At 44.2% G+C, this 71,844-nt stretch overlaps 5 protein-coding genes across 5 annotated transcripts in view; 1 reads left to right on the top strand and 4 right to left on the bottom strand.

Moving 5' to 3' along the window:
* Positions 1–7,075, bottom strand: part of LOC146198976 (uncharacterized) — a 14,013-nt gene extending 6,938 nt beyond the window's left edge. Inside the window, exon 1 of the mRNA XM_084592016.1 lies at positions 6,613–7,075. Coding sequence (XP_084448142.1) covers positions 6,613–7,075 — 463 coding nt within the window. The remainder of the gene's footprint in view (positions 1–6,612) is intronic.
* A 5,780-nt stretch (positions 7,076–12,855) lies between these two features.
* Positions 12,856–25,521, bottom strand: LOC146198975 (uncharacterized). The gene is made up of 5 exons (XM_084592686.1): positions 25,346–25,521; positions 20,279–20,624; positions 19,126–19,385; positions 17,617–18,121; positions 12,856–13,239 (listed from the first exon to the last, which is right to left on the bottom strand). Exons 1-5 carry the CDS (start codon positions 25,398–25,400, stop codon positions 12,999–13,001), a joined length of 1,407 nt encoding a protein of 468 aa, XP_084448812.1. The 5' UTR covers positions 25,401–25,521; the 3' UTR covers positions 12,856–12,998.
* Positions 25,522–30,134: 4,613 nt separating this feature from the next.
* LOC146198974 (uncharacterized) lies at positions 30,135–43,481 on the top strand. The gene is made up of 5 exons (XM_084592015.1): positions 30,135–30,251; positions 33,276–33,427; positions 35,711–35,769; positions 36,330–36,407; positions 43,164–43,481. Exons 1-5 carry the CDS (start codon positions 30,135–30,137, stop codon positions 43,295–43,297), a joined length of 540 nt encoding a protein of 179 aa, XP_084448141.1. The 3' UTR covers positions 43,298–43,481.
* A 1,188-nt stretch (positions 43,482–44,669) lies between these two features.
* On the bottom strand, positions 44,670–49,692 carry LOC146198973 (uncharacterized). Its single transcript, XM_084592014.1, has 6 exons — positions 49,393–49,692; positions 48,077–48,432; positions 47,627–47,774; positions 46,847–47,079; positions 46,356–46,589; positions 44,670–44,829 (listed from the first exon to the last, which is right to left on the bottom strand). The coding sequence occupies exons 1-6, from the start codon at positions 49,690–49,692 to the stop codon at positions 44,670–44,672; spliced, it is 1,431 nt and encodes a 476-aa protein (XP_084448140.1).
* A 4,485-nt stretch (positions 49,693–54,177) lies between these two features.
* The window catches only part of LOC146198972 (putative glucosylceramidase 4), a 25,170-nt gene continuing 7,503 nt past the window's right edge, over positions 54,178–71,844 (bottom strand). Inside the window, exons 6-10 of the mRNA XM_084592685.1 lie at positions 67,789–68,032; positions 56,411–56,635; positions 55,485–55,648; positions 55,220–55,345; positions 54,178–54,420 (exon numbers count right to left, since the gene is read on the bottom strand). Of these exons, the coding sequence (XP_084448811.1) occupies positions 54,315–54,420; positions 55,220–55,345; positions 55,485–55,648; positions 56,411–56,635; positions 67,789–68,032 (865 nt within the window). The 3' untranslated portion in view covers positions 54,178–54,314. The remainder of the gene's footprint in view (positions 54,421–55,219; positions 55,346–55,484; positions 55,649–56,410; positions 56,636–67,788; positions 68,033–71,844) is intronic.

Here is a 71,844-nt window from a genome sequence, read left to right as displayed (position 1 = left end):
GATCCCTTAATTTGGTTCTGTAATATCCCATATATACACACACATTCACTCTTTAGCACATGCCGTCTTATACGAAAGACCATCCGACTCCGATAAAAAGTACATCTCCAACCAAGCCGTAAAAACGTACAAGGGTGCTGCAGGAGGCTAGATTCTGATCTCCCCAGCCCGTTTGAAATGAGACCCAGGTTGGTGGCTTCTGCGAAATCTTTCATGGTATGTGGTCGTGTGATTTTAGACATCTCTGCGACCACGTAGCGCCCGAGCATGCCGGCCACCAGCTTTTACCAGTCAGAACCACGACCGTGACTTTTCGCTCACAACGCCGACGCCATATATTCTTGAGAACGGGAACTTTACAATATCGCGTTAATAGAACTCTGTCTTGTGCCTCGAATAGCATCCGAAAGTAAGAGATCAATATGTTGTGTACAATCATCTACCAAATGAGTTGTGGTGGCGGTTTGCAGTCGTCTACCTTTCGGTTATTTATTTTACACGTAGCCGAACCTCTAAGCTTGATTTTTCACGGGAGCCATCTTCGTACATATCGGCAGACATAGGAATATGAGGGTTTCAGATATATATATTAATTTAAAGGAGTGAACAGTCTACGAGTGCACGGCAAACGTTGTGTTCCTTCCCTCTTTTTTTTTCGTATGTTTATACTGTTGGCATTGACAGGAATTAGGTATATGGTGATTATAGGGATAAAGAACATTAAATGTTTTGTATTTAATGTAAGAAAAAAAAATGCTGTCGTGATTGGAAAAATCGGCATTTCGCGCACTCGCTTCAGTACACAATCCTTAAGACCAAAGTATAAAGAACGATGCAATGGCGGTGGGAAGAGATTCGTGATCAATTCTTTGTACGGAACAGAATATCAGTACTCATTCGAAAACCGGGCTATCACATAGAGAACTGAATCATAAACTTCCTGCACGAATCCTAGTAAATAGGGGTGGTTAGCAAACTTTGAAGAAGTCGCTAACTTGAGAAACAGCTTCATGAAGTTAACTTGCAAGAATACTCTAATGATCGAATGGGAACAATCACGAAAGAAGAACAAACGGGCAACTATAACTGCCTGATTACATATGCGCTAAGCCCCCCCCCCCCCCCCCCCCTTTCCACAAACAGGCCTGAATAGGTTTTGACGTCACACCGACTCAAGATTTAGATGACCAAATTAACATCGCAAATATTCTATGAAAGCGCTGTATACTGTAGACCGGCGTCGAACGAACGTGTGCGCAATTCTTGTCTAGCGTACGAACGCTGCTCTGACACTTAAAAACAAAAGTCGTGTCCACGCCAGAAATCTATCCTTCCGTGTCACAGCCAACGCGCTATTCACCATGGCTTATAAGGAACGAGATACAGCACACGCGTGGATACTGAGTTCGGACTCTTGTGTCAGTCTTCAGAGGAGTGGTTAATTATGCGCAATGTTGGCGACTATAAATAAGGTAAGTAAAAACGTACCCATAAATCTCGGTGCAAATATTTATATTATGCTTTCAACGTATTTCTGTTCATACTTCCCTTCACCGTAAGATAACATCGTTATCTGAGAGGTGAAAAGAATAGACGGCGTGTTTTTCCTATTCAAAGTTTAGATAATCAGAGGAAAATAGGTTTGAAAATGCAATTTTAAAACGGTGTACTCTACCTGAATTTAAGGTAGCAAAGTTCTGCATGGTCTAGTGCAGTAGCTTTAATGCTCGTTGCGATAGAAATGGGGCATAAAATGAAAATCAGCAGTTTTTACCGAGAAGAATACAACATAAGACACACTCACCGCTATTCGCAGCTGGTAGAAGAATAATCAAAACTAAGTAGTTTGCTAAGGGCCTATTGTACTTTGAGTCGCACTTGTTTACCAGTAACTTTAGTTAGAAACAACTTAGATGTTAACAGTGCCTAACTCCGAGTGACTGCTGTCCTCCTGAGAAAGCTACTCTGAAGGCCAGCTGTGGGTTTTATGCCATCGGACCTACCCCTTTGATACCATATCTTACTCCCCAATCGCTTCTTTCAGTCAAGCGCAAGACGAAGCCCAGGCCGGCCTCAGTAACACGCTAGGAGCTCTTGAAATCTGAGCGCTTCCTCAAAGTTTCGGAATTCTAGCTTAACGTTTGGCCAGTCAGAGTGTTTTCGAATTATCTACGCAACCCAATACGCTGAAGAAGGTTCTTGTCCTTCTAACTTTGGAGAGACAGTGAAACGTACTTAGGTGAAATACATGTGTACAGCCTAAGACAACTCTCAACTATAACCTCTTAATTGTTCTGAATTGTTTAACTTATAAATCAATCTTCACTGTCGGACGAAAATAGATGTCTGGTCATATAAATAAAATTACCAGTAGACGTGGCGTGATCAAGTATTATCGTGAGATAAGCACGAAGGGTAAGTGACTGTGACCATGCAGCAGGCCAATGTCTTCATTAAATCGCTAATTACAAAGGTGTCCTTCCTTTAACTCTTATGCTCAACGCTTCCCAAGCAGATGTTTGAATGCCTCCTACAAATACATGGCGGATAGAACAGGACAGGTTGTATTCCTGCCTGGCATCCTTTTCTTATTAAAGTTTTGTTACCTTCTCTTTGAAAGACAGCAGGAGGTATGCGGATGCTATAGGTTTTTCCAGTACTTATACGTATTTTTCGTCTAGTCCGTTAGTCTCTATTACTGCTCAGAACTATACTGGGTCAAATGTCTCGTAATCTATGAAGGCAATAAAGTGTTGGCTATATTGCATCCACTTCTGTACCCCTGTTTGATAACGTGGGTATGGGCTATTGCTCAGTAAACTTTGCGAAAACCAGACTGGCACTTAATTTGATTGAAGATAGAGCTTTCTTGGATTATTATCGGTCGAATAATCAGGCCTTAAAATCCGCTTTCCATTGGATTAAGGCAATGTTAGCGATCTTCTGTTATTACGGTCATAAGGTATGAAGTATACAAAATGGCCAATATTTACACCATAGCATAATCTCACCATATTCTCCAGAAGGACTGTAATTACCGGTTCTTCGTAAGCTGCTTTAGTTGACTCCTAAAACTTTCGTTTGTCGGTGTTACCAGCGTAATATCGAGTTATTTGTGACTCTGCATTTGCCATTATCCTGCTCACTGCACTAATCTTAGTATAGATCTATGTTGTCTAGACCTATACCTTAACTCTCTCGTCCATGTTGGTATAGACTTTGTCCTTCATGTCTCTTAGCGCATACATCTGATTCTTGCTGACACCTCGTTTCCACTTGACTGCTTTTAGCTCACCTCCGTTCTTTCGAACATTCCAGGTGTAGTGCATGTGCCATTTCTTTATTTTGGATAACTTACGCCTATTGAGAAACTCAGAGTTCTTTCAATTCAATTCGATCTTTAGGACCAGAGGCTTTTTATTCTGGTAGTTCTTGATCACGCATTTCGTGTCCTGTGAGAGCTCAGCGGTATCCCGTTTAGCTGCTCTACCTCCTACGCCTATAACGGCTTTCATAATGATATCTTAGATTGGCATTCATTACTACAACTCGAAAAATCATCGTCCTGAGTTAAAGTGGAACGTCTGCTCGGCAGCTACGAACTGAATTCCTCTAGTTTTTCTGTAATCTTTTTCCTTTACTAACTAGTTTCGTCCTGAAATAGTTGATAAATTTAGTTTCAGCTATTAATGATAATAAATAAATATTTATGATAGAGAATTAAGCAAACAGGCGAAATGGAGCCAATAAATAAAATATCCAAGTTGTTGACCGACAAATAATTCCGCTAGAGGACTCGGTGGGAGCACTTGAAACTGAACTCTGAAAAAGACCTTACGTCATGTATATATATATATATATATATATATATATATATATATATATATATATATATATATATATATATATATATATATATATATATATATATATATATGAGATGATAATCACTTCACACGCATCAAAGCTAACACATGCATAAGCAGATTTCGACACGCTGCCGCGTGCTCGTTCACGTTGAGGTTGTGCAAACTGTACATACTATCCTATAAACCTGTGCAAACACACACACACACACACACACACACACACACACACACACACACACACACACACACACACACACACACACACACACACACACACACACACACACACACACACACACACACACACGTGTGTGTGTGTGTGTGTGTATAAACCTGTGCAAACACACACACAAACACACGCGCGCGCACACACACACATACACAAACACACACACACACAAACACACACACACACACACACACACACACACACACACACACACACACACACACACACACACACACACACACACACACACACACACACACACACACACACACACACACACACACACACACACACACACACACACACACACACACACACCGTGTGTGTGTGTGTGTTTGTGTATGTGTGTGTGTGTGCGCGCGTGTGTGTTTGTGTGTGTGTGTGTGTGTGTTTGCACAGGTTTATAGAATAGTATGTACATTTTGCACAACCTCAACGTGAACGAGCACGCGGCAGCATGTTGAAATCTGCTTACGCATGTGTTAGCTTTGATGCGTGTGACGTGACTATCATCTCATTGGCGAGGAGAACCTCATGGTTGGACGCGGATGCGATGTAGTTAGCGTTGAGCTAAAGCTGCTGCACTCTTTCCGTTCTGCGGGAGCAGTGCAAATTCCAGGAAGAAACAAGTAGCATTTGAATATCTGCATTGATTCCGAAAGAATCCATGGCTAAGTTCTAGAACCCATCTGATCAACAGGCTTGTAGGGGGTCTAGCGTCATGTGTTTTATTCATTTATAAAAGGATGACGCTGTCAAATCTACGGCTTCAGCAGGCCTAGTTCGGCGGGGCGTTATCGAAGCCGATGTGGGACGCACTCAATGACCAAGGAGAAGGGCACTCTGACGACCGGAGACGTTTTGCTTCGTTTTTACGGCAGTCATCAGCGTCCGGCCTTCAGAGAGTCACAATTAACTAAGAAAGTTCAGTGACATGCCAACGCGAGGTCCTGACCATGCAGAAGGGAAGAAAATTCTTGAAACCTACAAGTCTGTAATTATTTCATGTGACGTGTATCTGGTTCTGTATATAGCCCGCATCAAAGCCAATGCATAGAAGACAGCATATTTTATTATAAAGAAAGTAATGCTAACCGCATTGCCACATGCGACACATCCTGAAATTTCTGGCATGTGTGCTTTGCCAGTACGACTCAGTGTTCTCCATGCACAGTGGATTGATGTAACGCACCACGTATTTGCAAAAACTACCGAGAAACGATTATAGCAAGACACATGTGAAAGCATTTCTCTGCTGAATCGAAAATTGTAAAGAGTGGCTTCGCAATTTTTTTAGCGTTTCTTTTCCCGCGATGCAGCGAAATCTGACCGTGGACCAAAGTAATTTGCTTAATATATTTAGTCATAAAAATAAACATAATTTAGTCACGAATCCAAACAAGAATTGCACCGCCCGCTAGTAGTTGTCGTCTGAGAAACGGTATGGTCAAGATGTTCCAGGCTAGCTTCGTGTATCGTTAGTATTATACTTTTCTTATTCGGGAAAAGCGTTCTTATTGAAAATATATTTGTCTGCTTTCGGTCATCACAATCGCCATCGCCCCGCCGGGCTGGCGCAGTGGTTACGGCGCTCGACTACTGTGCCCAAGGAAGCGGGATCGAATCCCGACCTCTGCGGCTGCTTTTAGATGGAAGCGAAACGGAGTGGCGTCTGTGGGCTCTGTGATTTCAGTGCACGTTAAAGAAACCAAGGTGGTCGAAATTTCCGGAGTCCTCCATTACGTCGTCTCTCATAGCCTGAGGCGATCATACTTAACCAGCCAAAGGACGAGACACAGGGAAGAAGAGGACAGGACAAGGCTGGACTCGCTTTGGGACGTCAAACCCCGCAAAACCAAACCAACCAAACAATCTCCATTATCAATACATAAGGTTTATCTTAGAAATACAAAAATATTTCATTGGCGTATGATTAGTAAAATGCTGCACGACTATGCACACGGGAAGGATGTGTCCAAACGTATTTAAGTCACTCTTAGCTCATTATCTCATTATCGCAGGAAAAAACATGAATCTGGTACCCTCCTTGAGACGGCAGGTATAACTGATAGTTTTGCGAAAACTATGAGGCATCGTGATATTTCCGCGCTCTCATGATATTTGTGAATGGCTTTATAGAACCGTGGTTGCTAGGCCGTTTCGATAAGATGCGACCGCTGGCCACTTCGGACGACCAGTCGGAAGGCTTTGAGGTTCCGCTACTAGGTAGCCGCAACGGGACTGTGTTTCGAGAGTTCTCCGCATGCAGCGTCGGGCTTCCAACGCGAATGTGTTTTGTTCGGCCTGTTATCCCTCGCGGCTCATTCCAACCTCTGTAAGTCTCAGGAAACACAAGTGCGTAAGGGCGCTTGGTGAAGACATCAAAGGGGGATAATTTCTTTCTCTCCTGTATATCGCTTCTTTCCGACAGCTTGTTCACGGGCATCGTCAAAGACAACCGATAGCTCAGTTTCCTCTTCCCCGTGCTTTTCAGTCTGTCTGTGTCAACGTAACCGTCAGGTCTTCCGGTGGTGTCGGAGCTGGAAACGCCAGTCTCCTGCGGAAACAGCGCGACCACAGCATATTCTTCACAGCCGGTGATGCCGGTCGTGCTCACTTCCGTCAGCGCGGACAGCTTGCCCACAATGAGCTTAGCAGCTAGGACACAGCAGGCAACGGACAGAATCGATGTGCACACTATCCTGGCGACAGGCCCGGCTTTCAAGACGTCGCGAAACGGCAACGAATCGGCGTTGCACTTGTAGAAGTACCGCAGATAAGCCTCGTCGCCATATTTGCCGTTGCCCATGTTGCTTCCGCCACTGGGATGTTTCAGCGAGCCTTCTGATGGGACTCGCCCACCGCTCATTCGGGACGGAGGTGACGCGGACCTCGAGCTGCCGTCAATGTCGCTGAAATCAACCGAGCTGCTCGATGATGGCGAGGACTCCAGGAATACAGTGCTCGCGGTAACCATCCTAGTAGGGAAAAGGTGCGGCACTGAAGAAGAGTGATTCATCAACGCGTTCATGTTTGTGCTCTCGATATAAGCTAGCGCCGTCAGTGCCCTTCTTTTGTTCTTCCTCGTCCTCTTCCTGTTTGCAAAAAGAACCACGCTGCTTTTGCGTCGTCTTTTAGGCTCTTTTTTTTGCATTCTTTATGACTGTCAGTGAATTCGACACCAGAGTTCTGCTTAAATATCAGCTAGGGTGAGCTTGTAGAGGGCTTGTGCTTTCCATATCCAGAATATCATGTTTAGTGCGAAGTATTGACGCGTATTACGTGTTCTCTACATTGTTATTACGACCATATTTCGGTCAGGCTCATAAAACCTCCCCTTCCTCTGTCGTTCCTGTTGGTCTCAATAACACAGTCCTGGTTGGATGACCTGTTTCATTTGATAGCGTTAGACTTCACATTATGCGATCGGGCCGTAATAATCAGAAAAGACGCTGATTTGTCAAGAGGGCGATAACACCACAGGGTCACGTGACGTCGACGGGAGCTGATTGGTCGGCGGGGTGTGTGAATTCACGGTACCACATGACATGCCCGACTAGGCAGATGCTCTGGCAAGGAGAAGTTGACAGATGACATGGGTTGGTACTGGTTGGCCACCGCGATTGGTAGTACTTGGCAGCTGCAAAAATTTAATCAACAACTGCGCGTATCAGGTCGGAATGAAGCCAGAATATTTGTTGTAGTGAATAAACAACCCAGAATCTAAGAGCGTATTCGCAATTATATACGATAAATGTATCTACGAACTAGCTCCTGTGTTCTTCAAGATGAGCGACGCCAACCCCCAACCCATCCATCAAAAGAATAGAGTTAGAAGGAAGTATGCCACCACCGACTAAGCACGTCGAGCTCATCATCATCATCAGCCTGACTATACCCACTGTAGGGCGAAGGCCTCTCCCATATTTCTCCAATTAACCCGGTTCTGAGCTAGCTGCATCCACTTGATCCCTGCGAAATTCCTAACCTCATGAGCCCACCTACGCTTTCCTTCCCTTGGAATCTGGCACGTCAAGCTACAGTGATAGATATTTGTGGTATCAATATGATTGATAATGCGGTTTCATTTCACTCTTCTGGTGACTTCAACGCCCCCGTATGCATAGTCTTTTCGAGCCATTAAACGTCTTTCCACAACCACTACCACCCACCATATTTTTTAAACATTTAGCTCTACTGCTCACATTCGTCAAGGTCATTTTACGCCGTAATTCGACTTTGCACTAGAGGCGCTGCTAGGCGCATGCGCTGGGCCGCGCACCAGTTGCCGTGGGGAGTAGGAATGGAGAGGGTAATTTAATGAGCTTTCATACGAACACACTTCTTAGAGGAAAGACGCAGTATCTATCATACTTTCTGGTGATTGATTGATTTATTTATAGGAAGGGAAAGGCGCGGTAACTGTCTCACTTGTTTTCTGTGGACACCTCAACCGCGCCGTAAGGAAAGGTAGGAAGGTGGGAGTGAAGGTGGAAAGAGAGAAAGAGGAGCCGTAGTGAGGGCTACGGAGTAATTTTGACCATCTGGGGATCTTTAACGTGCGCTGACACCGCACAGCACACGGACGCCTCTTCGTTTCGCCCCCATCGAAACGCAGCCGCCGAGGTTGGGTTCGAACCCGGGTACTCCTGCACAGTAGTCGGCCGTCTTACCACTGCACCACCACGGTGGGGTTACTTTAGTGGACACCTGGACGGGCCATAAGAGAAGAAAAGAAGAAGGCTGTTAAAAAAAATGAGGTAGAGCTGCCATAGTGGAGCATTTAGAAATAATTTCGGCCACCTAGGGATCTTTGACCTCCTCGCGGCGGTTGCTTAGTGCTTCCTGGTTCGAAGCCGGGAGTACCCGGTTTCAAACCTGACCGCCAGCGGCGAACGAAAGGCTGCTCCAGCGCCTGTTCACCTGCACAATGCTGTACCCGAGAGTGCTTAAGTATTTCGATCTCCCTGACGGCGGCCTGAAGTCCTTGAACCCGGGCGGCGTTTTCGGTCAACACATGTCAACAAAATTGCGCAGAGACAGGTCAAAGAACAAGCAAGAACACACACGAGCACTAATAGGCGTTTTCGGCCAGTCGGATTAGACCTAGCTTATGGATCGATAAAAAATCTTTATTTGCGACATATTTGAGATGTTCGCGACCGTTTTTGCTCACTTGTGCGCCGTGGTCGATCCTCGGTCCAGGATGCCGCACTTTACTGCTTGCATTGTGGCAAGCAGTACGAAAAGTGGTGATCTTCTTCGTCCTCGCTGGCCAGCAAATGCTCCCACTAAGTCACACGCGGGTTGTCTAAGATGGGGTATAACTCTGCCTTAGAAAAGGTCCATGCGACATGCTCTAGTGTCGGTTTACTGTGACAACACGGGCGTTCGCCTACATATTGCACAGGGAAACTCTTGTGTAATTTTTGTAGGTGTAGATAAGTACCGGTTTGTAATTTTTGCCTATCTACTGCCTCCTCTTGGGTTAGCTTTTTGTGTGGGGCTGGGTAGCATTTCCGCTTGCCTTTGTAATGGTCGAGTATGTATGAGTACGTGGGAATAGCAGGATCAAAGGTGCCCGTGGTGCCGAGAGTTAAGTTCGCTCGGTCGCCGTACCCTTGCGTTAAATAGTCTACTGCCTCGTTGCCCATCATCCCCTCATGTCCCGGACCACATACTATACTGTCTTTGTGTTTCTTAGTCTTCTTTTCGTTATCATTGTGTGCTTAGAAGTAGAGTCTCCTAAAAGTCTTCTGTTTTTGTCTCTTGATCCATATTTTAGATTCCTGAAGAAGTGCATATCAGATGTGCCAGATCCACCCTATCCTGACATAGTTTCCATCTATCTGAGAACTGTTTCGGGTACCACAATTGGAAAAGTACTTGTTAAAAGAGCCTCTAGATCCTTTCTTGGTTCTTAATTATTGTCCTATCTGTCGGTAGGTATTATGTCCTGTTTAGGCGATAGTGCTTAGTAATCACTTTATGCTAACTAGCCTGCCCTGCTCAGAGTGTACTGAGGGCCAGAGCTTACCAGGAAGGATATAAATTTTTACCATCACCCCTATATAGCACTGCGCCGTGCCAGACTGGGGGCATGTGGCTGATACCTACCTGATGGTCATGGCCGGCCAACAAAATCTATTTTTTTTTTGGCCCATTCCTAACCATTCCCGGGAGGTCTAGAATGCGACCCTGCTCGGCTGTCGCGAGCTACAGGCCCAAAAGGCCTTAACGCGGTGTGCACGAGCGGCGGCAACCGCCTATGGTGTTCCTGTGTACGAACTCTATCTAGTGTTTGTAAAGCCGTGCCATTTAAGGCTCCGCGCCAAGCATGCTTCCTTGTATACATTCACCTTGAATAGTTTTCACTCCCACCACCTGCGTTTCGATTAAGGCGAAACGGAGAGGAGTCCGTATGCTCTGCGATGTCAGTGTACGTTAAAGATTTCCAAGTGGTCAAAATTACTCCATAGCCTTTGACTATGGCGCCCCTTTCTTTCTTTCCGCTTTCACTACCACCTTCCTTCTTTCTCTTTCGGTACGGTTCAGGTGTCCACGGGGAAAGTGGGACAAATACAACGCCCTCATTTCTTGTGCAGGAATTTATATATTTTCTTCTAAACCAATTTACAGGTTTACTAATAAACATAGAAACCACAACGGTTTACGTAGCGGCAGTCTAAAGGGCTTACCCAGATAACCTAATACTTGACTGTAGCGAAAAGACACATGGCAGAACAGTCTGAATGATCGCGTCACAATTTTGATAGCCGCTCTAGCAAATTCCCTTATATGTTTCCGACTCCTCCTTGCAGCCTCCACCTTCAAACCAGGGTATGGCAACGGCTTTTCAGCTTAATGAGCTTTATACCCTATCGCTTAAAATGGGTAGATTCCTGGAACATATCCTGAAAGGGTTGGCGGAGGGAAGAGGTAGATGATATTCAAGATAGATTCCCTTGTTGAACCAATACAAGTCTGGAGGGGAGCACGCACACTAGCTCCCCTCGAGACCGGCCGTGGCTCAGTTTTCCTGCCGTCGTGGCTCAGTGGCTATGACGCTTGGCTACTGAGGCCAAAGACGCGGGTTTTATTCCAGTTGTGTTAAGCGCTTTTCAGTGGGGCCGAAAGACCGGGTGGTGCTGTGCAATGTCAGGGGTCAGTGTACATTCAAGTAGTCTCACTTTCAGTGAATACGTTATAAAACCCATCGTGGTCAAACTCGCTTTAGAGGCCCCAATGCGGCCCATCTTTTCCTCTCGTTCTTCAAACCTCCTCGTTCTGTTTACTCATGACTCATGGAAAGTTGTAAAGCACTCATATGACAGTCAGACCCGAGCAACGGTCTTGCTGTGTCTGATTCGATTGGCCCGCTAGTTGATAACATCAGAGCCGAAACTGGTAATTCAAACATTGCTTTCCTGCGATATCATCGGTATAACGGGGCTCAACATGGTCAAACCTATCGAAGAATGTTGTGGCTTGCATATGCCGAGCCGGGAGAAAAAAAAAAAAGAAGAAGAAAAGAAAACCTTTGGAGCAGAGCTGATTCGAACCCAAGAATGCATTGTGGTAAACGAGTATCGAATGTCGCAGCTATGCTGCTTTTCTTGTTTGCAACATGGTATCTATTACAATGAAGAAATGCTCAATGTAAATGAACTATGTATATATTATTAGGAATACAGCTTCAAATCAACCAGTAGCTGTCGTCGCAGCCTATCACCCTGCGTGTTAAACTGCAACGCACTCTCGCGTTATGCATTGTTGACGTCGTCTTCATCAACTTCCATCTAAGCGCAGTAGCCTTAGTACGTCTTACTCTGTTTAATTTATTTAAAATCCTGTCAAAATTTTTGTAACAATTCGTTTCCCCATTCACTCGCTCCCCTTTGTTACGACTGATACTGCCTCTGAGGCCACAGCTGGAAACTAACAATGGCACTGCTATGAATTGCGTTAACATGAGAGGTTGGGCTAGTTGCTAAGTATTCATGGTAAAACGAGCGAGAAAAGACGAACACAGCTGAGAAGACAACAGGACACAACTGCTTGTCTTCTCAGCTGTGTTCATCTTTTCGCGCTCGTTTACCATGAGTACTGCTATGAAATCCAGAATTATTCAATAACATAATCACAATAATGTCTCAAGAGAAGAACTATTACAATACGAACCTGTTACGCCAATTCTACAAGTGATGACCGACCAACGCCGGGAAAGCATGACAATCTGCAATTCCACTTCGGGTCATGCTGCTGGAACGCGCGTCCTTTGTCTTGATCCTTTCATGTCGATTTCTTTCAACACCCTGACAGTAGCGGTGTACTGGTGTTTGAAGCAATTGCCTAGCATGCAGGAGGTCTGACGTGCAGTCCCCATTAGTTCCGGGTACCCAGTGGGTACAAGATTTACCATGGTCTGGTGCTCAGCTTGTGTGAAGTGAAGTGGCTGGAAATGGCTCTTTAAAGTTTGTTTCTGTAAACACGGCACCTTACGCCAGGACAGTATTTGGCCAGTGACTTGCCCAATTTATTTTCATATATCAATTTCTGTGTGTCAGCACGCGGCACGCATACCACACATAGGGCTCCTGCAACTTTTCCGCTACTGGTGCATACGATCACCACAGTGAAAGTTCAATATGGTGACCGGAACAACGCGTTCATCCTTGTCGCAAACGAATTTTCGCTGCACTAAGTCCTGTTAAGCCATTAGCAAAGTATTTTCTCTCTTTTTGGAAACTCACAGCGTTTTGACCAAAAACTGGTTTTGTATTTATTACTCTCGACAGTTCTGCTGGAATAACTAGGATCAGGAGTAGTTTTAGCTGGGCCGTTTACACGGCCGCATAAGAAACCTCTGTGCATGTACGATAGCAAATATTGCCATGTTTTTAGCGTGTGGGAAGAAGAGGAGGATCAGCTATGAATTCTTGAATGGCGAAAGCAATTTTTTGCACGTATTTCCACGATGACATCCGAAGTTGCTCGAGCTCTTCTTCGCCAAGTGTGACCTCAGACACTCCGCCAAAAAAATTCACCACGGTGCCGACTGTACCTAGTGGTCTCGGTGTGACAGTAACTGGTGCGGTGAAGTTCAGCTCGTAGGCAACGACATGTAGTCCAGTGTTGTTCCTGTAAAAATAGAAAGAGCGCTTGAAAAAAAAAAGGCAATAGAAAGTATTTTTCAAGCAAGACCAAGAAGTCCTCTTGCGCTGTCACAGTGTGTCAGGCAGTTTAGGTAAGCGGCTTAGTCATCGTTAACATAATCATAACTATAATCAACCTAACCTACCTCCCTGCCTTGACAGTTGCTTTCAATGTGTTCTAGCCGGGGTCATAGACCTATCAACCTTACTTCGACTATACTAACTATACGAAACTAACAAATGTTGAAATATTCATTGTCGAGAGTTTTAAACCATATCTTCATGGATAGAAATATTGACACAACCAGAATATCGCTAAATGAATTGCGCTATAATATACTCTTTCTTTTTTCTCATCTTTTTGGTTTCTACTGTCTACTTTTACTGGCTCTCGAATGTGTTGTAGCTTACCCAACATGTATTTCATACATGTATCGCTTTCGTCGCATGCTCTGCGGGCAAAGAGGTCAGGGCTCCTCAAGCTGTTCCTACCGCTTTTTACCTGGTTTTATCGTAAAAACCGCTGTTCCGAAGTAAATTTCAATTTCAATTACTTTTCCTTCCTCTTCCGCTATTTAAGTCCTTTCAACAGGGGCAGACCACCTGATATCAAGTTCTGCCCCGCGGTAGAGAAGAAAACAAAAAACAAAGCAAGTTTAGGTGAGGAGGTATGAAGCTTCGACGTCAGGGTAATAAAAGTTATTGACATCAAGCAAAACAGCATTAGGACCTCTGTAAACACAGCAGTAATGATTTACGCATCCCAAAAATCTCGCAGGTCGAGGATTCCGGAAGACCTTTTAATTCTGGGGCAGCACAGTGAAATATTATAAGCTAATATTATCCTGGGCTGATGGGAATAGCCTAAGTTCCGATGTGCATACACCGTACACGGAGGTATAAGAGCACGTGTACGACGTCGGAGGTGCTCCTTTCTTATTAAAAGTAGGGTTCAATGTCCAATTTCATGAGGTTTGGCGATGTCAAGGTTGAGTTTGAAATGCGGGTCGCAAAATTCGCATGGCTTTGAGCATTTAAAAGGTCACGCGGAGTCCATTCAATACGAATTGGATGTGGTATGCGAGCCGCTAGACTGTGCATGTTTAGGCAGATTTCTGGGCTACTACTAACGCGTCTAAGTAGCTTTGTCGCCTGGGGGGCATCAGTACGTATGATTATACGGGCCGTGGGAAGCATAGGAATGGCGGCCACAGAGTGAAGCGCCTCTTGCACTGCAAGCAGTTCCGCACAAAAAGATGGAGGTTCTGGTAATTGAAATTTCGATGTCTTGTTCAGTAAAGACTTGCTAGGGCAGTAAACTGCTGTTATCACTTCGCAGGCTTGGATGCTTGCGTCGACGTAAACTATAATGGAGTTGCAAGCGGGCGTCTTGTTCCATAATTCGGTCGCGAAGTGACGACGCCGTTTCCTGTGTTCTCGGTCATCGTAAATCAGTTGGTTTGTTATTGCTCAGCTGTACAATACGCCAAGGAGAAAGAACTGGCAGTGGCGGTGGTAGTAGTGAATGTGTCGAAGCATATAAGCCCTCAGAGCGCACGTTGCGTGAGAGAGGGTGGCCTTAAGCTTGCGTGCACCACGACTTTGCTGCACCAGATCTGTGAATACTACAAACTAAACAGAAAAACATTCTCCACTCCCCATAAAGAGCTAAACAACGAAGTGGCCAAAAGTCTTCGCAGACTACAGGCCGGAAATTACCCTAACCCGGTATGGCTGCACCATTTAAAAGTAGATGACAGACAACACGAAAACTGTGAACACTGCGGACAGAGAGGTACACTAAATCACATAATCTGGCAATGCCCCTTTTCGCCTGGGGCAGTGGCCAACATTCGTGACACGGAAGCTTGGGAATCCGTTCTCCAAAGCGAAACCCTTGACACCCAAAAAGAGGTCGTCCGCCTGGCGGCTGAGGCCGCGAAGAATCAATGTATATCTTGCGCGCTTCTAGTCGCGGAGTCCCAGTCCCCTATTGGGGTCTGCGTACCTGGGTGGGGTAGTAGGGGAACCTCCTGTATCGGCGGCAATAAAGTCTCAAATAATAATACCTGTGCGTTTTCTTGTTGTGATGCGAGGGAGGCAGGTGATGACCTTCATTGCCTCTTTTCGGTTCTTGCCATCAGTATGGTGGTATCGACGAAGCGGTTTAAGGTTTCGACGCGTACAAAACTCTTGCTTCTGTAGTTTCTCCGCACTTGCAGCGAATAAGTCACATTGCCGAAAAAAACAACAACAGTGGCACGCGTTTTGAACATTAACGGCAAAACCTAGAAAGCTGTTGAGGCATTTGAAGATCTGCGAGTATATTGACTGAATATGTGAAATATTATGTTGGAAAATTCTTTTCCAAAAACGAAATGCCAAAAAATTTAATGCATGGTTAGGTCTCTTTAAAACTACCCAAATAGATCACTCTGTTTCATGTATGTAATTATAGTTGAAACACTTTGTACCACCCAGCATTCAGTTAAGTACAATGACTCATCTGAATCACACGAAAGGCCGGTGATAAAGCATCAACGAAACATGTCATGTGCATACGGTACACATAGAATTGGTTTCGGCGTACGCCGTTATTTAACGCGTGATGAAATTTTATCGTTAAGTGGGGTCGCAACCTTTTTAAAATAGCATAAAGACAAGTGTGGTACGCCTTTGTGTACTAGGCGGGAGAGAAGGGCTCTGGCCCTTAGACATGCTCCTCCGATGAAACCAAGACTCTTTTCTCTTAGTTTCAACAAAGATGCCATTGATAGTGTTTGTTCTTTGATCCACATTGATCTTTTCTTGTCCATTAATATTACCCGCATAAATCTTTTCGACAATGATTAGCCTTTTTCTCTGTTCGAGTCAAACAACTTTCGCGAGCCTCCACGTTTTCTCCCTGTGAATGAGTTCCGGAGCTCTGGAAAGGGGCACGTGGTAGAACGTTTTTTGTTGAGTAATGCAGCTAGTTAATATTCATGATGAGAGAGTATCAGAGACATGCACTCCAGTACATCCTTATTCCCTTAATTATTATGCCCCTGGGTTCATAGATATTTATAGTGGCTGCACAACAACCATAGAATGAAAGGTGTTTGGTAAGGAGACACGATCTCCCAGTACTATTCACAGCTTGCTTAGAGTAAGTATTCAGAGACTTGGAATGGGAGCAGTTAGGGATAAGGGACGATGGAGAGTACGTCAGTAATCTGCGACTCGCTGATGACACTGATTTGCTGACTAATAAAGTTGATCAACTGAAAAAAAAAATAGATTGATGACCTAGATAGGAAAAACAGAAAGGGCTTGAAAGTCAATATGCAGAAGACTAAGGTAATGTTGAACAGCCTAGGAAGTGAACAGCAGTATAAATAGGTAGCAAATCACTGTGGTAGGCGAATATATGTCTACTTAGAAGAGGTAGTAACCGCAGATTCCGACCATGAAAGGATAATAACACGGAGAATAAGATTAGAATGGAGCGTATTTGGCAAGCTAGCAGATTATTACTAGCAGCTTACGGGTGTCGCTCAAGAGGAAAATATACAACAGTTTCATCTTACGTGTACTCACCTATAGGGCTAAAACGTGGAGACTAACGAAAAGCGTTCTACTTAAGTTGAGGATAAAGCAGAGGGCTATGGAGCGAAAAATGGCAGGTGTAACGTTAAGAGGAAGTGCGCAGAGTGGGTCAGAGAAATAGCTCGAGTTAATGACATTCTAGTGGAAATCAAGAAGAACTAGTGGGTATGGACAGGGCATGTAGTGATAGAGAGGACAACCGCGATGGTCGCTTAGGGTAACAAATTGGATTCCAAGGGAAGAAGACCGCAGCAGGGAGCGGCGGAAAGTTATGTGGGCGGATGAGGTTAAGAAGTTCGCAAAGGTAAAGTGGATGCAGCTAGCACAGGACCGGTTTAATTAGAGGAGTATGGAAGAGGCCTTCACCCCGCTTGTGGGTATAGTCTGGCTGCTGCTGCTGATGATGATAATGATGATGATGGTGTATTGATGTGTCCGGACCTGCTGTCATACGTACCTTCAATAGATATATTCTCTTACCCCTTTAAACTCTTCACTGCCCATCACAAACCGCTCGTTCCCTTTCGAGACTGCTAAACCTTGCTTTAGTTTCCCTCATAATAATTTTAGACTCACTGTCCCGCTTTGCGTGTTTAGATCCTGGGACATGATTTGCATTTGTTACTTTGTAATGCAATGTAGTAAGCACTTCGCAGACTGGCACGGTAGTCTCATTCGCCTTTTTTCCCGAAATATTCTGCACCTAGATCTTACCATAAACACCTGGTGCTAACATGTTATAGCATGTACCTCCCGTATGCTGAGGTTCACTTACTCTTTAATCTCCAGCCGCGCCTCCACTTCAGGAATCTGCATTTCGAGCACTACGTTTGTAGACATAAGGAAGTTGGTCACAGAGGCCGCTGCAGTGACGGTCAGCCCCTTGCACCCCAGGCTGAACTGAGCTTGCAGACCGCAGTCGTCGAGTGTCATCGAGCTCTTGCCGGTCCTGCGAATGCTGGATAGGCCAGTGACGTTGCCCTCAATCACGGTCACTCTCCCTACAGAGGCAGCAAATTCTTCCAAGTCGTTGGGAAGGGGCATTGGATCGAAGCCAGTGGATACGACTAGTGTTCTCAAGCAGTTATCGAAAATATCCCGTTGGCGCTCCAGCCCACCCAAGAGAGGTTCAAACATCCTCCTCGGAGGCCTGCGGGGATGTCTTCTTCCATTGTACAACCCAACGCTGGTGGCGCCCTCTCTATTGTTGCTGTTTATCAGTGTCAGGTAGCTCCGAGCACTGCCGATCGCCTTCCTCCAGGTGAGACTAGCCCCTGATTCTGAAAAAGTAACCGAACGGAACGTGTTCTTTATGGGTCCAGACTTTTTCATGACGAAGAAAAGGGTGATGGTGCGTCCTTGTCAAGGTAATGATGATGATCATTGTAACGATGATAAGAACAATAGTTTTAAACGTGTGCAGCAACAAAGTAGAGTTCGGTAATCTCAGCTTATCTTGTTTTCTTCGCATTGCTCTACAAAGAAACAAAAAGACTACAAAGGCAAGATTGCAGTGCACATTGATGCACTGCAATCCACCATATAGATTGCCCCATCTTTTGACGATTTTCAGCACTTGAAGCATAAAAGAAATCCAGGATTGTGTCTTTCACATCAACGCCAGGTGTCTCTCATAAATTTCAGGTGTAGGATCCCTTCCCTCAATTTATATCTACATAAATCTGACTATTCTCCCTCAGTCATGCGTTCGCGCTGCAATGAACCCGGGACGTTATTCATTTTTCCCTGTCCTTTCGCCATCTTGGCTTTGTCCAAACACTTTTCGTTGAAATCCTTTGTAACATTTATCTATATCTGTGACTACTCCAAATTTACTATCGTTTGCGCTACTGAAAGCAATGAAAATCTCTGAAACATATTTACGCGGGAGCAATCCTAAATATTTTGTTAAAATTTCAACGCAAGAAAGACAGGTGCATGCATTAAACGTTTTTGCCAACGAAGCACGTTGGGCAGAACCGACTGACGACGCTGTTATGAACACCGCTACTTTTTCTGCGCTCTAGACTGCAGTAGCTCGAGTTTCATGACTTAAGGTAACTTCTCATACCCTTCCTTTCATCAGGCCCCGTCAATTCATCTCTAGGATAAAGCAAACCGCAGCTATACACGTTCAGCACATTTGATTCTCGCGTCAAAGAACAAGCGCAATAAACACAAGCAAAGCGCTGCTGAGTGTTTGCGTGACAGTGTTTAAGTAAAACCTGCTCTGTGTCGCAATTTTGTCGCGATTTAAAAGCAGTATTATGTCTTTGATACTTACCAATACCTTGTTCTCGCGTGTTCTGCGAAGTGCCGGTTGTGGCGTAAACCTTTACTGCCCCGATGGTCTCCTGGGCCAATTTTCGAAGCTCTTGAGCCAGCAATCGGCCTATCTTCTGTTCAATTAAAGGTCTCAGTTGGTCGAAAACGATGTCATAGATGACACCGCTCAAACTGAGTTCGTCACTTTCATCTAGCAGCAAGGTAATCCTGGACATCCTCACTCCGTGGACCTCAAGCTGAAGTTCATTGGGCGAAGACCTGGAATTTTCCCAAGTGTATGTAAAACAGGGCCGGTATTTGCTTGTTTAAAAAATGCCCTGTAAAAACGAGAAATAAAGCGCCTGTTTAGGTGTTTGATGACGCTCCCGTTTCTAACACATGCGCAACCTGCTGACACGAAGAGTGCATTGTACTGCAATAGAAAAAAGAAAGTGGTCTGTAAATGCCTTAATTTCTTTTACTTTGCCGTCAGTCTATTACTACAAAAATATCTAGCTGCACAAAATTTCAGGTGACACTCACGATACTTGAATATGTGAACGTTTTTAGATATCTGATGGCCGTTGGTAGCATGTTAGTACGACGCCAGCTAAAACGTACAAAATTGTCAGTTACGGTTGAGAAAATCAACACCTGCACGGCGTATTTGTATCCTCCATATTGACACGCATTGGTTTTGCCGCGTTGTATTCTATCTCAACCAGCCGCTTTCTATCCTTTTGCTTTGACCATTTGCTATTATAGTATAGGCATGCATTTCAATAAACAAAAAAAAAATCGGCAAGTATGTATTGAAGGGCCGTTTAAGTTGGAGTCGTCTAAACGCACTTTTTCAATATATCTGCTTGAAAAAAAACAAGACCTAAGTTATGTTTCTGCTGACAAATTTACACGTGCCTTTAGACCGTCTCACTGGCCACTGTAATTTAGTTTTCGGTAATCACTCCCAAATACTAACATGTCTAGCGAGAGAACAAAGTATTTACAAGCTTGACACAGCTGGACGATCCGCTCCCAGTCAATGTTATTACAATAACAAACAATGGATCTATCTAGTAGTCACATAATAAAATTAAGTCGCCACTCCTAACGGAGCCAATTTCTTTGAGAATTCGTCATGCAACTGGAACGCACCATGCATTGTCACTTACTCTTGGACGATGAATGAGCAGTGTAAACTGCGCACTTGTGCTCCTATGTCGAAAGTGTTTCTCAGATATCCTGTCCGCAGACCAACAGAGTAACGAGCCACTAGAGGTCCACCCACAATGTGGAAGGTCAGCCGACTACCAGAATCATCCACGTTCAACACACTTCGGCCGTTTTTTCGAATGCTGCGAAAGCCACGCAGCTTCCCGTCAAAGAAGCCAACTTTTAAGCCTAACAAGTCGTCCACGTTGTGCCAGAAGTTTGGTAAAATTATTTCAGAGAATCGCTCTGACCGGAGCACCTTCGCCAGGCCTTTATCAAAGAGCGAATCGGGCTCACTGCAGTATTCTGAAACGAAACGGAAAAGAGTTAAGAAAGCAATCGAAGGAAATACGCTGCACATGCAGTCTTAAGCGCGATTTTTACGTAAATGCGATATCATCTCAAACATTGTAGGGTTTAGGTGGAAGTCCACAGCCTAGAGAACTTCTGCTTTAGTACTCACTTTCCACTTCAGGCATCTTAATAATCGCCTTTGGAGTAAAAAACTGCAGAAACGTGTGTACAGCATTTTCCTACACTATTGAATTGCAAAAATCTTAACACAAAGTGAATGCCTCAAGCAAAATAACTTTGCCGCAGCTCCATCGCTGCTGCGAGCGTGCAACCATCCCTCGAGGAAACTTGGAACTAAAGTGCAGAGGCCAAGAGCTCACTTCCTACGTATCTGTACCGTTTCATTTACTTTAGGCCTTGGCAGGTAACTTGCGATGATTGATATATTTCATCTCAACATATGTGACATTCTCTATGCAAGAAGGAGCACTGAACAAAGGTAAATGGGGTACGCCTCAGTTCGCAGGTCGAGCCAATGTTTCGACAAGTGGACTTGTCTTCGTCTGGGCATGAAACACTAGCGTCTATGCATGGAACACTAGCAGGTTTCATCATCAAGAAAAATCTTGCCATTGTGTTTGTTGATGAAGAAGGAGATCAATTGGGTAATCTTTTCTCAGTAGATAATGTGGTTTTAAATATTTAGAAAACATGATAGCTAAATTGTTATACATTAGGGAAAAGCGCTCAATTTATGTGTTTTTCGTTCCGTCCACTGTCGTTTGCACACACACCGATCGGAGTGAAGTCGATCACTTGCGTATGTTTCATGCAGTGCTCTGCCGATTGAGCTATAATGACATTTGGGGATATTTCTTTTATATAGTTGCGTACACGATCGCCGCTACGAACGAAAGTGCATGTTCTACGTCCTTTTAAGCTGCATGTGTCACGAGAAGCTGAGTCTCGAATCGGCATGTGAACGATGTGTGAAACTCCGTGCTTACTGCTACGACTTCAAGACAACCACAAATAGAACTTTCATTATTCTATAGTCACACATGAATCGTAGGTACGAGGAGACAGTAAAAATAGTTATGAACAGACCTACCAATCCTTGAGCTCGAGGAAAACAACTGGAAATATTTCTGCAACTTTACTCGGTTAGGTAGAGAAATCAATGGAATAAACCTCTTAGGTAGGCAGTGGTTCGTATACATCCTATTGTTCGTGCATGTCCCTATATGCTCCTTCTCGCGCTTGATCTTTAATAATTTAATATTTTTAATACTAGGCTGCAACTTCGTGATTAAGCAACGAAATTTTTCAAAACGTTGTATAGAGCGAACGTTCATAATGTCCTCTCCCTTACTGATACAGTTCCCGCCTGTATATAGCGATGACGCTCGGCAACCAACCCACAAGCACCTACATGTATTCGCACCTTTCACGGGCTATAGGCGGCGCCACTGGAAATCCAATATGGCTGCCCTTGAGGGGATCCGGCTGTCACGCTTCAAGTGCGTTGTGCTGGGCTACGCTTTCTGAAGCTCCATTAAAATACTCGCGCGAGTTTTCTGTGGTGCGAAGATATGCACGGTATTGTCAGTCAGCGTACAAGCCCTTTGTGAGCATGCGTAGCAGGGGTGCGATACAAAAGATCCCTCGAGCATGGCTAGTCAGGTATGTGATGTGAAACATCCTGCTGACTGTGTTGTGCGGTAAGCACGACAGGTTCCCAGGAGACTCTAATGCTACGGAGAAACGTTCAACGCAGACAGAATAAGCATGAATATAGATAAAAGTTTCAACTTTTTTCATGGATCACTGGCACTCGCAAACTGCAGCATTTCAAGATGTCGCGCTGTGCATTCACGCGCATAGCACAGGCATGCCGAGTGGCCAACCCCGCATTCTACGTGGCCTAATTTTTCCCTTCACTTCGAAATATGCATAGAAGTACCTACTATACCTAGTTTGGGCACAAGAAAACATCACTACAAAGTAATAATGATGGTCTACTGTGATCACTTTAACCAACCTGTTTTTTTTTTATTTATTTACTTTTTTTTGCAGTACATCTGATAGGGATTGACTTTCGCAAGTGATGACCCAGTGCTGACACAAACGTTTTTTCGAGAATAGTTACTTGCAAGCAAGACAGCTAGAATTCCGGCTTCGAGAACAATCTGCATATGGACTGCGAGTATATGCTCCGTCCGTAACGTTAAATACAAGCTCCTAATTTAACGTCCATCTGACAGCTGCTGATTGAAAACACTGCATTCATTCAACCGGATAGGAAACAAACGTTCTTAATTTCTCAAAGATGTGCGGGCCATGAATTGGTCGGCAATAAAAAATGGTACTATCACGTATGACATCTCCAATCAGAAATGCGCACTGAAAACCGTCACAGCTTTAGTCGCGGATTTTTTTTTTTTTTGCGAAATTTGGTTCTGCTCAGTTTAGAGCGGCAAAGAAAAACGAGACCCATGCATAACATCAGAAATAAGACAGTTACGCCCCTCGTACTCTCACTAAGCGGGTGTTTCTTCGTCGAGCAGGATTAGCACGATGCTTTTCACGGTAAAGTAACTGTCTTGATCTTACGGAGATATTAATTAACTTAATTATCCTCTCCTTCCTGGGCATTTAATCTGGAGGTAACATGTGCAATCTTATCCCGTCTTTGACCCCACAGTCAGAACCCACCGATGTATAGAAGAGTCGACTGCTTTTATGTTTTCCCATCGTACTGCGTGCCCCACAGACCAAAATAGAAGCTATATTATTAATCTGTTATCATGGCTGCGGGCCAAAGCCAACTCAAAAAGCAGTTACACACTACAAACGCTGCTCGACCGAGCTCCACGCAAGAAGTTCCGCGGGAAACGCAGCACCAAGCTGGAGAAGCACGAGCCGTTCTCCGAGTATCCCCCCAAGGGCGGTACCGGAAGCGGCCGCGTGGCGGCGACACTGTTCGTGAAAGTTGCGAATAGCATAGAGGGAATTTGAAGTCGACTGCTGATGATACCTAGGGTGCTTTGTATGGGTGCCTTGTGCGTGAGATACGAAGGAAGTTATCTTATAATGTTCATTTATATCTGGGAATAGCCTAACGTCTGATGGCAGGAGGTGTCGATCGTGGAGTCGGCGATGCGGTATCCGCTATTTCTGCTACAATAGCTTGTCAAGGTCCGGGCACCAGGGATGAAATCGATTTACTGAAACCTTTATGCAGCTTACACCTATGTTTACCCGCCAGATTGGGTAGCGGGAGATGAAAGAAAGGAGGAAAGTAAACATGCATGAGATGGGGCGATAATCAATATCCGCTGGTAAGGACCTCAAAAGGTAGTGTGCTGATGGTATCAACATGTCGCACATTTTTTCTAATCTAACATCTTTTATTTTTATTTTTTTTGCTCAATATAAAAGTGCCGCTCAAGAGGATAAGCTAGCTAAATACACCTAGTGGATGTAAGAAAAGCGAAAAGGGATTTAATACTTTACTTTCTGTTTTACTTATATATCTCGTTAAAGCGATAAAAACCTTGTAAAGTTTAGTATTTAGGGAAGAAAAGAACCCTTTCGGCGGCAACCTGTTAATGGTTTTTATAACATATCTAGAACACACGTTGTTTTGTAAAGTACAGTTAACGCGTTTTTACATTTTTCAGTCATGTGGCATATTTGATGGCTGCCACGGATTTGTGCAAATACCAATGCGCAGATTTTATAGCTATAACTGTTCTGCGTAGCTGCTTACTGTCTTGAAACCAGTTCCTCTTTCGAGCTCGTTAAAAGAATGGGTGATTTAAATGCCAGATAAACGCGGTATTAAAGAGCATTTCAGGATAAGAACAACATACTCTCACACCTTCAGCAAATATACAGTGTTCAGCAGTTTTTGTATTGCTTTATTCTTGCCTGCTTTCTAATAACGTTAGCCACTCGGTGTTTTTTTTTAGGTCTCAGCAACAACCGTCTCCGTGTCATCGCCCACTTCAATGCAAAAACAATTTCAGTTCGCTGACGCGAAGTGTACATACTGAATTTGTTGGCCTCAAGGTAAGCAATGAGAAGCTCCAGAAATTGTCAGCAGCAGAAGATTCTACCTTTAACTTCACTGGTAGATAACAAACATTTTCCTACGTTTATAGGATGCATCAACATATTAGCAGGAAGATTTTCTTTTTACTTTGTATCTAACTCTGCTTTACATATGGCCTAAAATGCGATTACTGCATTCTTCTAAGCTTAGTTCACTAAGGTGTCGCAGATGGTAGAAAATTATACACAGGGCCCTCATATGAAAATAAACAAAGTTTCACCATTCAGCTGATTTCTCTACGTTCTTTCGGGACAAGCAAACATTATTTTATTTTTTAGCTAGCATTTCTCGTCATATAATTGAACGTATCACTTTCATCTTTAGGAATAAAATAACTGCAAAAATCGTTTTTGTGGCAGACTGGTTACATATATTTTCTATTCGAAGGCGTTCAAATCGTAAATTATGTGCGTGCTGAAAATTATGTCCGCGCATGTCATCGCAAGTTCACGAAAATCTAGTCTTGAACAACTTCGTTGGCGAAAAACTGAATATTGTTTCAGTTCTTTCAGTATTTTTTTTTTTTTTTTCAAACGCGTTGTTCAGAAACTGACTCGGCGCCCCAGGATAACGGCATGGTTCTAGCGACAATAAAGAAAGCATAAAATGCACTCACCACTAATCGAGACAGGCAGAAAAACAATCAAAAGAAAGCCTTTTTCTAGATGCATGTTGTACCGACAACTTCAGTTTTGTTCTGAAAGCCGTTCGTATAAAAAAAAGAGTTGGTAGTTGGAAGGAAATTTTGAAGCTGTTGTCGTGTGATTCTTGCGGAGAAGTCTGGCATGAAGGGATCTCTGCTATGCCAGCTAGTTTTCTGTCACTGGACCTTCTGCTGCGATAATGTATATCGCTTTACCCTCACCCTCTTTTTCACCCGCCGTTCTCTTGGTTTCAACACACAGACACAAGCTAGAGCCTCTGGGCTGATACCATTTCTGCGAGACGGTTCCGGAATTTTGTCCTAAGAAAAGGGAAGGAACGAGTTCTTTCAAAATGTTATGCAACCAAGAACGGTAGAAGTTGTCTTCTAAAAGACAACATTTTCAGATAGATACGCTTTAAAATTGAGCTTACCGAAAAACACTCGTTCTGAATGGTTTAGCTAAATAGTCCTCCTTAAGCAGAATTAGCAGCACACGAACACCGACTGAGTTCTAGTTATAACGAGAATGTTTAGTTACGTATAAGCGGTTACGTACTTTCGGCGTTCTCGCAGCGTTTTCGGTCAGTATATAATCCCATGGATATCATTGTCTTCTTTCCCTCTGTGACTTATAGATGCTTTCTTCACTCTTGTACTCAAGCCCCACGGGGTCTACCGGCAGCAGTAGGTTGCTGTTGACGTCATCGTTCTACCAGCTTAAGCAGCTTCACACACACACACACACACACACACACACACACACACACACACACACACACACACACACACACACACACACACACACACACACACACACACACACACACACACACACACACACACACACACACACACACACACACACACACACACACACACACACACACACACACACACACACACACACACACACACACACACACACACACACACACACACACACACACACACACACACACACACACACACACACACACACACACACACACACACACACACACACACACACACACACACACACACACACACACACACACACACACACACACACACACACACACACACACACACACACACACACACACACACACACACACACACACACACACACACACACACACACACACACACACACACACACACACACACACACACACACACACACACACACACACACACACACACACACACACACACACACACACACACACACACACACACACACACACACACACACACACACACACACACACACACACACACACACACACACACACACACACACACACACACACACACACACACACACACACACACACACACACACACACACACACACACACACACACACACACACACACACACACACACACACACACACACACACACACACACACACACACACACACACACACACACACACACACACACACACACACACACACACACACACACACACACACACACACACACACACACACACACACACACACACACACACACACACACACACACACACACACACACACACACACACACACACACACACACACACACACACACACACACACACACACACACACACACACACACACACACACACACACACACACACACACACACACACACACACACACACACACACACACACACACACACACACACACACACACACACACACACACACACACACACACACACACACACACACACACACACACACACACACACACACACACACACACACACACACACACACACACACACACACACACACACACACACACACACACACACACACACACACACACACACACACACACACACACACACACACACACACACACACACACACACACACACACACACACACACACACACACACACACACACACACACACACACACACACACACACACACACACACACACACACACACACACACACACACACACACACACACACACACACACACACACACACACACACACACACACACACACACACACACACACACACACACACACACACACACACACACACACACACACACACACACACACACACACACACACACACACACACACACACACACACACACACACACAAAAAAAAAAACATGAAACCATGTTATCACCAGGCAAAGAACGGAAGCTCGCTCTGCGTATTAGTTTTTCAATTTCTTTTGATCGACACGAACTCGGTAATCTTTTAAAACAGAATAGGAATTGCCTGAAAATTTCTTTTACAAGTCTGTAGGCTTTTGTTCCTCTCAGCTGTGCAATAGGTAAGAAGCTAGTACCCGCGCACGTTTTCCATGAAAGAATTGGCCAGTGCCAGAAGGCAGATGATTGAAGTGGCATCTGTAGAAGCGTAAGATAAAAGAAAAAACGTCTGGCGAAATTATTCTCCTCGCTTGAATATATTGCGAAGGCGGCTCTTGTCCCTGTCATTTGTTTTTCTTTTTAATTCTTTTCGCAACGATGTAGCTTGTAATGGCTCTCTCACGGCCAGTCGATCGAGCAACCGTGGCTGTGTCAATGCATTCCGTGGTTTCCGGGTTCACGCGTTTAGGCCTCATATTTGTGCCCTCACAGACATCAGTAGATTGCTTTTGTTTTTCCACAAAACGCCTGGAATTCCATTCTTAGGCTCTCCTGCTAGAAGAGCAAGAACAAGCGAGGAACGCCCGGTCAAACATAAACGACGCCAGCGACAAGGTACGCGCATGCGCGAAACGTAGGGAAAGTCGCCGAAGTTCGGTTTGTTTTGGTTTGGTTTGTTGGGTTTAATGTCCCAAAGCTGCTCAGGCTATGAGAGACGCCGTAGTGGAGGACTCCGGTAATTTCGACCACCTGGGGTTCTTTAACGTGCACTGACATCGAACAGCACATGGGTGCTTTGCTTTTGCCGAAGGGGCCGAAGTGTCGAAGTGTCGTTCCGTAAAAGCCATTCAACTATATACTTTAGCGCCCACAGGTCATGAATCGTTAACGCGGAAGACACAGTAAAAAATAAATTTACCGTATTTACGCCAATCAGCATTATTTTATTGGCACTGCCGCAAAAACATTTCAAGCTGCCCATTGAAGTGCATTTTTCGTCCAGGTGCGATGCGTCAGAAAAGGCGTAAAGTCTACGTGCCATTTGTCCATTTGATTACTTCTCAAAGACGCCGAGCTCACCAAGAGCTCTGAACATACGTATAGGGTACTTTCTAGCCGAAAATGTGAAGCGAAAGCTTCAATGCGCCATGTGAAGCCAAGGTCATCGTGCCGAGCGTAGGCCACAACTGACCATGCAGTTCTTGTCGTCTTGTCCATGTGCAACCATTAGCAACGAAGCTTTCGCTCTCACACTAGTTTTAATGCAGCTAAAACATTATTTAATTTTCTCCACGACGTTACTTGAAAGCCCCCGGGTCCCCCACAGTACAATAGCGCAGCAACTTAATGTAGAGAGAGAACGATGCGTTCAACGTGGCGCAAATTTATTGCGCAAACATAGCAAGAACTACAACGTAATTCGCCAAGTATACTATATGGCGCAGGAAAGGCCGTTGCAACACCGTTCGTCCCTTTCTTTGATTTTCTTTTTATTTACTCCCAATTCTCGTTTGAGACGTTTACGCCGCATTTCCCAACTGCGCCCTAAATTGCCTCTCATCATTGGTGCCGCGTGCATTAGACCTGTGGACAAGGCGGCCACCGCAGCTATGTGCCCGCTCGATGTTTCGTCTCCTCTGACCGAAGGTCCCAGACAAAGAACCACTTTTCCGCCCAATGGCAAGTGCCTGCATACATGATGTGCAGGTAATGGCGTCCCCCGGAAAGCTATCATCACCGGTGGCGACGCACATGCCTCATGGTCATTGCACGGTGACGAAAGCATCCGGGTTTTTCGACGACTTCGAAGCCTCTCACTTGCTCTTTAGTGAAATCGCAGCTCACTAGCGGATGGTTTGACTTGTCGAGTGGGCAGAAACGACGCGTTGGTGGCCCGTGAAGACGTGAGTGTTTCCGTTCTGCTCGCCTTCCTTGTTTTTGAAGTACAGTGAATAAGCGACTGGTTAGAGATATTTACGCGGCTTTAAATACAGCTAGCGGCATTAGGGGTAGCCATGTCATCACGGCAAGAAAAGTCTGCTTGAAATATTGCACTGTGCGCCTGTCTTTCATTATTTACTGCAAAAATAGAAATTTACCACTGAATTACTAAAAAGGACTAATCTTATGTACTCCTTGGCCAATGTTTTCTTTTGCATTCCCATCTGTGGTTGATTGTGTATGTACTGCGTCGCAACGCTCCTGATACAGAATTACGTGCGTAGCCTTCTGTAAAGGCGATCATAATATTTTAGATATCTTGAGATTAGGGCGAGTAATACTGAAGTGGCCTCATATTAATTCGTAATGTGTGCCTAAGAACACGTCGAAAAATAAAGCATTCATTTGTTTTAATGTTTCGGTCTCTAGCGTGAGTGTGTGCTTCGGCTTTGAAGCCGGGATTTACCATTTTGAACTCTTTTCTTTTTAAATCTAGATGCAGTGTTATTTGTATTCCTCTTCTATGCTGAGTTTCCCTTCCTGGCATCTGTTTGTTTGTTCTTTTCTATTTTCTTCAGATTTATCGGCCCCGCTCTCAAAAAGACTGCCGCCATCTTCGTGTGCCCCAGTTCCAAAAGAAGCGGGTAGTTTTGCCGGTTACACGAAGCTAGCCGTCCGCAAAACAGTGACTCTTAAAAGCGGGGGAAGAGAAAATGGCTGCCGCTCGTATTGTTGTAGCCTTGGCCGCCACCAGCCACCTCGTCGCAGCGTCGGCATTTTATGACCCCGCTTGCAGCGCGAAACCATTGAATACGTTCGACCTGAAAAAGGTATCACCATTCTGCTCGTTTTCTTCTTCCTGTTTTTTTTTTTTCGGGCTCGTGACCGCATCATTTTCCTCAATCGTGGCCCCGGACATGCGCAGGAAAGTCGCGCGCCTCTTTTGCTGGGCCTTCTGGAGCAGTCCCGTAAAGAAAGTGATCGGAAACAAGAAGATGAGATTAGCGACTAAGAAGGACTCTTCTTGCACGCGTAACAGTAGTGTCATATTAGTGAGTGTTTAAAGGTACAATTTAAGGTGAATGATCTAGGGCTTAGCATCATTTCACTCGCCGCTCACGCCCAATCCTCTCCTTTTTCGTCATCTGCCTAGCTCACTATTCACACCTGGAGTAGTTTTGGTTGGTAACCATATTTAAGTGATTAGAATTTCTCCATTCCCCGATATGCAAATAAATGCACAAGTGATTATGTATTTGAAGCAATCCATCGTCGCTTATTATTCTTGACAAGGTTTTCAACACTTGACGCTGAATACGCATCAATGGCGTGACATGATTTAGGTACCACTGGAAAGTCCTTCTTTTTCTTTAAAAGCGCCGTTCGTGCCTTGCAGCAAGGACGGGGGTGTAAATGCAACGTGCTAACACGTCCTACGCTTTATGACTCGTCGCATCATGGTACTTCACTTACACCCTGTGCTAATGGACAACCCCACACACCTAATCGTGCCACTGAACAGCGCCTGGAGCAGCCAGCATACATTCGCGTTATCGATTTGTACTATTATTGAGCCATAACCCCAGAAGTACCTCGCAAGCGTAACCAACATTCTAATTTGGCAACAACCTCGCAAGCAAGCTCAGAAGATAACAGCCCATCTGTGTAAACCAGTGGCTCTATAAGGCCAGCGACAGCCATCTGTTTTTAGTTCGTCGATGACTCCCCCAGGCACTCATTTTGCCTCTGTTTGAAATACTAATGGACTTTCAAGACCATAAATATTTCGAAAAGTTTTTAACAGATTAAATACGCATGCCAACTGGCGTAACATTACTCCTATGTTTCTGTCGCAACATTGTTTAGTTCTCGACTAAAGCAACCAATGTTTTTTCCTGATGTGGACCGACTGATGAAACTTTATTCAGAATGAGGGTAGAGGATTAAGACAGATTAGCTAAAAACAAGAAAATCGGATGTAACATGCAAAGTGCAAATAAATCACTTACTTTTGAACTTTGGCTGATAGTTAACGGGCATAGTAAGCTTAGCTACCGCAATTTAGGGAGGTTCATTACCGAAAACGCGTAAAATTTACACACAATGTCATGTCAGTTGAGAGTATTAGGATGGAAGGGGGTCAAGGAGGGGGGGTGAAATACATGAAATGGATGGCAACGAAGTTAAGACGTCTGCTATATTTTAATGCATTACTAAACTGGAATGAAAATTTAACGCGTGTGTGTTAAAACTCAAGAAGGAAAACTTCCTAGCAACCTTAACACGCGTCAACGTCCACAGCTGTTCGAAATGAACAAACGCTTATAGTTTAGTCAGTGAACGAATGATAGAAATAGCAGAAACACTAATAAAACTCAAAATGGTATTATAGGTAAATGAAGAGCAGACTAAAAATTGAGATCAAAGTATACAGGTGCTAATTAAAACCTTAAAAACCTCCATATACCAAGAACTACTGTGCACGAATTAACCAACGTATACTATGTAGTCAAGCGTTATCGATAGCGCACACGAGATCATGAAATCTTGCATGATCAGTGGCGGCTGGTGTATATAAAGGTAGGGCATTTCATTACCTACTAGATTGTGTTTTCAATGAATGCTCCTATAATAAAGAAATGGCATCTGAAGCGCTTTAATTTGAGAGCCGGTGAACAAAAAAGATTTCCTGAAGTTGTGAGTAATGGTAAATATTATGAAAAAGTCATAAAGACCCCGCCCAGTGTGGTAACTCTTGTTGTGATAACGACGGCGTAAAAGTAGTGCACGTTGTAATGCGAAAGCATTTTTTTGTCTCATGACTCACGTCACCAGATTATATCAGGAGAGTGTGTCCGCAGAGTCTGTGGACACAGCCTGTTATCAGAGCTTGTCTACATGAACTGACATTTCATGCATTGCATTGGCAATTGATATAATATAGGTTATTGAACAGTTATGTAAATAATATGAACAAATATTTGAGACAGCAATTATTTAATTAACTGGCCGGCCAATTAATCGAACGCATAATTAATTGTTTAAATTACTTAATTACTTAGAAAGCAGGGGTCACATCGTCATCTGGATGAACTAGTTAATTGTTCCTTATAAATTAATTAATTACATTAATTGGTTAATCGGTAAAATCACAAGGAAATGAACACGCAGCAACATAATCAGCAGCGGTATTCGCATATTACTGCACCTACGCAGACGTAAGTGCAATACCAGAATATTTTTTTACGCCGTCATGTTGATATTAGGTGAATAACCGGAGATAACGTATCCAACTGCTCTACTCTGCACTCATCAATCGACTGGCGTTCAGAGTCTCAAATGGTCTAAGTATATTCAAAGCAAGTTTACAACGGCTGAATGGAGCATTTTTTTTTTGTTTTGTTTTGCTTGTTATGTTTTTTTATGGACCGTTCAGCCATTAGAAGACGCAAGAATGCTTCAGACCACATATGAGTGCACAGAAACGATGACCGGGATTAAAGTAAACACATTAATATGGTGACTTAATTTTACGTCAGATTAAGAAATTATCCCAGGCACTTGTACCTGCTAGGAAATTCGACTGGATTATATATAGAAACTGCGCAATCAAAATTGGACTCTTTTTGTGTAAAATATCTAAATTTTGCTTTGAAATGGTTTATTGACTCATTTAATTTGCCCAGTATTAATCAGTAATTAGCCCAAGCATAGCACTGTAGAATCAAGGACAGTACTTAAGATCAAGAGGTGAATGTTAATTAGACGTAAAATTCCTGCTCATATTGTTTTCGCAAATGTTTCTTTAAGAGCCTCGACACGTCTAACTCCGCTTGGATCTCACAAATCCACAGATTATGAGCTGTGGTTTCAATGCGGACTCCTGGTCACTCTGGATCCCGCCTTCTGGGGCTGCTTACTGTCAGAGGGACAGCATCGACATATCGGACATGGGAGACTACACTTGCTATTCAGCCAACTCGACAGGACACTGCCGGATGGTGCCGTAAGTGTTATCTTCAAGTTGCCTTCATGTTTATTGTATTTATCGTGTCCGTGTTTAGCTAGTGTTAACTTCATGTTTATAGAGAACACGTTCGCCTTGTCGAGAGATTGTAAAATAGTCAATATTAAAAGGGTGGCTTCTCGAGCAGTCAAGCAGGCACGCTTTAAATTCACTTAAGTAGCTTGAAATTAACGTATTGTGGTTATTGTGAAGAGTGATAGCTTATCCCAAAAGGGCCCGCAGATTGGCCTTATTTTTTATTCTTGATCTGTATATCGTTCCTTTGCTGTGGACCATGTTCACAGGCTCCTAGTCTTTTGCAGACTTACCACATAATAAATAACTTGAACGCTTCGTAGCCAGCGCGCCATACATGTTACGTAAAAACTGCAATCTAGGCCGGCAGAATTTTGCAGATAACAAATGCGTTCACCCAGCTAAGTTTCCACCCGCGAACGTCCTATACTCAGCCACTCCTCGCCACAACCCTGCTATAGGCTTAGCTGGTGCTACGCTCGCTGCATGCTAATGCAGCTAAATTGCCTTGCTGCCGTCGATTAAAAGAAAAAAAAAACTGAAGACAAAGGAAGGACACCAAAGATCCGCATTTTAGGGTGTGGCGGGGCAGCGCGGTAATGGGTCCCGCTTTTCTGCTCCCCTTGCGGATGCTCGTTGTTGTATATGCATATGCTACTCGCCTAAATTATCTCGCACATACACATTACCATAAGTTTTAAGGTACTATATTGTATGGGAGATTGCCCGAGAGATATAAAGCCTCAATATATGAGCAAGTCATTTATGAACGTGCCTGTGTAGCCTGTGGGCGGCGATTTTAGCTCCAGAATCCATGCACCATGTGAGGCTGTATTCTGATCTCACCCTGCCAGTCTGAAAGGTGTCAAAAACCTGACGACCAGTCAGTGCGCTGCCATGCCATTTGCTAAGCGCAATATGTCAGAGCCGTGCCCGCCGTTGTTCGCTCACAACGCGACGCTGGCGGGGTATTTAGTAGAGAACGCGTCATTTAACGCTATTGCCTTAAAATGCCTTCCGTTAGCATTCTCGACGTACATTTCATTTTGTTTTTGCAATAGAAATGCATATTTCACCAGACAACAAATATACACACTTGAGGCAGATCGCGATATCATGCGATGTCAACAAGATTTTCAACCTTGGTACACGTCTGCACAGCCCTGCTTACACGAGTCAGCGCATCCAAGTGTGTGCAGCACGCATGCCACGTCGAAATCGCCCTTCCAAGCAAACGATTTTCTTTATCGTAAGGGTTGGAATTATCGGTTGAAATTGCGGCTCGACAACGCACACATGATATCAAGGACATGGCTTGATCTGCAGGATCACCAGCACCGCGCATCAATCCTTCTCACAGCAGCGACAATGACTGGCGAGAGTCTGCCAAAAAGTTCTCTTCCCGCTATTATAACTTTAACGCGATAGCGTTCAAGACTCCGTTTTCCACAAAATCCTGCGCCATCGTTGTCGACTTCTGTATTGACGTTGTAAGCAAAAGGTCACGGACATGGCTCTGACAGGTGACAGTAGGCAGGTGATACAATCATGCTCTGACCGGTCGCAAGTTTGTATGACGTCACGAGACCACAGGACATGACCGAGCTGGACGACGCTGCAAAGTCGGGCTTCGCCTTTGAGACGGCACGATGAAATAGGAATCTAGCCCTCCAGTACCCTATGATCCCGACTTAGACACGCTCTCCATATAGACACGCAGTCACATTCGAAAGGCTTGACAAAGCTAGGATTAATATTAAAATTACAGGATGGAGTTTAGCTTCACTTAAGAGCTTAATGGCGAACGTCTTTCCTCGTTCTTCTCCTCCTCTATCTTGCGTGCTTGTGTACTCGTTATAAGTTTATTACTTTCTTTTTTTAGGCTTTGTCATCAGAACCTATTGCGAAGTCTCGCTGACACATCTCGCAGACGCGAGATATTCACCATGAGCCTATAAAGGCTTTAACCTTAATATGGTAGTTTACGACTGTATAATAATACTTATACAGGAACAGATTAAAAGGCAATTAACTGAGCATTAAAATGTGTATAAGTGAACGAGGGTCCACAAGAGGAGCCGGCAAACGGGATTAAATAACACTTTCGTATCATACCCTTAAAGACGGAACAAAAGTATACCCTTAATTTTTGTTAGAATACCACTGGTTTAAGTACACCCTCAATTTATCTGCACAACTGTGCTCAGTCTGCATGGTACCTAACCCAACAATAACAATATTTTGCAGTTACGTGTACGTCAATGTCAATGGGGAAGACTACATGGAAAGGCACCTTGGAAGGGGAAGTAAGTAATTAATTTATCTACATTGTAATAAACTGCGTTTAGCGATATTTTTCAATACCTAGTGTTTTGTGAACAACCTGGCCATACCCCACTTACCAAGAACTCATATACTTTTTTTCCACTATGTTCGTCGTTATCATACCATCAAATATTTACTTTTTAACTCAGTATTTCCTTTCCTTCCCAAAAGCAAGGAATTATTTTTCTATATTATAAACAACTGCGTAAACCGATATTTTCAGTGAATAATATCTTTGTGAACAACCTGACCATATCAACTTAGCAAGTGTCCAGGTTTTTTTCGTTTCGGGAAATAAAGAAAGAAAGAAAGGAAGGAAGGAAGGAAGAAGGAAGACATATTGTACATTTACTTTCCTTCCTGAAAGTAAGGCAGCATTTTTATGCTTTATACATGAAGCCTTAAGCAGGTATCTTTCAATGGGTAATGTTTTTCTGAACAACATGACCACAGCCAATTTACTAAGAGCCCAGGGTTTTCTCTTTAGGCTCATTGTTATCACATCTGTTGGTATTCAACTATGTTTTTCTTTCCTTCCCAGTCAAAACAAGGTCCATCATGTTGGATACCGACAACTGCAAGTTCCTGGTGCAAATAGAATGCTTCCCAGATGGAAGAGGTATGAATGTCTGAATACGCCACTGAATGTAATAATGATGCTTTGGTTTGGTTGGTGGGGTTTAACGTCCCAAAGCGACTCAGGCTATGACAGACGCCATTGTGGAGGACTCCAGAAATTATAATGACTACACCTCCTTAAGTGAAAGCGTTTGCCCTTCATGACCAATATTAAGGTCAAAATATAAACAATATGTTAATTTGCTGAAAATAATAGGCGCTAACTAAACCCGCGTTCATGCCTTTCGTAAACGTTTACTGTCGAGTAGCTCAGCGGCAAAACTTTATTTAAGCTTGCTCTGTAAGCTAGGCTTTACCAAACATTTTGCCTGAATGTCAATATCAGGCCTCGAAGGCGAAAAAAATGCCTAGACCTTGAGCTTCTTTAAATTACGCCAGGCTATGACACGTTATTAGCATGAAATGCTGATAGGGCACTGGAAGCTGTGACACAGACGGACGTAGTGTCTTCTAAGTTAGCAGCGGCAAAAAATTACTACTTTTCCTTGTGCATCAAACCAAGCCAACCACTTTATCCACATTCAGCGACGTCACTTTCGTGATCACTCTGAGCTAACAGAATCGCCCTAAGCGTCGAAACCTTGCCCCAGAACAAGTGGTTCAAGAAAAGTGTGTGCTCGGATGAATAGGATGCAATGGAACAGTCTCAGTTTATGTTCTCTATTCGTCCGACAGCATCCATAGCGTGCTCAGTTTTAAAGTTATAGCTTACTGGCGTGTACACATCTAGCGCCTGGAATATTATGGCAACATTGAACCAAGGTTCAATAATACGGTGCTGACTAAAAAAGTTAAAACTTAGTTACAAAATGTGCATCGTTTTGACCTTGCACGCGCTGCCCTTTTTACCTCATGGAGTAGTGTTACAGAAATCAAAGAGCGCGCGGTTCGAAAGAATCCCAAAAATGGCTGCTGTATTTTAAGGCGAGAGAGATCCTTACTAGCCCCATTACGCGAAAATCCATCTGTTGGCATTGTGAACATTTGATGGTTAAATCAGTTGTACACGAAAAGGATGACGTCTTCCCACAGACAACCGGCCCTACATGAGGGAAAGGGAGCGAGCGAAGGAATGATTGATGATGACAGGCCTCGGTGAGGGGCAGCCTAGTTTCAGAAGTGGCGCACTGCATGGCGCCGCTAGTGTAAGGGAGGAGGAGGTTGCAGGAGGAAACGGGAGCACAACGGATGATTGATCGATGAGGATAGGTCTCGCCGAGGGGCAAACAAGTTTCAGGTAGGTGACGAGCCGTACAGCGCCGCTAGCCTAGGAGAGAGGTTGTCAGGGGGAATGGGAGCGCAGCGGAAGAGTGGGGGTGACAAGCGTTGGCGAAGGGTAAACTGGTTTCACGCAGGTTACGCAGGGTGGCGTCGATGAATTTGGATGAACTGGTTGGGTTGGTTTGATGCACAAGGAAAGCTAGTAATTTTTTGTTTTCCATTGCTAGCTTGGAAGACATAGGTCCGTCTGTGTCACAGCTCCCAGTTTCCTATCAACATTTCCTGCTAACACGTGGCGTATGCTCGGCGTAATTTAACGAAGGGCAGGGTCTACGCATTTCTTTTTTTTTTTTCGCATTTGAACCCTGATATTGATATTCGGGCTAGTCTAAGAGAGAGGTTGTTGCCATGGAGAACAGCAGCGCAGTGGAAGAGTGGTTGGTCATGAAAGGTGTCGGCGAGGGCAAACTGGTTTCACGCTGGTGACGCACCACATGGCTTCGCTACTCTAGGAGAGAGGAAAGTTTGAGGATTGATGATGGCAGTTCGGCAAAACTGGTTGCGCGGGTGAGAGCAAATGCTTGGCTTTCCTAGTGCAGGAGAAAGGAGGTTGTCGGTGAGGTCGCACGATCCGTCTGCCATCGGTCACCTGCAGACAGTTATGTGTGCGCGATGAAACGTTAATGTCAAACGTCTACAAGCAAGGTTCACTAGGCAGGTCTCGTAAATGTTTCGACTCTGAAGAGGCACAGCGACTGCGTAGAAAAGCACAACACCGCGAAAATGAAACCGAACGTGCGAAAAGAGCCGCGCTCACTGCTAACAAAGCATTCGCAGCGAAAATGATGGATTCTCACCGGTCTAATGGCTAAGGAATATGCACACATATTTCATTTCCGCGAAAAATTAAAACATTTAAATTACATTTTTATAGTGAGGCTTTCGCATTCTCACGAGCAGGCGGTCCTGCTAGCGGTTTTTTGTTTCGTTTATGAAACCTGCGGTGTCGAAAACAAGACCGTTGCAGTTTGTAGAGTGACACGAAAACACAAGAAAGAAAGAAAGGAGGTAAGAGAGAGAGAGAAGGAAAGAAAGGAAGGAAGGAAGAAATTAATAATAATAATAATAATAATAATAATAATAATAATAATAATAATAATAATAATAATAATAATAATAATAATAATAATAATAATAATAATAATAATAATAATAATAATAATAATAATAATAATAATAGTTTATTGGCAACAAATATACAAAATAATAACCAGTCCGTTTAAGCATGCTTGCTTGTGAACGGAGCTGGGTAGTACAGCGTCATTGCATACGTACCGTGCCAAGCACAAAGTAAACAATATTAAAAAACAGCATTGATACCAAAAATACATGAGATGGAAAGAGCAAAAACAAAAATAGAAATGACAAAGCATTTACAACACAAATCAATCAAAATTACGTGTAAAAAAGGAAGAAAAAAAAACTGCTATACAGTACTGGTGAACAATGTATTTAGAATGAAACAGCACAGCAAAAGAAAGAAAGAAAGAGCAGTCAGGGTGTCATGATTAACAAAATTACTAGTACATCATACATTATTTTGCCATCATTAACAGAATGCTCACAATAATATAATCGCATCCAAGCACATAACTGATTATCTTGAAGCAGTTTGTTTAAGCAAATCAGTTCAAATCATCAAGTGCATTCGGCACTGCCACCCACAAAAAAGAAGAGAGACAGGGATTGAAACAATCGTTAAAAATAAATTTCAAGGGTCTTTTCCCGAGTATGCACTTCAGAATTTTTATTGGAAACTCAACAAATCATAGCTGCCATCCTTCATATTTAGCGTAAGAGTAAGACTCACTGCGTTTAATGCCACACTCAGCCAGGCTGTCAATTGCCTTACGCTACAGTAAAAAGAATGATTAATCATTTTCTCAACAGATGATGTGTGCCTTTTCTTTTCGCGAAAGGTTTCTCTACGGGGGTATCGAGAACTTCAACAAAAATTCTCGATGATTACTAAAAATAGGGTGCTGCGAAAATAAATAGAATTATCTTATGAAGCAGCGTCCGCGGCCGGTTGTTGGTAATATTGATATCTACGCGAAATGTGCGGCTAATATCTAAAGTTGTACTAAAAACTACTTAAATAGCTAAACTGTTGGTTGAGGCCAAACTGAGGCGTAGCCACAGGCAAGTCATTGCTGGATCCGTGACTGTGACGAAATAAAAGTCTTTCTCTACAGCGCTGCAGCACGAAGGAATCAGGTAAAGAAATCAGGCATTTTTACGCAGAGAACAGAAATTCGATACGCACAGGGAGTTAACATAAAATGCAACACCCGCTGGTGACGTGCTACAAGGTCCACGGAGTAGAATTCGAACCATCTACGTAAGTCTAGTATCGCGTAGATTTTCTTTTCCCTTATTTCTCTCCGCTATGATTGTCATACAGTTGGCCGTGGCTATGATTTCCTCCGCCCCAAACAGCTAAACCGAAAATATGCATGTCATGGTACGGAAGCGCAGGAGTGGCGAAATATTCGAGTACCGGGCGTTGCATTAGCATCTCAAGTGCTTCTTTTTAGTTTTCCGCCGAAAAAAATCACAGGGTTCGCTCGCTCCCAGGGCCTTATGAACGAAATTTGCTGCGTCTCAAAAGTAGATGTAACAGCTTGGTGTTCGCGGCTACGAGCACCAGATTGGTCTTGGCCATCAGATGGTGTTATAAAAATATGCATTGCAAACTCTAGTGAATTGCCTAGATAATTACCACTGTTTACAATATTACTAGTACAGATGAAATTCTGTCTTGAGACATTTTTTTTCTCTTTCGGCCAACTGAAATTCGGGGGGTTGTCTGTTAAATCAATTGTTTGCGAAAGCACAGGCTTTTTCGGCAATGACTCGGACCAAATTTTGGAATTGACCATGGCCAATTGCTGGGGTCCCCATTTTGTCGGGCAGAGTCAGTTATGGTTTGGCGTCGATTGTGGTGCGAAGTGGTCAAAATCAAAATTTCGAGGTCTGTGCGCCAAATGCGAGGGTGGCCAGGGTGAAATTTGGAGCTGACCATTGTGTTCGCCACAGTAAAATTAGATTTGACATCGATTTTGGTTCAAATTAGCCTAGGTCCAATTTCGGGGGCGGACGATAAAAATCTTAATGTGTCCGGGCCAAATTTGGCGGTCACCATTGTGTTATTGCAATTGTTGAATTATGTTGAGTATCGGGTTTCGTTCAAATCAGCCGAGGTCGAATTTTGGGGCGTTGTGTTGGAACTCTAATATCGAACAGAGTTTGAATTATTCGCGCGAGGCCACGTGCGCGTGCAACCAGAGCTGACAATTTGGCGCAGAAGAAAATTATCCTGGAAATCAAACTAGCGCACTTCAAAACAAAGACACAGGAAGAGAACGACAACACAGCGCTTTGACCTATATTGTTGTCGTGCGCCTTTTAATTTTGCGTTCGGTGTTTTACGCCACGTGCAAACTCAGCAGTTATCAATTCTTTCACGCCCACTTTTCGTACATATATATCGTGTCACTGTCTAATAAAAACCAGTTGAAGCCAGCGCTGTGTTGTCGTTCTCTTCCTGTGTCTTTGTTTTGAAGTGCGCTAGTTTAATTTCCAAGATGATTTACCAACTAGCCCGTTCTTCCACCCTTGCAAGAAAATTATCCAATGGACAAGGTCTTTGGCCGGTGGTTGATAGCTTATGGTGCCTTTCGCACTAATATTTTCAAGGTTCCCTGGAAGCGTGACACGCCCGCATACGTCGATCCATTCGTCGCTCCTGTCTTACCATAGCGGTGTTCGCAGTACTGGGCAACCTACATATAGGTACGGAGAACTAAGTAGAGCATTTCACCCTTTACTATCGGAGCAACATATCTATAGTCACAACACGTACGGTCTCATGATGATGATGATGACCTGAGACAAAATGGCACATACCCACGGCGGGGGATTGGCCAGGGTGCATTGTAAGTTGTAAATAATAGTGTTCAAGGACTGGAGTATTCAGATAAATATGAATCTTTAATTAGAATTTGGAAAAAATAAAAAGGAAAAGATAAGGTAATGAAATCGTACCTAGCATAGGAATCTACCTGTTGAAATTATGTAATCATGAATAAAATTGCAAACTGGTTTTAAGTCATATCTCCTGACGCTTGCTCCGAAGGAGAGGAGAACTAGAATGGTTAGTGGAAGGCCTAATCTCGAAAGAGGAGTTGCTAAGTAAATTATGCGGAGAGATGCGAACCTCTGGCAGAAGAGAAAAAAATGATCTATGGATTCAATTTCTTTGCAAGACTCACAGAAGTTAGTAGCGGATAGCCCCGAACGACATAAATACAGATTGAGTTTCGGTAATCTGCAGCGCAAGATAGTCATAGACACTTCACATATTATTTAAACACACATGCGGCCACGCCAAGGCCATCTGAGGTGTTGGTTATCTGGTGCAGTAAGGAGAGGCTCGTTGCTGATGTGATAGATAGGTGCGGTCTCATCTATTGAAAACACAATTGAAAAGCAGCTGATCTCGTCTGCTTAGCAGGGTAGATGTGTAGGCCAGTTGGTGAGACATAAGGAAAATAAAACCGCAGCAGACACAGGACGGAGGCTGGAGACAACACAGGGCGGTACTGGCAACTGAAAAGTTTATTGAAAAAACAGGGGCTTTTAAAGACAGATGGTACACGTGACCTTACCTGATGGTAAGGTCCCGTGTACCATCTGTCTTTAAAAGGGTAAGGTCACGTGTACCATCTGTCTTTAAAAGCCCCTGTTTTTTCAATGAACTTTTCAGTTGCCAGTACCGCCCTGTGTTGTCTCCAGCCTCCGTCCTGTGTCTGCTGCGGTTTTATTTTCCTCGTCTGCTTCTACCTTGCCTATGCATGCTCTTAACACTGGCCAGTTCTATACACAGTGGAGATGCGAGGCAAACGCATATAAAATATCACAGTGGTTTAGTTAGGCCAACAAGAAACCTCTCTTTGAAGAGTGGCTCAGAAAAAAATCAATTAAGAAAAATAATAAGAACTGTACGCCAAAAGCATTTCGGTAATAATGTACCAATAGACAACAAAAATCGAAGCCTAAGTTAAGACAGGCATATACGTGACGATGTGTTTTAAAACACCTAAAACAATCGAACTCAAACGAAAAGATACTACCAAAATTGACACAGCCTAAGACATGCAGATATTACACTCTGTGCTGCTTCAGTTTCCATCCACATCAGCGCTGCTTCAACTTCCATTCGAAAATTCTTCAACAAATAAAGGTCACTAAATACAAGTGTGACTAAGATTTTTTTGTAGGCTAACAAGCATAACGATCAGCGATCTTTGAGAAATCCCCGTAAGTGGCATTCAGAATCTCAGCTTGAAGTCGTGCGAAATGCGGCTATCGCAGTAATGACCATTCATAGAAGTCATGCATCACTTCGAGTCCATCGTGAACTGCTCCTTTATTTTCTTCTTTTTTTTTTCAGTGTGGCGTTACCTTACATACAAGAACACGTGGACACCAGCCGAGATCAGCGCTTTCAAAGCCAAGGTCTTCAACGAAAAAGCGCTCAGCTTTCTTCGTCCTTATTCTTTCAATTGCCACCTGGGAAGGCCGTAGTGTGGGCTTTATTTCATAGGTGGAGCCATATACTGTTACGTTTATAGGGGTTGTATAGCCACCCCTTCCTCCACTGTGAGCGATATTTGAAGTAATATATTGCATACATGACAAATGTTTCAACGAGGATGTTTCGGGTTTCATCCTTGTGAATTAAATGTACCGTTTCATAATTGTATGCATAGATGCCTCACTTACTAAATAAAAATGGTGGTATCCAACTACCCACCCAATTTAATAATATTATTTATTATTTATTTATTTATTTACAAATAAATAAATAATAAATAATATTATTAAATTGGGTAGGTGGGGTACATGGTTATTTTATTCCTGTCATTTAGGATGCATTTACTTTGACATACCGTGACAAGACATGCGGCATAGGCGGAAGCGCAAGTCACTTGGGGTGAACAACGCGGCGTTAACAGACATTGCAAACCAGAAGCTGCTTCCGTATAGTCTCAAGTAAAAAAAAAAAAAAAATCGTGGCACACGTGTCCATAGGCCGAGCTCGTAAAAACAGATTCCTGTTGGGGTTCTTAACAAACGTTTGGAGTTTTTTTTTTTTTTTTAATAACTTGCCCGGAAATATTCCAGCTTAGTTCTCTCAGCCAAATTGTTAAGGCCCTACCTGCAATTTGACCTGGCAGAACTGGTCCTGCACACTTCTACAACGTAAGCCTTTTGGTGTAGCTCTTGCGGTGGTTTGCGGATGGTGTGTTAGAATTGAGTGAAGCCTGCAGTGGTGCTGGCATTGCACAATAGCGCTGAGCAGGGAAGATCCCAGAGCGTGAAGCTGAACCTGCACGATCATACATTAAACTCACCTATTGAGTTCAGGCCATTAACAAAATAAATTTCAATACACCTACAAAATTCTGCTGAACTAAAAAGACTTTTGTTACGTACCACAACAAGAATTTGATGTTAAAAGAAAATCACCGGTGGAGTTATCCCAGCCGAATGTTTTTCGCGCTGGTCAGCTCAGTGCTAGCGAAAATCTAGCTGCCAGCTTAAAATCTCAGAGAGCGAAGCTCTTTAGAAAGCAGTGAAAAGTAATTTTTGCAAACGATTGCAGAGTAGTAGCTAATTCAACGCTTCAAACTTCGTACCCTCATATAAGGGCATCCTGTATAATATTTTGCGCTGGAATATTATGTGATGTACATTGCGAGACGGTTCACGGTGACCTGAAGGAGGCTATCTAGGCTTTTGTAACTTGTTTAAATCACACCGCAGTGCTTAAACACTGGTTCGCGACCGTCTTGTTAAAATAGAATCCACGTGAGCTTGTCAGTGTCTTCCTCAGGCAACAAGCAGCTTTTACTGAAAAATCATTCAATATTAGATGCGGAACGTTGAAGAACGTTCAGCTTCCCAGTTCCCGTTGATCGCAAAACCGACTGCAGGTGGCGTGCGAGGCGAAACGGTTTGATCCGACCAGGCATCGGCGAGTCAGCAGGTTCGCCACAGACGCCTTCACGCAGCGGCCACTGCCTTCGGCACGCATATCGGCGAAGTAAGGGTACCTGCGTAAAAGGAGAAATTAGGAATGCATTCGACTGGTCGGCAGGAAACCAAGTCTGGCATTAATGCAACAGTGATTCGTTCTACGTGTATTTATGCGCATACATAAATCAAGGCGTTTCTTTTCATTACATCCTAATTAAAGATACAGAATGGCTGCAATTTTGAAGTAGAGACAGCACAGACCCTATAATTATTGGCCCCGGAAAAGGTGAGGAGAGCGAACATTCTATTGCAGCTCAGTCGGTCGGCCAAGTGTAGGTTTGCTTATATACACCGACGTAAAAGGCGAGTGATTTTACTAGCTATAGTGCAGCACGTCGCTTGCATTCAACGTTTCCAGCATGACAGACAGGTCTCCAGGCGGGCCACAATCACGAAGAATATTTCCAGTAAATTTGTTGTTGGCATAGGCACCTAGCTTCGACATCTGCCAATATTCTTCGATCACACAGAAAGCAAACCCCGAATGTAAACTGGTCCCGAGTCCTGCATAGGCAACAAATGATGCTTTCAAGCGAGCGTATCATGGAAAATTCTATCCCAGTAGCAAATATACAATGCGACGGGAAAACTAAACCTCAGCTGCAAACAAACACAGTAATGTTTTCTTTTCTTTTAAGATGCATAGATACTGTGAATAATATAAATGGAATGACGGAATGACCCTATCTCGAATGGTACAGTGCATGACCTCACCAGAAGTTTGCTACCGATGAGTGCATTGTATAGAGAAAGTTGACAGTCTTAAACTCAAACGGCGCTGCATTTATCTACCCATGCTTTAAAAAGCACCAAAACGCTTTGTCTCTACGCTGCCAGCTTTCTGAAAGTGAAAGCCAGACACTACACAAAATTCCCTGCACTTAATCTACTGACGGACAAAATGTTATTCGAATTTAAGAAGTTGAACTCGACAATGCGCTGGCCTTTAATACTCTAAAAGCAGCCGATTGGTGACGTAAAAGAACCTGTAATTTCTTTCCCTATCCTGTGGAATAGTGAGCGGTTAAAAGGAGCAAAACTAGGGGAGACGCAAAAAATAATTCACGGGGCCTCGGTTACACGTGTGAGAAAATACCAAGAACACGGGAGCCGTGAGCAGTGAAGGAAATTAGGTGCTAGAGAGAGGGTGAGTAGAGAGAGAAGATAAAGTGAGCTAGGAGAAGAAGAGGAAGTACGGACGAGGCCCACAGGTCGCACGATCTGTGGGAAACTTAAGCTGATTGAGGAGAGACTATCTATGAGCTCTACCCAAACAGAATGCTTGAGTTACTTCAAGTTACATCTAAAATTGTGCCGCTGAATCTACTATAAAGAAATAATTTTGGACCGATGCCCAGTCAAAAGGAAAATAGCATTGTTGGATGTTGAAGACAGACTGAAGCGAACCTACTGCAGTCGAATAGCAGTTCTGCACATCATATCACAGCTTGCGCTGCAGCAAAGAGCACGCACCATCTAAATTGAAAGGTATTTTAAACACTTTATAACGGCGGGCAGATCGAATGATCCGACCCTTTATTACCTTAGCTGCCTCGCACTGCACGTGGCGGCGACGGGAACCTCACAGCGTCGGACACCAGTAATTCCGGTGGTTGTGTTTCGCGGCTGCCCATCCCCCTGCGGCAAGCACTCGAGGAGACAACGGTGGAGGGAGCGAAACACTTGGCTCTTCTTCGAGGGACAGCTGCCGAGGGGAAAGTTCCAGCGTTGACAGCGGTGGCCATCAAAGAACCACCAGGTAGCCACCACGTCCGTTCTGCACGTGGAAGAAGGCTGCAGTGGTTAGCGACCAATCTTCAGGTGTGACGCTATGTGCCTGCTTCGACCAATATTTGGATGCAGAGCGTGCTCCATAGCTTCTTCATCAGATTCTCGCAGAAGCTCGTGTCAGTATGATATCCAACGTAATAGCAGTTTATCAGATAATGGCTCAAATAACAGCACAAGTATGAAAAGAGCGTGCCCGTATCTCATATCTGGCGAAATTAATGTCCTTTAAGAAACTATTTGCACCTGTCACATCTGGTGAACAGTGAGCTCTCGAAGCACCGATCTGGCTTGCGGTCTCCGTGGACGCAGCTGGCGAAGCAGGCCTCAAGGTTGGCGAAACGGTTGGCGCCCCGGTTGCACACGTGCACGCTGTCAGTCGTGGTGGCCACGCACCCATGCGCCGATGGTTTGTGGTACCACTCCTGGCGGATGCTATCACAGTACGTATAGAAGTAGTGGCCGCACTCGCGACGCCACTGCGACCCACCAATGGCACCATGCGGAGGAAGGGTAAGAATCTTTTCACCACATCATCAGGGGGCACTTATAGACGACAACCAAATACTCTCTAAAACAGCTTATCCGTGTTTCAAGTTTAAGCAGTTATGCAGAGCAAATTTTATAGCGAACGCAGCTAATAAATGGTGAAGAATTCTCGGACTTGAGGTCTTAAGGATAGGCTTTGTGCCTCTGTTAATCCTCCCCTTGGTAGATGGTTTCGTTAACACCGCTTTTTTAGCACGTAAAAGAAAGGCATGATTGAGTTTCATATTCGATGATAGCAAGTCATGCTGATACTATGGAATTCACGAAGAACGGCTAAGGACAGGATGACACAAGAATGAACTAAGAGAGTTAAGGGTCCTTATGAAGAAACATTTAATGCGTGTTGATTCAGCAGCACCGGATCGTAAGCCATAAGGTCGTGCACGTGCCTGAGACACTTCCATCTCAATGCCATTTCGAACCCGAGTGGGAGAAATATGGTTGCAAAAGCTGCGGAGTCACCTTCAAATGCCTTACCATGTTACGCAGCGATTCATAGTTCGAAGGTGGCGTGGCTTCGCGGCCGTGGACGACGCCTGCGATTGGCACCACCGTCGGAAAGTTATCGGTTCCGGCGGAAGCGGCGATCGACGGATTCGGAATGCCAGTACTAGTTGTATTCCGGCTAGAAAAAAAAAATAAAAATAAAAATTTTACTTTTACCAACGTTATGTGAGTGTGCCCACAATCGAAATGAAAGCATGGAGTGGAAAGGGGCTTTCTTTTGCTTATTCTGAGTGCCAGTTATTAGAGCATTTGAACAGATGCTTAGTTTCCTTAGCCGCAATCTGCGAACCTTGACTTTTTTCTCCACTCCACTAGAGTGAAGGAGTGACAGCGGTGGCTATATCGCTACCCATGCGGCTGAAATCAAGCTCCTTTTAATCAAGAGAACATAACTGTCCCTACATTTCCCTAGAAACTCACCGATTCCCGCTGCCTCCTTGCTTGCCGCTAGAAGCGGTAGGCGCGGGACCAGCAGGCACATGGGGCGCGGCGACCATCAAGCGCTCCTCAACAAACTCCATCTCTTCGGATGACGAGGGCGTCCGGCTACTGCGCTGGTCGGCAGCTGCGCTGCCTGTCCAGTTCATGACGCCGCCAGCAGAGGCGACGGCTACGAGCAGCGCGGCGACCAGGACGCCGATGAGGAAGTTTCGCAGCCAGGACAGAGCGCCCCCCACATCTCCATTCCCATCCCGGTCGGGTTGGGCGTAGTCCTCGACACTCGTCGTCACCGACGTCACGAGTGGCACCAGGTCTGGATAAGCCCTGAAGCCACCCTACAGGACCGACGAAATAAAGAAAAGCCGTCGTACAAGCTAGTTGGCGGTCGCAACTATCCGAGAGCGGGGATAATATAAGATTGGTGCGACTGTTAAGCTCAATGTGTAGACTATCGTAAACAAACTGGGAGTGGAAACATCGATTTTTCAAGTGGAGTCGACATCATATAAAGTCTGCAGGTCACAACGCGGAGCCAAGCTTTTGAGTTCTCAGTTGCTGCACAAATCTTGTGATCGAATATCCAACGTAAAACATCTATGGCACTGGATTCTCAGCAAAAGACCGCTGCGCCGATATCGTCGATGCTATTGCACCGTTGAATCGCCGCTGCAGTATATTAGGACAAGAAGGTAAGTACTGACGCCATGAGATTTGGTTTGGTTTGGTTTATGAGCTTTAACGTCCCAAAGTGACTCAGACTGTGTGAGAAGCCGTAGTGAAGAGTTCCGGAAATATTGACCACCTGGAGCTCTTTTCTGTACACTGACATCGCACAGCACACGGGCGCATTGTTTTTCACCCCCATAGAAAAGCGTCCGCCATTGCCGGGATTCGATTCCGCATCCTTGGGCACAGAAGTCTGACGAGATGACAAGCTGGGCATCACGATCTATCGGCAAGACAACGTTTGTGTTCATTTCAAGGTGCAGTCGGCTTCTCAAAACACGAGGACTCAAGTAAACTTCCATTAACTGCTCTTATGTAGGGAATTATTCAAAATATATTGAATTGTAAAAAATGAGCTACTTGAGGTTTATGCGATCCTCGGAGCATAATTTGTGCACCATGCGGGAGTAATTCAAAGATTATATTCATTTTTCAACTTTTTTTTTTTTTTTGCAGCTACTTCCCATGACCAATAAGCGGTTTCGATACGGTCTAATATTTGAAAGGTTTCCACCAAACTCGAGCGCCGCAAACAAAGCAGGCTTGTAGAATATGTCAGTGCAACATACGTGACCACGCCGCCGATCTAAGAAAGGATTGGGCGGCACTGCCGGCTCCTCGGGGAAGAACTCCGAGAGTCCAGGAGAGCCAGCAGCATCCGAATTGAGCGGGGCCGTGGAAGAGAGGTTCAGAGACGAACCGGCTGGCGACGAACCCGTCTCCGAAAAGCCATTGCTGGTCAGCCCAGACAGTTCGCCCGATTGCCTGGCCTTCATTGCCAATGAAGACACGTTTGTCTCCGCTACCGAAGACTTGAAGCAGACATGACGTTCCCTCTGTTCCTCGGACTTGGATTGCATGATGTCCATAATCCCAGATCTGTCGCCCTTTCTTCTTCTTCTGTAGCTCGCTGCACCGGGCACCTGTGCTCGCGAACCGGCACGTGTCTCGGACAGCGTTAATTTCTTTGCGATGTTTAGTGCCTCGGGTCACTAAAGGATATGTTATGATGGCAGGGTATGGTAAAATAAATGAAAAATAAAGGTTAGCTAAAGAAATGAAGTCCAGCAGTGTACGATGATGCGGTCCATGCGTCCAAGCGGCGTATGACGACGGATTGCGGGGGCAGAGAGACTGAATCCTACTACGTAGACGCAGCAAAGTCAGAAGCGGGGTACACGGTAGCGGTTGTGATTCACCAACAACAACTGGTTGATGCCCTCACCATCTGCGATGACAATATAGAAATGGCGGAGGAGGTGGCAATTGCTTTAGCCGCCACGCATACCACCTGCGCCTATATAATAACAGACTCTATGGCTGCCTACCGCAACTACATCAAATGGCGAATATGTCCCCAGGCTGCCAAACTATTGAAAAATTATGGACACCCCGAACAAGACAAATGCCTCGTCTGGACACCGGGACATCAAGGCGTGGAAGAGAACGAGTGCGCTCATGCCGCTGCCCGAGCTCTCCTCCCCCGGGACTCGACCCCTCCATCCTCCACACCGCCCTATCCCGGCCCTCTGGCGACGTATGCGGAGAGGTTACAGCACTGCAGACTCTCTCGCAGAAAATATCCACCCCCAGCCAAGGGGCTCTCCAAAGCGGAGGAAGTTAGATGGCGACGCCTACAGACAGGTACATATAACACACCAGCCCGTTTAAACACAATACAACCCGGGTTCTGCGACCCCAAATGCAAATATTGCGGGGAAAAGGCAGGCCTGCACCACATGGTGTGGACCTGCCCACACAATCCTCCAGATGATCCGAATGCAGTGCCAACAATTGAGGGGTGGGAGGCTGCCCTATCCAGCTCTGGACTAGAGGCCCAACGGGCCCTCGTGACACGTGCGCGGGTAGCAGCGGCAGCCGCTGGAGTCCCGGACTAGGAACCCCACCTACACATCCCCCTCCCTTAAATATACTTAATAAAGTTTTTCACTCACTCACTCACCTTGGACATTCCCACAGCAGGAGATGGATATCAGCTTCATCGTCTCTGTTCCATACGAACACTTCGTACCAGCTATAACATCCGTTTCTCGCGTTAAGCCTGTTGCTGACAACTGCTGTAAGAGTGTGCAAAACAAATTGAACCATGAATCACAGCTCTAATGAGCGCACGCATGAGGCGTCCGGTAAACCTGTATATGTCTACATCAGTACGTCTCTGGAAAGTTAAATCTCTCTATTAAAAGGGAAGGCGAATTCATCCTTCGATTTCAACCTCACATTATCTCCCTATTTGTATATAATAATAATAATAATAATAATAATAATAATAATAATAATAATAATAATAATAATAATAATAATAATAATAATAATAATAATAATAATAATAATAATAATAATAATAATAATAATAATAATAATAATAATAATAATAATAATAATAATAATAATACACAAGTTTCGATCGCAGCTTTACAAAGAGCGGCCTCGTCAAAGCCAACGTGAAGGCTTGTTGGACTGGCCCAAAAAAGAAAACTTTTCAGATGCAATAATAATAATAATAGAAATAATAATAATAATTGGTTATTATTGTTTTGGCAGCAGAAGACGCCTATTTCTTCTACAGAGGTACTCAATGATGACCAGATGTAGATTTTTTCCACAATTTTGCCTGCCTACTAACCGTTTGGTACTCTCTGCTGACTTATGCTTAGTGTAGCTCCTCTGAGATGTGAACGTGTATTAGAAACAGCTTATTCATAGCTGCGCGCGTCTGATTTACTGCGACAGATATAGCTGATGCGTCTCCTGAAATCGTGCATTATATGGTGGTAGCGTCCGAATACAGGATGACAACCAGACGAATTGGAACGCATGAGGTAGAGAGTCCAAGCGGTGAGTACAAGAAGACGCTGTTCATTGGTCGGAGTAGGATGCCTTCTAGAGATGGGATGTTTTTTGTCTTTTTTTAACAACACGTTCCTTTCTTTTTTTATTGTTTTTAAGGAGCGAATATCACAAAACAAACGGATATGCTGTACAGGGCCCGTGAGTATGGTACTAAGCAGTGCCATGTCCGAAAAATAAAACAGCGCTAAATAGAAGGCCTAATTTTTAAATTATTATGCTTCTGCCTGACAATAATCAGTTTTTGTGCTAATGCATCACGCTTATCTATGATATACCGATACTACTCAACTGCCTTATCATCCTGTCATATCCAACCACGGAGAATCGTCCGGTTAGCGAGCCCAATGGACGACACTTGAATTGAGAGCCTTCGAAGTTCGAAGGTTTCAAGTGGACATCAGCTGTTAGCAAGAAACGTGTCCCACATGAGTATTATATCATTCTCGCCTGTGTTTCAGTAAGATTTTTCTAGCGTTCTGGTGCTGTTGAAAGGGGCGTTTATAAGATGCAGTCTTGCTTATCAGATTACTTTCTCTGAGCCTTCGAAGCACATTTTCAAATATCGTAACTTAGCTCCTGGAAAGTCTGTAACCCGACGAAATCCTTGAAGTATCGTGCATAGAGACTCAACAGACTCAACTATGGTGGCCACTTTGCGAATATTATAATAATTTAATTAATATTATAATAATTTATTATTTATTTATTTTCCCCTCAGGGTATGCATCCAGTATATTAGATGCGCCCTGCATGCAGCTTTTTTTCCTATGTGCGGCGGCAAAACATCAAGGCCGCCATGGTTACCACGCGATTGCTAGTCACGGTCTTTTTGATAGCCAAATAACCAGGAAAGAAAACAAATATGTGTACAAGAATCCATGCGAGAGCCTTTCACATGCCAAACCTCCGGCATATCTGAATGTAATTTATCTGCACATTCTTTTCCTGACTATTATACCAATTTAGCATTATTTCACAAGCCACAAAGGACGCGCCAACTTTGAATACAGCTCCATTGCTAAAGTTCCTAGTAATTCAGTGAAAGTTTTTAAAATGCCGCAACACTTATCCGCTATAAAGTATGTATACGCTTGTGTATACAAGCCACACTCATGGTGCGCAGAATAATTCGACGCTCGAAGAAGGTGGGCGATGCGAATAGTAGAAGTAATTTTACCTGCTGAAGTTTATCTCAAGGCTCAATAGCCTCACATAAATGTGAATATGTGCTACAAGTAATGCACGGTGCACACTAGCTAACCATAAACATCACAATTACCACAGCAATCGGCGCCGCGTCTGCCAGAGATGCACCTGTGCGTCACTATATGATTATTTACCATGACTTTCATTGAACTAAACTACGGCCATGCAGACTGCGACGCGGAGATGTCAAATAGCGTGTGTTATTTAGTTGCTGTCGAATTATGAAAGTGGGGAAAGAAATCCTAACAGTTTCAAGGATTCTTAGAATAAAGTGGTACCACTACAGCTTCGCAAAATTGACACAGGTTAGACACAACATCACAATTATCACAGCAATGTGCATTTCCTGAAACATGTATGTAGTCCAACAGCGCTGCAGCTGTTACATAAGAACATATTCCGCCATCGTGTCAGCCGTCTTCACACTCGTGCGTCCGCAAGCATCCCCTCCTCTCGCATCAAACACACACACACTTTCCAACACCACAGCCACAGCAAAATTTATGGGAGATTATTGGGAAGATTTAAGCTCTGTCTGACGCGACAGGATTACTCCCATCTGCGGCGCCCCTTAGAGATCCTCGTGCGCCTACGTGCGCCTTGATACTCGCCACGAATCCCTTACGTTATGCGTTTTTTTTTTCTCTAACATACTTAGTAGAATACAGTCATAAGCTACCACATTATGCGCAAGAGCCGAAAGCAGAGACATAAAGCCAGGATTTAAATGTGACTGCATGGGCTGATAAAACTTTATTTTGAATAAGGGTGGATGATTGAGGGAAGATATAGAATGCTGCTAGCCGCGGACACTTTTGGCAACTCCGGACCATTCGACGGCCTTGAAACGTCCGGGTCTGGGTCATCGCTGGACCTTAGCTTATCCCCAGCTTCTCTAGAGGTATCAGGCAAGAGTTTTGAGGGAAGTATATGGGCTTTACACGGCCAGATCATATAGCCGAAGTTATCTTTCTCACCACAAAAGCGACAGAAGGGATTCATCTTTTTATTTGTGAATTTTGGTATGTAGTTTGGGGTCGGGAGGCCTCCGGTCTGTTGCCGTCTCCGTAAGACTTGCTGGTGTCTGGTCAGTGTTTTTAATATTCTAATTCAGCTAATTAAAAATTTTTCTGGAATTTATTTTTGTTATAGCTTGCATTTGCTGCGTAGACACCTGCGTACACGATGGCTCAGGAGCTTTGATGAAGTACGAGAGCCTCTGCGCCATCCTCCTTGGGATTTTTTACAAACCAGAAGAAAGTAAAACACGCTGTTCAAATATTTGTTCTTTATTAGTTCTAAAAAACAGCTAAATGATAGCTCTCCTACTGAACAGCCGTCAGTGCGTCACTAATATGTGGCTCTTGCTAATGAAACAAAAACGAGTAGTTTAATAGTGAACGCATATATTTTATGACTGCCAGATAAAGGTAGTTATCGAGCGTTCGCCGATGACTTTCTCCACTCTGCCGGTGCCAGACCCGTCTGCGATCTTCAATGTGAGTTTGCTGTCGTCTCTGAAAGAATCGAGATTTCCATGAATCACTAAGGCGAGTAACAGATCACTTATTAAGCAATCTGGGAAGTATTTGCCACGTGAAATAGCGAACGATTTCGAATAACGCAGTATTTTGCTAAAGCCCGGGGTGCTATAGACTCACTGATGGTTTCATCGCAACGCTATTGATAGCAAATAATGGGGCGTTTTTTGTGAACTATTGTGTTAGTGCAACGTGTGGTTGGCTTTAATAAACTATTTGAGAATTCTTGAATGCACACTTGTGGTTCAGGGGCGAGTTATCAAGTATATATAAAGCTACATGCATCATAACGTCTTCAGGTTAGGTATTTGTGGCTGATATTCAATGCCTCAAGTGCCACAATTATGTTGCAAGCTTTTAGTCTTACATCTGACTGGGACAAGAAACTATTCCCTTTTCCCAAGCAAGACTGCAAAGGCGCTTCAAATTTAGCAATACGTTTGAGTAAATTAACGAAGCTTGTTACGTTAGTACTAATAGCTACGTTACGTTAACACTAATAGTCCAGTAGCAGCAATATTGACAGAGGACTGCAAAAATTACTGAAAGGCATTTAGGTGAACAAAATTATCGCTCAAAGGGCGAATGCGTTGTATGAATTCTAACCGACTGCATGGTGTAAATACCTCCTACAGAAATGAATACAGGGGAATAGAGCGAAAGTTAAGTCGATTTAACGCCAACATTGTCGCTCAATTAGTGGGGGGAAGGGGGGGAGGGGGGGTGCTCGATACACGGGTAATCTAATATTCTACTAGAAAATGCAGTTACTCACTTGTTGAGAACGATTACTGCGATTTCTGAATTTGGTGTCTTGAAGGCTGCGTACTCGAGTTTAGTTACAGCTGTGTCTCCCTCCAAGCGTGAGTCGATCCTGACACTGCCCCTTGGCACGAATTTGCTGCAAACGCAAGAAAAAGCAAGCGTTTATCAACTTATATTAAGTGCGTGCCAGTATAAAAGAAAGCAGTCTTATAACGATCAATATTTCTACTTAAGGGTAGAACTGCTGAGAACTTTTTAATACGATAAGCGTATACCTGAAGTGACCCAAGACATAGTACATTGGCTGCTTGTAGAACTCCGAAGCTGTAGCGTTGACAATGATGGGTGCGTCGACGAAGTTCTTGGCCCAATTGGGGCCGCCTTCTGTGTTGAGGGCAAGGTTCCAATCTGTCCAACCGCTAACCCAATGGTTGAGGTCCTGTAATCTCAATGAAGGTAGAACAAATAAACAAATCCCATGAGACATGTCAAGGGCGGCATTTTAAGAACGTGATAAACTACACTGAAAAGATTCGCTTGCTGAAGAGTTGCACGCCATTCAAATGAACGCGAAACGTACACAGGAATGAGTGATCTTAAAGTTTCGATTGCTATGAAGGCACACAGAAAAAACAAATGTGGTATTCTTAGTTCCAGATATCAAGTTGCCGAATATTAAGCCATTCCTTACGTTCGTGCTCAATGCACGCTGTTTATTCTTTAGTGTTTGATTTGTCTTTTAACTTGACTATTTTATTAATTTGAGATTTATTTCAATTCTCATGAACTTTCTGAGCATATTTGATAGTTTTTACGAGCTCATCCACCACAATGTTCAGCACTGTGGGCTTCAGTGTAACTTTTTTAATTTCTAACTCATGTGAACGCTTGTGTAAGATTCCATTGTCTTGATCTTCCTTAGTTGGATTAGGTTTGTTCGTGTTCTTTTATTTGCATATGGATTGTTTTACAGCGAAAACAAACAATTAGTGGTCGCGAAGGAGACTTTATTTATGACATACATCCTCGTCTGTCACTTCTTTTGGCAGTTGACTGTTAAGTTATTACTTTTCTTTGGCACAGTGCTCACGCTTAACCCTCGTACAGTCTTATGATGTTTGATTTCAGGCTCTGCATGCGAGCTGATCACGCTTTGTTAGCACAGCTAAATTTTATACTGCATTCGCCAGCATCATCTCACCTCGAGTATGTCAGTGGCATATTGTTCGGCGCGCTCCCAACTGCCCAGCTTCACTTTGTTCTCAGGCTTCAGTGCTGCGCCAGTGCACGCTTCCGTTCCAAGGATAAACTTGTCTGGAAAACGTTCGTGCACTTTGTCCAGGACTTGCGGACCGATGAAGCTGTCCATGTACCAGTGCACTGCGACTCCTTGGACGTACTTGGATGCTTGAGGCTCGCCCAGAATCTGCGTATTGACACCAATATAGTGTTTTGGAGAAAAGGCTAGCATTGTCCTTCCAGTATCAATGAAGCAAAAGCCAATAGAGAGAGCCAAGAGTGGTTCATTGATTTCAGAGCAGCTGCAGTGCCAGAGTTGCCGGTTTGGAACGCTTTCGCGGCTGCCACGTTTGGATGGAGAAGAAACACAAAAGGCGCCCGTGTACTGTGCGAAGTCAGTATCGAGTAAATACCCCCGGGTGGTTGAACTCATTACGGAGTCGTTTACTACACAACCGAAGTTGCTCCTTCTTATGTCTCCCCCAAGTTACTTTTCTTCTTCACAGCCCGGTTCAGGTTCCTACTATGAAGTGTTATAGTTACTGAGCCTCTCATATTCTAAATACGAATTTTACCTTCTTCCACAGCGGAATTAATAGACGTGTGAATGCTCAAACCATTAAGGGGGCACTCAAACTTCGCCCTGAGAGTAGACACTATAGTGTTTTTAACACCGCCTACTCTTTCCATGAATTTCCTCTCTACTTACATAACTGTTCATTAGCATACAGCCATACGGCAAAGCATATACTAGGCGCACTTTTAATACTAATTGCACATCATCTGTACTGCGCCAGAGCAGTACTCCGCATGCTGGCGATGATTTTCTAGTTACAACTGCGGAGAACACGCAGCATTGTAGACGCCAACTTTTCTGCGACACGGCGCCCTTAACGCTTTCACATTTAAAATTGTAGAGGTTCAACGATCTTTGAACCAAGTTTCTGAAGCGTAAAAGGTCGGCTGCAACCACAGTCGCTCGATTTTGCCACTTCGATCTTGACTCAATTCCGCGCTTGGTAAGCTTTAGGGAGATTACGTATGCATATGGCGTGCTTACCCAAGTTAAATGAACGAGCATCGAAAATGAAACTTGATGAAGCCGATGATGCTTACTGCAGAGCGCGAGAATGTATTGCAGTTTTACACGAGGCATGATCGGCTGCGGCGATAGCATAGTGGGCTCATGCGTGAGCACGACTATGTTGATGGCATCCTGGGCGGTCAGTGCAAGAACTTAATGTCAAATGTGTGGTGCCAAATGGCCTTGAGGATTGACATGAAATGAGTAAAACCTAAGCTTTAAAATCATTAAGATGGTCGGCCGCTGATGCTTTTACTCACTAAATTTAGTGATTAAAAATACACACACACACGTGTGTGTGTGTGTGTGTGTGTGTGTGTGTGTGTGTGTGTGTGTGTGTGCGTGCGTGCGTGTGTGTGTGTGTGTGTGTGTGTGTGTGTGTGTGTGTGTGTGTGTGTGTGTGTGTGTGTGTGTGTGTGTGTGTGTGTGTGTGTGTGTGTGTGTGTGTGTGTGTGTGTGTGTGTGTGTGTGTGCGTGCGTGCGTGCGTGCGTGTTTGTGTGTGACACCGCCATGCTCAGTATTTATTTTCCTTTGTCATCATCATCAGCCTGACTATACCCACTGCAGGGCGAAGGCCTCTCCCATACTTCTCCACTTAACCCGGTTCTGTGCTAGCTGCATCCACTTGACCCCTGCGAACTTCTTAACCTCATACGCCCACCTAACTTTCTGCCGCCCCCTGCTACGCTTTCCTTCCCTTGGAATCCAGTTTGTTAACCTAAGCGACCATCGGTTATCCTCTCTTCGCACTACATGTCCTGCCCATGCCCATTTCTTCTTCTTAATTTCCACTAGAATGTCGGTAACCTGAGTTATTTCTCTGACCCACTCTGCACGCTTCCTATCTCTTAATGTTACCCCTGCCATGTTTTGTTCCATAGCCCTCTGAGTTGTCCTCAACTTAAGTAGAACTCTCTTAGTTAGCCTCCACGTTTCCGCGCCATAGGTGAGTACAGGTAAGATGCAACTGTTATATACTTTCCTCTTTAGCGATACCGGTAAGCTGCTAGTCATAATCTGTGAGTGCTTTCCAAATGCGCTCCATCCTAATCTTATTCTTCTTGTTATTTCCTTTTCATGGTCCAGATCTGCGGTTACTACCTGTCCTAAATAGACATATTCGCCTACTACTTCCAGTACTTCGCTACCTAATTTAAACTGCTGTTCCTTTCCGAGGCTGTCGAACGGGGCTGTCCTTTGTAAATGTGTACAAATCTGTCAAACGTGATGGCATTATAAAATACTCTTTTAAAACTTGAAATTGTATTTAGGAATACATTTGGCCACTTTTTAATCTATAGCTTGTATTCTTACGTCACCGCCTTGCTTTCAAGCCACTAATTTTCCAATCACTCTTTTCCTAACGCTTACTGCAGATTCATTCCCATTACCTTTGATATCTCTAAACCACAAGGCTTTAGTGTGGTTAAAAGTGCTGTATCGACATCTAGATGAATGCCGTCATGTTTCAATAGAGTGTACTGAATTCTTTTGCGGATTTCTTGCATACTTCGCAAGCGTAATTTTCTTGGTTAAACCCAGAGTCTATTGCCGTATCAGTTCAGTTCAGGCGTTCAGTCGTGTCCGACTCTTCGTGACCCTATGGACCATGTCACGCCACGCTTTCCGGTCTCTCACTATCTTCTTAACATCACATAGCTTCATCTGCAATGCCTCGAGAATGCCATCTAACCATCGCGTTCGCTGCCTACCCCTTCTCCGGCGACCCTCAACCTTTCCCAACATCAAATCTTTCTCCAGCAACTCCTCTCTTCTCATCAGATGACCAAAGTAGCTGAGCTTTAACTTTAGAATTTGACCCTCCAATGAGCAGTCAGGGTTTATGGTCGACAATATCGACTGATTTGATCTTCTGGCAGTCCAAGGAACTCTTAAGAGTCTTCGCCAGCACCACAATTCAAACGCGTCAATTCTTCGGCGGTCAACCTTTTTCACAGTCCAACTCTCGCATCCATACATCACAACTGGAAAGACCATAGCACGGGTTATACGGATCTTGGTTGGTAGACTAATGTCTCTGCTCTTTACTAGGCGGTCAAGGCTAACCATTGCTCTCTTTCCCAGAAGCAGGCGTCTCCTAATTTCATGGCTGCAGTCTCCTTCCGAGGTAATCTTGGCGCCCAAGAACAGAAAATCTGTCACAGCTTCCACTTCTTGTCCATTGATGCTCCAGGACTTGATAGGGCAAGACGCCATGATCTTCGTCTTTTTAATGTTCAGTTTAAGCCCAAACTTCTCACTCTCTTCTTGTACGCGCATCAGAAGTCTCTTGAGTTCCACTTCACTTTCTGTCATTAAAGTGGTATCATCCGCATATCTAAGGTTGTTGATACGTTTTCCAGCAATCTTCACTCCAGCTGAAGACTCGTCCAGACCGGCCTTCCTCATGATGCACTCTGCATATAGGTTAAATAGGCAGGGCGACAGTATGCAGCCTTGCCTCACCCCTTTCTCAATCGGAAACCAATCAGTAAGACCATGCCCAGTTCTGACTGTGGCCTCTTGCCCTTCATAAAGGTTCCTGAGGAGACAGTTCAGTTCAGGCGTTCAGTCGTGTCCGACTCTTCGTGACCCTATGGACCATGTCACGCCACGCTTTCCGGTCTCTCATTATCTTCTTAACATCACACAGCTTCATCTGCAATGCCTCGAGAATGCCATCTAACCATCGCGTTCGCTGCCTACCCCTTCTCCGGCGACCCTCAACCTTTCCCAACATCAAATATTTCTCCAGCAACTCCTCTCTTCTCATCAGATGACCAAAGTAGCTGAGCTTTAACTTTAGAATTTGACCCTCCAATGAGCAGTCAGGGTTTATGGTCGACAATATCGACTGATTTGATCTTCTGGCAGTCCAAGGAACTCTTAAGAGTCTTCGCCAGCACCACAATTCAAACGCGTCAATTCTTCGGCGGTCAGCCTTTTTCACAGTCCAACTCTCGCATCCATACATCACAACTGGAAAGACCATAGCACGGGTTATACGGATCTTGGTTGGTAGACTAATGTCTCTGCTCTTTACTAGGCGGTCAAGGCTAACCATTGCTCTCTTTCCCAGAAGCAGGCGTCTCCTAATTTCATGGCTGCAGTCTCCTTCCGAGGTAATCTTGGCGCCCAAGAACAGAAAATCTGTCACAGCTTCCACTTCTTGTCCATTGATGCTCCAGGACTTGATAGGGCAAGACGCCATGATCTTCGTCTTTTTAATGTTCAGTTTAAGCCCAAACTTCTCACTCTCTTTTTGTACGCGCATCAGAAGTCTCTTGAGTTCCACTTCACTTTCTGCCATTAAAGTGGTATCATCCGCATATCTAAGGTTGTTGATACGTTTTCCAGCAATCTTCACTCCAGCTGAAGACTCGTCCAGACCGGCCTTCCTCATGATGCACTCTGCATATAGGTTAAATAGGCAGGGCGACAGTATGCAGCCTTGCCTCACCCCTTTCTCAATCGGAAACCAATCAGTAAGACCATGCCCAGTTCTGACTGTGGCCTCTTGCCCTTCATAAAGGTTCCTGAGGAGACAGATGAGGTGAATTGGAACTCCCATCTCTCGGAGAGCTTGCCACAATCTGCTGTGATCTACGCAGTCAAACGCTTTCGCATAATCAATAAAGCAGAAGTAAATGGGTTTCTGGAACTCTCTTGCTTTTTCCATGATCCAGCGAAGGTTGGCAATTTGGTCTCTAGTTCCTCTGCCCTTGCGAAACCCAGCTTGCACGTCCGGAAGCTCCCGATCCACATACTGCTGCAGCCTACCTTGCAGGATTTTTAACATCACCTTGCTAGCATGCGAAATAAGCGCGATAGTGCGGTAGTTGGAACAATCTTTGGCACTGCCTTTCTTTGGAATGGGGATGTAAACTGACCTCCTCCAATCCTGTGGCCACTGCAGGGTTGTCCAAATCTTTTGACATAATGTATGCAGTGTGTTAACAGCGTCGTGGTTGAGGTTTTGAAGCAACTCAGCTGGAATACCATCAATTCCGCTTGCTTTGTTCTTAGCAAGGCTGGCTAAGGCCCATTCAACTTCACTCTTCAGGATGCCCGGCTCGAGATCAGTAATCACAACCGTCCTATGTTGGGATTGCACATCCGGGTCCTTCTTGTACAGTTCTTCTGTGTATTCCTGCCACCTCTTCTTTATCTCTGAGGCTTCAGTGAGGTCCTTGCCTCGTTTGTCCTTTATCACGCCCAGCTTAGCACAGAAGCTTCCTTTGATATCTTTGATTGTCTTATACAGAGTTCTTGTGTTTCTTAATTGGCTGTTGTCCTCAACTGCTTGACACTGTATGTTCAGGAAGGCATTCTTATCTCTCCTTGCTATTTTCTGAAAATCCGCATTGAGAACCTTGTATCTTTCTCTTTCCCCCATACCTTTTGCCATCCTCCTTTCCTCAGCTATTTGCAAAGCCTCTTCAGATAACCAATTTGCTTTTTTGCATTTCTTTTGCTTTGGAACTACCTTAGTAGCAACTTCTTGTATTATATCACGAACATCAGTCCACATCTCTTCGGGCTCTTTGTCTTCTAGATCTAATTCTTGAAATCGATTCCTCACTTCCACAGCATATTCTAATGGAATCTTATCCAGATCATACCTGAAAGGCCTTCTAGTTTTCTGCGTTTTCCTCAATCGAAGCTTAATTTTGGCAACAAGAAGCTGATGATCGGTGCCACAATCGGCCCCAGGCCTTGTTTTTACTGCTTGTATAGCGCTTCTCCATCTCTGCCGGCAAATAATATAATCGATCTGATTCCTGTACAGACCGTCCGGTGAAATCCATGTGTACAGGCGCCTCTTGTGCTGTTGAAAATGAGTATTCGCTATGGTCAGGTTGTTTTCTTGACAGAGCTCTACTAGCCTCTGCCCAGCTTCATTTGGCTCACCAAGACCGAACTTGCCTGTAATTCCGGATATTTCTTCACTCCCGACCTTAGCATTCCAGTCTCCTATGAGAAAAACGACGTCTGATGATGGGGTGCGGTCTAAAAGGCCTTGTAGGTCCGCATAAAATCTCTCAACGTCAGCTTCTTCAGCAGCAGTGGTCGGTGCATAGACTTGGATAACTGTTATGTTGAAAGGGTGACCTTGGATCCGAAGTGAAATCATTCGGTCGTTTTTGGGGTTGTACCCTAGCACTGCTTTGCCCATTCTTCTGTTTACTATGAGAGCGACCCCATTCCTTCTCTTGGATTCGTGCCCACAATAAAAGACATAATGGTCGCCGGAGTTAAATTCTCCCATTCCGGTCCACTTGAGCTCGCTGATACCCAAGATATCAATGTTCAATCTGTCCATTTCTCGCTTGACGATATCCAGTTTACCTTGCGTCATAGATCTTACATTCCATGTTGCTATGTGATATATCTTCTTGCAACATCGGACTTTCCGGTCGCTTCCCGACACATCCACAACTGAGCGTCCTTTTGGCTTTAGCCCAGCCGCTTCATTCGTCCTGGAGCTACTAGGAATCGCCCTTTGTTCATCCCCAGTAACATGTGGGACGCCTTCCAACCTGGGGGGCTCATCTTCCGGCGCCATATCGATAATGGTATTGTGACTGGCCATAGGGTTTTCTTGGCAGGAAATACTGGAGTGGGTGTCCATTACCTTCTCCAGTGAATCACATTTTGTCAGAACTCTCTGCCGTGACCTGTCTATCTTGGGTGGCCCTACACAGCAGAGCTCACGACTTCATCGAGTTTCGCAAGCCCCTCCGCCACGACAAGGCAGTGATCCATGAAGGGGCCTGAGGAGACAGATGAGGTGAATTGGAGCTCCCATCTCTTGGAGAGCTTGCCACAATCTGCTGTGATCTACGCAGTCAAACGCTTTCGCATAATCAATAAAGCAGAAGTAAATGGGTTCCTGGAACTCTCTTGCTTTTTCCATGATCCAGCGAAGGTTGGCAATTTGGTCTCTAGTTCCTCTGCCCTTGCGAAACCCAGCTTGCACGTCCAGAAGCTCCCGATCCACATACTGCTGCAGCCTACCTTGCAGGATTTTTAACATCACCTTGCTAGCATGCGAAATAAGCGCGATCGTGCGGTAGTTGGAACAATCTTTGGCACTGCCTTTCTTTGGAATGGCGATGTAAACTTACCTCCTCCAATCCTGTGGCCACTGCAGGGTTGTCCAAATCTTTTGACATAATGTATGCAGTGTGTTAACAGCGTCGTGGTTGAGGTTTTGAAGCAACTCAGCTGGAATACCATCAATTCCGCTAGCTTTGTTCTTAGCAAGGCTGGCTAAGGCCCATTCAACTTCACTCTTCAGGATGCCCGGCTCGAGATCAATAATCACAACCGTCCTAGATCTAATTCTTGAAATCGATTCCTCACTTCCACAGCATATTCTAATGGAATCTTATCCAGATCATACCTGAAAGGCCTTCTAGTTTTCTGCGTTTTCCTCAATCGAAGCTTAATTTTGGCAACAAGAAGCTGATGATCGGTGCCACAATCGGCCCCAGACCTTGTTTTTACTGCTTGTATAGCGCTTCTCCATCTCTGCCGGCAAATAATATAATCGATCTGATTCCTGTACAGACCGTCCGGTGAAATCCATGTGTACAGGCGCCTCTTGTGCTGTTGAAAATGAGTATTCGCTATGGTCAGGTTGTTTTCTTGACAGAACTCTACTAGTCTCTGCCCAGCTTCATTTGGCTCACCAAGACCGAACTTGCCTGTAATTCCGGATATTTCTTCACTCCCGACCTTAGCATTCCAGTCTCCTATGAGAAAAACGACGTCTGATGATGGGGTGCGGTCTAAAAGGCCTTGTTGGTCCGCATAAAATCTCTCAACGTCAGCTTCTTCAGCAGCAGTGGTCGGTGCATAGACTTGGATAACTGTTATGTTGAAAGGGTGACCTTGGATCCGAAGCGAAATCAGTCGGTCGTTTTTGGGGTTGTACCCTAGCACTGCTTTGCCCATTCTTCTGTTTACTATGAGAGCGACCCCATTCCTTCTCTTGGATTCGTGCCCACAATAAAAGACATAATGGTCGCCGGAGTTAAATTCTCCCATTCCGGTCCACTTGAGCTCGCTGATACCCAAGATATCAATGTTCAATCTGTCCATTTCTCGCTTGACGATATCCAGTTTACCTTGCGTCATATACCAGTAGATAAATATCGGAATATTCTGATAGATCTACCCCTTGATGACAGCAACGAGAAAAAAAAACACGTAGATTATGCAGCATTTTATATTTTCCTTTGGTCAAGAAAGTCGGATTTCTATAGATGACAGCGCCATGCCATGTCATTTGTTTTAAGCAAACATGGTACCCGCCTGGAGCGTCTGAAGTGAATATACTACATTTCAAAATTATGCCACAGCTTCATTATTTTTGTTCAGTCAACTTAACACCGCCTCCTTAACTCTCTGTAAATAAAGATTACCTACAATATCTCCTTAATACTTTTTTATTCGCTTTTAAAATGCTTTCTAAGAAGAAGAAATTACGCAACCGAAGACGCCGGTATATATGTAGCGGGTCTGCCGTTGGTAGCGTTTTTCTACAGGCAAAAATGGTCACTGACATCTGCCTGAAATATTAATGGTTTAAGTCGATTTATTTTATTTAAAAGTACCTTAATACTCTGAATTATAATTTTAGCAATGTTTTGTGCATATTAGTCGATACTACCTGCAATCTACATTGGCGATGCTGCAGTCGTCATATCTATAGAGTTTCATTGAGTTACTACGGTAACTGTTAATTGTGTCCTTTGACGTTATGGTTTGCAGACACCGCATACCACTGCGAAAACTAGACTACCGTTCTAAAATTTCCTGCTTTGTTTCCCAAATACACTGATAGGTATTAGTATACAGCTTGCGAATGAGGATTGAAAAACCTGTTGAAAAAGTCAGTACCCAGTCCTTTTAAATTTCTTTGCGCAACGTCGAGTTCTAAGACACAGTGTTCTTGCTTCAAAGAGTAGGATGCTACCTTGATGCTTAGCTTAGATTGATATCTTCCTGATACGTTTTTTTTTTCCATTTTTTTTTACCTAGGTCCAGGGTCCCCTTGGTTTTACGATGAATTAATCGACATGCTAGCATGTGCGTTTCTAGATGACCCACAAAGCACTTTATTTATTTGCGCTCTTTTCCGCCCTACTTCATATTCTTCTACTCTTCTCCACCAATGTGCGTAAACTTTCTGTATGTACACGTCCTCAGAAACCTTAACTGCCCGATCGTCATCGTCCAATGTCCTCATTCGTTCTACATGCAAGAATTCCCTTTTATGAATCCTCTGCTTCAGATGATGTGCAGCCCATATCCCTCCTATACTGACCGACTGAGCAAATTCTGCCTGAACGTCTGTCCGCCCTTGGGCACAAACCCACATTACCAAAACTAATCTCTGGCACCACTACTACTCTTCAAGTACCGTAAGGTACTTCATACTTATTATGCTCTCCTATAATGCTATATGTGTTATTATCACAGCTTCTCTTCGCCATTTTGTCCAATTGTAAATTACTCATTAACTACATTCAGCGAATATTCCCATCTGTTTTTCAGAAGTAACTAGCACCGCGTAAGTGAATGACGATATTTTAAACTTGCAATTTTGAGAAATATAGGAACTCCTAAGATTCCCTGAGAGAACGTGGTGACCATCATGACCGGCTCCCTCCCGACCGCAAATTGTTAGATGTGGAGTTCCGGTGTCGCTTCATTATTGATCGGCCAAGACTACGCCCGTTCCACCCAGACGTGATGTGTTGATGAGCGTGGACGTTTGCTGACGGTGGAACGAAAAAGACTAGGTTTATTTACATTTTTAAAATAGTAATTACTTCTTTAAAAATGTAAATAAACCCAGTCTTGGCTACGAGTGTAGCAAACCAGTTCCCATCTTGCTCTTAAGAACAAGATGGGAACTGGTTTGCTACACTCATAGCCAAGTTTTTATAATGTCCTCATTCCCTATGTTCCCTACATTAAAAGCGGACAGTAGACAAAGGAGCGTCCCGATATGCTCACTTTAACGCACGTTCACAACTCTCACGCTCGTAGACACGCGCTCAGCCAAATTCTTGCTTGAGGGCGAAGGCAAGGTCATCAACACGGCGTACACGGAGGTTGCAGTTTTTGGTGGTCCCAAGGTCAGCCGTGGGTCTTCTTACGTGTCCCAGACATGTGCCTCATATGACCCTATGCGCAACGTCAGCAGTCAAAGGGGAGAACAAGGCGGAAATCGTTCCTTTGTTCCCCCTTGGGGTTACCGCGCAAGGAGGAAATGCCCGCCCGTCTGCATGTGGCGGTGCTCAGCAGCAACATCGGAAATTAAACTTTTTTGTCGGTCGGCGCTCGTCGTTAGCTCGTCTCTACTGTGCTGAATAAATCCGCACGACACACGGTTTCTCTGCGTAAGGTCCAAGACTGCTGCCTCCAGGCGCTATCCGTTTTAGCCGTTCTCAACAGAGTGAAATAAAATGCTTCCTGCGCTTACTCAAAATATCTGCGACGGCCTGTAGTAAGCAAATGGAATTTGATTTTTTTTATTATTATTTTGGGCGGGGTATTTCTAGTTGTCAGTGCACGCGGCATAGAGTAGCAGACATGCAAACTAGCAATATTTTTAGGATTTTCTAGGCTTGGCAAAGCAGAAATTATCCATCGAGCTCAGCCTTCGGATGATTCTTTTTGCCCCCTTAATAGCCAACAGTTTATAGGATCGCTAGAATGAAGAAAACATTTGGAAAGAAAAGTTAGCATTTTCTTAAAAACAGATTTAAGGACGCAGAATGAATCGTTTAGATACTCGTCCTACGTCTATGGGAATAAATAACTGCTGGTAATGCTTGTGTATTATCCCCACACCTTCCTCTACCGTATGGAGGGGCTCGGGCGAACATGGCTCAAACGCATCTGGATAACATGAAAATAGGCGGCATATCTTCATTTTCCACCATTAACAGTACCGCCATTTTTATTTTCTCAATGGCGCCCAATGTGTCATTCCGGAGTTCCTCGCCATTGAATCATCTTCGGCGACAGGTATACTACGCTTAAAGCTACGACGGTCTGTGAGGGATGGTCTAAAATCCCTGCAACTACCACCTTAAAATAGTTTTACGCTTGGAGTTGATAACAAGTAGAGCAAGCATCTCATATTTTTCTTCCCTTATGTCAACGCCTACCGGCCTATGCAAATCTGCAAATGGCTACTGTCGCCGCAAAGGCGGACAATACGTGCTCTACTCACTACGTCTGACCAGTGCTGGAGAACGATGCGATTGTCGTCGATGATCATGAGTTTTAGCTTGTCTGGTCCGTAGCCGGCCTCTTCAAGCGCCGGCCCCAGGTCCAGCTTGACGAAGTCTCTCAGGGTCGCAGCCGTGAAACCCAGTGTCTGCCAGGAGAATCCCGGCACAAAGCCCGTTGTTGGCTCGTTCTGAGTAGTAAGTCCCCAGATAGGAACGCCGTGCCTCTCGTACTCCTGCACAAACCTTGAGGTCCGCGGAAAGATTTAAATATACTTATTAAGGCCACTTTTGGCAAAAATGAAGGTTATATAGCACTTTATGCGGAATGGGCCACACTTGACAGTATGAGCCAGTAACTTGACAATGAGTCATATTCGCCCTGTGCACATGTTATATACGGCAACGAACCGCAGTGTCAGGATGCGTTTAACACGGGATAAAGCAAGTCATCACTCGCATCTTGCAACGCCCACGTGCAGGATAATTTTTGTTACTTGGTAGAGCATCCTATATCTATTGCGAGACACCGCAACAGGCACAATATTGTGAAAGAGAGATGAAGCCGTATAGGCGCAAGTTATAGTGCGTTACTCCAAAGTGAATTTAAGGCTTTTAGGCAAATGTTTTTTTTTTTTTTTCCTTTTCCTTTTTCAAGATTCTCGAGGGGATCGTAATGCCTGTACGTCTCCCTCTGCTGTTTCGCGAGTACGAGGCAGCCGCCGAAAGATGTGTTGAACATTAAATTCGGTGTTAGCGCATCTGCTCGCGGAATGAACACTCCAGTATTTTCAACGCACTCTCCACTGTGGGTGTCAAAAAAAAAATCTTTTATTCGTCGTGTATAGCCGCAACCCATTCTTTCGGTGCGCGCAGTCTACTGCTTGAGATAGCAAGCTCTAAAAGACGCAATACTGTGTTCAACCATTAATGCAATATTACAAAGCGTCATCTATCGAACGTCAGTATTTCATACCGCACTCTGCGGGCAAATGGCCAATAAAACGGCGCAAGAGGAATCCCGGAACCAGTAAAATCCACGGCTTGTCGCGAAAGTTTTGCTGCGTCTGATCTGTCATAATAACGACCGCAGCAAGAGCTACTTAAGGTTTTACTTCACGGCGAATGGTGTGGACTGTGCCAGGGCCATGCTCAGCTGGTCACGTTACACGGTATTATGGGTCCCTACACGCGTCATAAGGCGGATGTAAAGTAAAATTTGCTGAATATACGATCCAGCGCGTAAAGCACATGCTGAAGAGTGCGTTATTTTATGTTGAAGATGCGTCGTATTGCACATTTTGCTCCCGTATAACTCTTCAATGTTTATTAATGCAGAAGACTTACCGCTCGCATTCTTGAACTTCGCAAAGGTGGCTGTTAAGCCTCCTTTGATCCACCACTTGCAAATAATCTCGGCCTTAGTGGTTTCGCACACAAGCCTAGGCGAAGGGATCAGGTTCGCAGTTCACTGTTGTAGACGACTCCGCCATCTTTGTTCTTTTTTTATTGCACTCAATATATACAATATTTACACAGGAGCCGTCAGCCTTATTTTAATGGCGTAAAGAAGAAATGTTTTACTGATTTTAAGGCTTGAATGTGCGGGAGTCGGTCAGGCACTATATTCATAAGTTTGATATGGTAACTTAAAATATTTTGCAATTGCTTACTTAAGGTATTCTGTGACGACTAGCCGTGCAGCACGGTCTGCGTGATGTACTATCATCCTGCTTCTTGATGTATTATGCAGGCCCAGTGCATTACAAGGACATTTGGAATACCGTCCTCATTTTCAGTCATGAGTTACCTGATACAACATTTTGGGCGAGTTGGTTACATACATTCATTATTACAGCGCAAAGACGGCACAGAACAAGAGGAGGACACAACAGCGCTGTTGTGTCCTCCTCTTGTTATGTGCCGTCTTTGCGCTGTAATAATGAGTGTAGTTACCTGATGCCATCCAGGCTGAGCGGAAAATTTTTCTTAAGACTTCTTTGGAGGACATCCCAAAAGAAGAATGCTTCCCAAAGGATCAAGAATGGAAGCTCAATGGTTTCGTCGCTTTTGCATAGAAAACAGCGAAGTCTTTCCACAAAAATTCTTTTCTATCGCAACTACGATTTAAAAGGCAAAACCATGCATGCAGTCGAGAAAAAGGATGTCTTCATGCACTTAAAAGAGCTTGGCTGCGGGCCAGTTGATGGGACGTCATAAGATTAAGACCGCTGAAACGATAGGATAGAGGCCACGGCGGTGTTGTCTTCTTGCCTCTATCCTGTCGTTTCCGCGGTTTTATTTTGAATGTATTTCCTGTAGGAGAAAGATCCATATTTTTTTACACATTCCAGCATATCTTTACCAGGGCCTGCACTCTACATGGTCCTATAATATGTCGGAGAGAAGAGTGAGTTGCATATTATATCTCTGCTAAATAAGCTTTTTCATTTCACATGACTGACGTAACCAGATCAAAACCGTGTATAAAGAAAATGACAAGCCCCTACAACTTCTCACAAATACCCACGAAATAGTTCCTTGATTACATTGGGATGTAACAACAAATTCGGGCATAACTATTCCCAGTGTCAACAGAATAATAGCACGTAAATAGGGGCCTTCACATACCAATGTCCCAGTCTTTAACGCTTCTTCTTCTTCTTCTAGCCTCTGTACATATGACAAACGCCCGCTGCGTTTCAGATGCCGTCGTCTTCATCGTCTTTTTCTCCAGCAAAAAAAGCTGCGCTAATGTCCTTAAATCAGCCTCGTTCACCCTTGGAAATAAGGACCCCAGCCACCTTAGCCAACCTAAACCACCCCTTATTTTCCCCTGTTTTGCCGCGCGTAATAAACATGCGTGCCAAATTTTCTGACATATTTGGGGACAGAACGCATGTCTATGCGAGTGAGTACAATATAACAACACGAGCGCAGGAATACTGACAAGAAAACGCACTTCCTAAATAATTTTCAGAACGGAGATGTTCATAATTATGAATACCGCGAAGCTGAATATGCGAATTAATTACACACGTATACCGCGTTGATCGACCTACTCCCCATCACGACAAGAGCGATAGCCGTGTGACCTTTGATTCACATATTGCTGCACGTAATAATAAATCTGCCTAACCTTATCATAGTTGCGCCAAAATTGCGTGTCATGCTTGACAATGAGAAAGTGTTGTATTTAAGATTTTATTGCTTCATTTTCAGCAGATCAACTTAACTTCACTCTGAGACTTATATAAAGCCAAAAAACGGTACGCGCAGTTGTCTGCAAGCACATATTAACTTCAGGCAAACAAAGTGATTCGCATTTTTTAAAGTAAAGTGAGGGGAATCATGAAAAGGAAGATGATGACATATCATTAGGAGACGGTACGAAGACGGAGTCAGTGTAATCAAGAGAGAAATTGACTTGGCCATCACGTGCAGGGAGCTAACAGAACGAATAATCAGTGGTTTGTCAGGCTGAAAAAGAGCTTACAGGAGTAGAGTGGGAACTCGGCTTCAAAAAGGCAGACAAGAATTCCATTAGAAAATCTTTTGTAATGAAGTGACCGCGGCGATAGCGTGACAAGGCAACGTGAATGAAGATCTATAGCGTTCTATCATTCTATCGGCGGTGTGCTGTCCCTTTCCCGTCTGGCTGAATGGGTCCTGCAAAATATATTCTGGAGACCCGACAACAACTTTTGCCTGTGATTTGTCTCCACCGATCAATAAAGGATGCCCTTGTCTTGCTATCTTAGAATGTATAGAACACCGACAATGATAATGGGACGTTAGAGATAATCACAACTGGGGCTCACAAGACGTTTCAACGAGACAGCGTTAATTAACACGCTCTCCAGAAAATCAGGTGTTGTCGGAGTCGGCGGAAGAGCCAGGCAAGGATAGCAATACCAAGTGCCTTGGAATATTCGCCCTCAACCTTGTTGGTGAAACGGAAGACCTATTCATCAGCGTGTTTTGTTGTTAGTTGGCGTTGCTGTTATGCCAGCAATAAATGCCTGTTTACAGTAAGAATGAATTTTTGTTTTGTTCCC

The sequence above is a fragment of the Amblyomma maculatum genome, chromosome 2 (assembly GCF_055883805.1).
Source record: "Amblyomma maculatum isolate TAMU_Amacu chromosome 2, ASM5588380v1, whole genome shotgun sequence".
Classification (NCBI taxonomy): Eukaryota; Metazoa; Arthropoda; class Arachnida; order Ixodida; family Ixodidae; genus Amblyomma; species Amblyomma maculatum.
The sequence above is the reverse complement of the archived record's forward strand: the minus strand, read 5'-3'. Positions and strand labels throughout refer to the sequence as shown.

What these genes read in the sequence shown, in the direction of transcription:
- LOC146198975 (XM_084592686.1), bottom strand. Translation starts at nt 25,400, where the DNA reads ATGCATCTAGAAAAAGGCTTTCTTTTGATTGTTTTTCTGCCTGTCTCG. An exon ending in TCTGCCTGTCTCGATTAGTG is followed by an intron (nt 20,625 to 25,345) that starts GTGAGTGCATTT and finishes GTTTCGTTTCAG; the next exon opens with AATACTGCAGTGAGCCCGAT. An exon ending in TGCTCATTCATCGTCCAAGA is followed by an intron (nt 19,386 to 20,278) that starts GTAAGTGACAAT and finishes GGAAAATTCCAG; the next exon opens with GTCTTCGCCCAATGAACTTC.
- LOC146198974 (XM_084592015.1), top strand. Translation starts at nt 30,135, where the DNA reads ATGGCTGCCGCTCGTATTGTTGTAGCCTTGGCCGCCACCAGCCACCTC. An exon ending in AAGGCACCTTGGAAGGGGAA is followed by an intron (nt 35,770 to 36,329) that starts GTAAGTAATTAA and finishes TTTCCTTCCCAG; the next exon opens with TCAAAACAAGGTCCATCATG. An exon ending in ATGCTTCCCAGATGGAAGAG is followed by an intron (nt 36,408 to 43,163) that starts GTATGAATGTCT and finishes TTTTTTTTTCAG; the next exon opens with TGTGGCGTTACCTTACATAC.
- LOC146198973 (XM_084592014.1), bottom strand. Translation starts at nt 49,692, where the DNA reads ATGGACATCATGCAATCCAAGTCCGAGGAACAGAGGGAACGTCATGTC. An exon ending in CAAGGAGGCAGCGGGAATCG is followed by an intron (nt 47,775 to 48,076) that starts GTGAGTTTCTAG and finishes TTTTTTTTCTAG; the next exon opens with CCGGAATACAACTAGTACTG. An exon ending in TGCAGTGCGAGGCAGCTAAG is followed by an intron (nt 44,830 to 46,355) that starts GTAATAAAGGGT and finishes CCTTTTACGCAG; the next exon opens with GTACCCTTACTTCGCCGATA.